This window comes from Aegilops tauschii, chromosome 7, assembly GCF_002575655.3.
Source record: "Aegilops tauschii subsp. strangulata cultivar AL8/78 chromosome 7, Aet v6.0, whole genome shotgun sequence".
Lineage (NCBI taxonomy): Eukaryota > Viridiplantae > Streptophyta > Magnoliopsida > Poales > Poaceae > Aegilops > Aegilops tauschii.
In genome coordinates, this window is record NC_053041.3 from 456,719,081 (window position 1) to 456,791,169 (window position 72,089).

General features: G+C 48.6%; 1 protein-coding gene across 1 annotated transcript; it reads right to left on the reverse strand.

Moving 5' to 3' along the window:
* Positions 1 to 30,239: 30,239 nt before the first annotated feature.
* Positions 30,240 to 36,240, reverse strand: LOC109731974 (DEAD-box ATP-dependent RNA helicase 52A). The gene is made up of 6 exons (XM_040394071.3): positions 35,573 to 36,240; positions 33,747 to 33,830; positions 33,180 to 33,422; positions 32,525 to 32,692; positions 32,311 to 32,430; positions 30,240 to 31,701 (listed from the first exon to the last, which is right to left on the reverse strand). The coding sequence occupies exons 1-6, from the start codon at positions 36,164 to 36,166 to the stop codon at positions 30,565 to 30,567; spliced, it is 2,346 nt and encodes a 781-aa protein (XP_040250005.2). The 5' UTR covers positions 36,167 to 36,240; the 3' UTR covers positions 30,240 to 30,564.
* Positions 36,241 to 72,089: the final 35,849 nt, after the last annotated feature.

The window sequence follows — 72,089 nt, forward strand, 5'->3', positions numbered from 1 at the left end:
CAAGAGTGACATGTATGAAAAATTATGAACGGTGGCTTTGCCACAAATACGATGTCAACTATATGATCATGCAAAGCAATATGACAATGATGAACGTGTCATGATAAACGGAACGGTGGAAAGTTGCATGGCAATATATCTCGGAATGGCTATAAAAATGCCATAATAGGTAGGTATGGTGGCTGTTTTGAGGAAGATATAAGGAGGTTTATGTGTGACAGAGCGTATCATATCACGGGGTTTGGATGCACCGGCGAAGTTTGCACCAACTCTCAATGTGAGAAAGGGGAATGCACGGTACCGAAGAGGCTAGCAATGATGGAAGGGTAAGAGTGCGTATAATCCATGGACTCAACATTAGTCATAAAGAACTCACATACTTATTGCAAAAATCCACAAGTCATCAAAAACCAAGCACTACGCGCATGCTCCTAGGGGGGTAGATTGGTAGGAAAAGACCATCGCTCGTCCCCGACCGCCACTCATAAGGAAGACAATCAAAGAACACCTCACATTTCAAATTTGTTACATAACGTTTACCATACGTGCATGCTACGGGACTTGCAAACTTCAACACAAGTATTTCTCAATTTCACAACTACTCAACTAGCACAACTTTAATATCACTACCTCCATATCTCAAAACAATCATCAAGCATCAAACTTCTCTTAGTATTCAACACACTCATAAGAAAGTTTTTTTTACTAGTCTTGATTACCTAACATATTAGGATTAATTTCCCAATTTAAGCAAATTACCATGCTGTTTAAGACTCTCAAAATAATATAAGTGAAGCATGAGAGAATAATAGTTTCTATAAAACAAATCCACCACCGTGCTCTAAAAGATATAAGTGAGGCACTAGAGCAAAAATTATATAGCTCAAAAGATATAAGCGAAGCGCATAGAGTATTCTAATAAATTTTGAATCATGTGTGTATCTCTCAAAAGGTGTGTACAGCAAGGATGATTGTGGTAAAATAAAAAGCAAAGACTCAAATCATACAAGACGCTCCAAGCAAAACACATATCATGTGGTGAATAAAAATATAGCTCCAAGTAAAGTTACCGATGGAAGTAGACGAAAGAGGGGATGCCTTTCGGGGCATCCCCAAGCTTTGGGTTTTTGGTGTCCTTAGATTATCTTGGGGTGCCATGGGCATCCCCAAGCTTAGGCTCTTGCTAATCCTTGTTCCATAATCCATCAAATCTTTTACCCAAAACTTGAAAACTTCACAACACAAAACTTAGCAGAAAATCTCGTGAGCTCCGTTAGCGAAAGAAAACAAAACGCCACTTCAAGGTACTGTAATGAACTCATTCTTCATTTATATTGGTGTTAAAACTACTGTATTACAACTTCTCTATGGTTTATAAACTATTTTATTAGCCATAGATTCATCAAAATAAGCAAACAACACACGAAAAACAGAATCTGTCAAAAACAGAACAGTCTGTAGTAATCTGTAACTAACGCAAACTTCTGGAACTCAAAAAATCTACCAAAATAGGAAGACATAGACAATTTGTTTATTGATCAGCAGCAATTGGAATAAATATTTTATCACGTTCTGGTGATTTTTAACAATTGTTTTCGTGAACAGAAAGTTTCTGGAATTTTCAGCAAGATCAAATAACTCTCATCCAAGAAGATCCTATAGGTTTAACTTGGCACAAACACTAATTAAAACATAAAAAAAAGTCTAACCAGAGGCCAGATCAAATATTTATTCCTAAACAGAAGCAAAAATCAAAAAACTAAAAATTAAATTGGGTTGCCTCCCAACAAGCGCTATCGTTTAACGCCCCTAGCTAGGCATAAAAGCAAGGATAGATCTAGGTATTGCCATCTTTGGTAGGAAATTCTTCAATAAGAAACCTACAACCCCTAAGAGTTTCTTTCTTTTTATTAATTATCAAACTTCTAGGCACAAAATCAAGAAAATCATTTGCAACAAACGGTTCCTTAATGATAGCAAAAAGATTGGGATGAACACTTATTGATTTTAGATCCGCAATTTCCTTAGAGGATTCACCCTTATTTTTAGGAACATAAACAAGCTTGGCAATTTTGGTGGGAGGATTTGGAGTGTTTTTAACGAAAGAAAAAGCGATCCCCAAGTTGGTGATAATTCCCTCAAGTTTATCGATTCTAGTAGAATCTTGATCTATTCTTTCATTAACTATAGGTTCTTTTTCCTTAAAACTTTTCAGAACGACTCCCACCTTAGATCCATATTGGGTAATTTGGTTGTGGATATTTTTATACAAATTCTCAATCAACTCTACAGTAGCAACTTTATTTTCAATAATTTCAAGCCTTTGCATCACATGTTCCAAAGTTAACATAGTTCCATTAACCAAAAGAGGTGGTGAGCCAAACAAATCTATCATAGCATTATAAGAATCAAAAGTATGGCTACCCAAGAAATTCCCTCCAGTAATGGTATCAAGAATATATCTGTGCCAAGGAGTAGCGCCTACATAAAAATTGCGGAGAAGAATGGAAGTAGATTGCTTCCTGGTAGATCTATTTTGCGCATTGCAAATTCTATACCAAGCGTCTTTTAGATTTTCTCCCTCCCTTTGCTTAAAATTAAGAACTTCATTCTCGGGAGACAACGGAGATGATAGAGGACTAGCCATAACGATAAGACAAGCAAGAAAGCGATGAACAGAAAAGAGAGGGCGAATAAAACGGCAAGGGTGAAGTGGGGGAGAGGAAAACGAGAGGCAAATGGCAAATAATGTAATGCGGGGGATAAGAGTTTGTGATGGGTACTTGGTATGTTGAGTCTTGCTTAGACTCCCCGGCAACGGCGCCAGAAATCCTTCTTGCTACCTCTTGAGCACTGCGTTGGTTTTCCCTTGAAGAGGAAAGGGTGATGCAGTAAAGTAGCGTAAGTATTTCCCTCAGTTTTCGAGAACCAAGGTATCAATCCAGTAGGAGGCCACGCTCAAGTCCCTCGCACCTACACAAACAAATAAAAACCTCACAACCAACACAATAAAGGGGTTGTCAATCCCTTCACGGTCACTTACGAAAGTGAGATCTGATAGATATGAGAAGATAATATTTTTGGTATTTTTATAATAAAGATGCAAAGTAAAATAAAAGGCAATAAAAATAACTAAGTGGTTGAAGATTAATATGATGGAAAATAGACCTGGGGGCCATAGGTTTCACTAGTGGCTTCTCTCGAGAGCATAAGTATTACGGGGGGTGAACAAATTACCGTTGAGCAATTGATAGAATTGAGCATAGTTATGAGAATATCTAGGTATGATCATGTATATAGGCATCACATCCGTGACAAGTAGACCGACTCCTGCCTACATCTACTACTATTACTCCACACATCGACCGCTATCCAGCATGCATCTAGAGTATTAAGTTCAAAAGAACAGAGTAATGCTTTAAGTAAGATGACATGATGTAGAGGGATAAACTCATGCAATATGAAATAAACCCCATCTTGTTATCCTCGATGGCAACAATACAATACGTGTCTTGCTGCCCCTGCTGTCACTGGGAAAGGACACCGCAAGATTGAACCCAAAGCTAAGCACTTCTCCCATTGCAAGAAAGATCAATCTAGTAGGCCAAACCAAACTGATAATTCAAAGAGACTTGCAAAGATAACAAATCATACATAAAAGAATTCAGAGAAGATTCAAATATTGTTCATAGATAAACTTGATCATAAACCCACAATTCATCGGTCTCAACAAACACACCGCAAAATAAGATTACATCGAATAGATCTCCACAAGAATCGTGGAGAACTTTGTATTGAGATCCAAAGAGAGAGAAGAAGCCATCTAGCTAATAACTATGGACCCGAAGGTCTGAGGTAAACTACTCACACATCATCGAAGAGGCTATGGTGTTGATGTAGAAGCCCTCAGTGATCAATGCCCCCTCCGGCAGGACGCCAGAAAAGGCCCCAAGATGGGATCTCACAGGTACAGAAGGTTGCGGCGGTGGAATTAGGTTTTCGTGGATGCTTCTGTTGGTTTGGGGGTACGTAGGTATATATAGGAGGAAGAAGTACGTCGGTGGAGCAACATGGGCCCCACGAAGGTGGAGGGCGCGCCCAGGGGGGTAGGCACGCCCCTGCCTCGTGCTCTCCTGGTTGATTTCTTGACGTAGACTCCAAGTCCTCTGGATCACGTTTGTTCCGAAAATCACGTTCCCGAAGGTTTCATTCCGTTTGGACTCCGTTTGATATTCTTTTCCTGCGAAACTCTGAAATAGGCAAAAAAACAGCAATTTGGGCTGGGCCTCCGGTTAATAGGTTAGTCCCAAAAATAATATAAAAGTGTATAACAAAGCCCATTAATCATCCAAAACAGAATATAATATAGCATGAAGCAATCAAAAATTATAGATACGTTGGAGACGTATCAATCCTCGGCAGTCACCTTGGCCCAACCAAAGGCCTTAGAATGGGCAAGTTCCGTTCCAACGGCAAGGATTGAGCCAAGCTTGATGATTGGTTCCGATCCCCCGCCCTAGATCAGCTCGAGGAGCTCACTTTTGATGATGGGCATATGCGGTCTCTGCCAACGTCCGCACTCCGCCTCGTGCCCACGCTGCGCGTCGCCAAATTCAGGAACTGCCATTTCCCGCCCCTTAATGACGCGCCCGCTCTTATTCTACCACGACTGAAGCACCTCGAGTTCGTCATTGACTGCCTCTCAAAGGGTGACATGGAGCGCTGGCTCTGTGGCTATACTGCACTCGAGTACCTTCATCTTCAGGCGGTCAATGGGTTGAGTACCTTCCACATCACCTCCATGACTCTCCGGACTATTTATGTGTGTTGCTGGTGCGGCAGGAAGACATCACAAGATGTGTACCACGGTATTGTCATCCAGGACACACCTGCACTTGAGAGATTACTTGTAGTTGATCAAGAAGGTCCAACAAGAATCAATGCCATTTCTGCGCCGAAATTAACAGTGGTGGGCTACTCGTCTGACAAATACTCCGAACTTGTTATTGGATCCACACCCGTTCAGGTACAACAGCCGCCTTCTACCTCTCCTTCTACAAATTAACATTATTTCTAATTTTGAAGATGTTTGTTCGTCTGTCATTCAGAAAATGATTCCGACAAGCTTGACCCTGAAACTGCGCACAGCGAAGGTCTTGGCACTAGAATCTATCGTGCCCGACCTGGAGCAAGTTGTCAGTTTCCTGATATGCTTTCCGTGCCTGGAGAAGCTATATATCAAGGTGATGTCCCTTTCCTGTTAAATGTTAACCATAAGGGAGTTCAATTTGTGACACCTTTTCCAAGTTTACAATGACAATGTACTACGATTTCTGAAGGTTCTTTTGGAGGATTTCAATACATACATGTCCCCCCCATATTGGTTGCTTGATCCATATGGTTACAATCAATAAGCATTTCTCCTTTGGATTCATCTGTACTAGTTTTCTTAGGGAACTTTTCATCCACTCCAACCTTTTGTGAAGAAGACTACATTTTTCTAGAATGTATCAAATGCCCATGTTAATCATGTCAGATCGAAGATGGCATGTTAGTGCATTTTACAAATCCTGCAAACCAAATAGCTAGGCCTGTAGTAATGTTCAAAACTGCATGTAGGCACTAACACATTTTCTTCTTTTGCAGATAAGATTAGGCCCAGTGGTGGATAATGTGATACAATATAACAATCACGTCGAATGCCTAGACCTGCATCTCTCAGAAATTACTTTGAACTCCTACCGAGGGACCTTACCAGAGATTATATTCGCTAGGTTCTTTGTTCTCAGAGCAAGGGTGCTGAAGGAAATGAGGTTTGCCCTACATTTATTTTGCAAAAATGAATGGTTTGTTGATCAGAGTCGGCGCCTGCGGCAGAATGGAGTAGGCTCAAAAATGCTGAATTTCATTTTGGAACTTCAGATGACAGAGTAATCGGAAGTCATCGTGTCAACCCCATACATGACTTCTCAGTGGCTAACCCCATTGCAAAAATTGTGAGGTTTCGAAGCCAGACTTAGAAGCGGTGATATTAGTTTGAACCTCTCTGATATCCATGTTCAGCGGATCAGCGCGAGCGTTTGCAGCTGCTGAGCTGAATTTCATTTCTAATATCAGTTTGAACCTTGTAATCTTCGAATTTGAGCCATATAACTCTGGAATTTGAACCTTGTAACATTTTGAGCTTTTATGGTACAATTGTTGAAATGGCACCGTATGAGACTCGTATATTGCTAGCACTATTTTGACCTTAATATGCAATGGTCTTAGATTTTATTAACCATTCTCGAATCAGTTTACCTTGTCGATCTCATAGCACACGATCTGTATAGCTAACTCGACTGCGATCTTCGACATTATTACACACAGTTGGTTTCTTCCACCATGTGCACTGTAGAGCGCAGAATTAATTATCGCACTCGAGTGTCCATCATCACCCTTCTGTGTAACTTTGACCTCATCACCCAAGGGTAAACTTATGACCGAAGTCATTCCACACACTTCGTTTTTACAAAGCTTTTTGCCAATAAACGCCCACGATTTGTCCCTCTTCTAGCCGACGTGTGGCCCAACTAGCCGGGCGGGAAGCTTGCGCGGTAAACAGCGCGGTAGCGCGGGAACAGGCTCACCGACGATACATTTGGCGCCTCTTCAATCCCACGCGTGCGGTGCGGTGTTGTTAACCATGCACTGGAATCCTCCGCTATGAACGTCGTGACAAGACGTGACGATTACAGGCCGATCGGCCCCCATTTATTATAGCAGCCATTTAACCTACCCTTGTGTCTCTTCAACCTTTCGATCGCGCCCACCATTGCAAGAAGCACACCCACCATGAGAAATTCTTAGAGGGTATCCTGCGCGGCTCCAATGGCGCTCCGAGCGGCTGCCGACGACGAGCAGCATTCACCATGTGTGCCGTGGTGGACACCCACAGAAGGTTCATGGACCTCTCGGTGGTGTACACCAATGACCTGGTCTGGGTGGAGCACTCCATCCACATCGTGGAGTTGTTGCTTGCCGGGGAGAAGTACAAGGTGGTTGGGTTCGACCTCGAGTACACCCGCGCTCGTGCCGGGTCTCGTCCCAAGGTCGCCGTCGCCCAGATGTGCGTGCGCCACCACATCCTTGTCTACCACTACTGCCTGGCCACAAGGCCTTGCGAGCGTTTTGCCAGGTTTGTCAACAGCCCCCACTACATGTTCGCTACGGTGGACATCACGAACGATGTAAAGGCGCTCGAGAATTCGTGCATCGCCTGCCAGAATCTTGTCGACATCCAGGGCCAATACAAGATCTGGGGAAAGCAAGGAGCATGAGAAGGACTCACTGGTTCACCTCGCCGAGGCCATCATCGACCCCTACTACAAAGATATGAAGGATTCGTGCAACAAGGACAAGCGTGCCTGGCACTCGGCCTGGATGGAGAAACTCGACAAAGCTCACGTCGTGTACGTAGCCAAGGAGGCGTACACGAGCTACGACATGTAAAGGCGGATCGTTGACATGAGGAAGTGCCTCCTTCCCCAAAACGGCCAGGGATCCAGCCGGAAGCAGAGCAATGGCAAGCGTCGTCGCAACAATAAGTAGATGATTAGATCCTCGTTTCTCCTACTTTAGTATGCATGTAATTGCTTTCTTTGGTGTGTGGAAATGTTATGTGTGTAGTCACTTGTGTAATTGTATGCTTAATTTGGTTATGCAATGCTGTCTTTTTAAGTATATATGTTGATGCTCTGTAGACAGAGCGTAGATGTTGCGCGGACAAAGAAAATCACATCGCACACGGACTAAACAATGGAACCCGTCGGTGATGTTTCCATCAATCACTCACAATAGTATACCAGCAATCGTTTGCTCACAACACACACGCCTTGTTAGCAATAATCGTCAGTGTTGTTATCGGTCTTCGCACACGTTTCCGATTACAGACCTATTTGCCTCGTATCACACACATCTTGTTCATTTGAACCGTTTCTGTTCTTATGTCTCAACGCAAACAGTTCATCCGAGTGAACTGCATGACGTATATCGCACACACCTTTGATCTGGCTGGCCGTTTCTTTTGTGTTGCCTAATCACAAACAGTTCATCCGAGTGAACCGTATGCTGTACATCGCACACACCTTCATATGTCTGCCCGTTTCTTTTGTTCCTCCTCATCGTAAACGGTTAATTGAGCTGAACCGTATGCCCTGCATCGCACACGCAACTAAAATCTGAACCGTGTTTGATGCATCCTCCATCAAAAACGTTTGCACCTTTTTTGACGGTTTTTTTACACCACCGTTTGCGATTATGGCATCGCACACAGTTTCGTCGAAGGGTCTCTGATCGTAGTGTCGCGTTAGCAGCATCCTGCAGTAGTGTTAGTGTTCCTACTAGGTGTGGTAGCCCCCTCATGAAGAGTCTTTGAAACAGACCTCATGGCTACATCCACCAACCATTATCTCAACGATAATGTCTCTTGTGTTGCCCAGATGCAAACAGGTTATGTAATAAGCAATGTCGATATATTGCATATATTGCAAGTCAAACCATGCGACTGATTTGTTCACGAAGTCTCTACCAACATCTACATTCCAGAAATATGCTCATGGAGTTGGTATGTGACGGCTTCAGAATTTGTAAGAATCAGGGGGAGTACCTTCCTGAATTGTTCCTGTTCAATGCATCATATTATATATACTCTTTTTCTGTGATGCCCGGATAATTAAGCTACAGCAACCCTCTACTAATGATGCCACGTCACCTCGGTTACTGTTGTTAATCTCGCGTTAGTTCAAAACCTATTCGAAATTCAAATACAAAATCAGGCAAACAACAAAAGTTTTCAAACAAGGAAACTAAAATGTTCGGGTCATGCCAAATAATGCATAGGTGATTATGGTGGTGAAACCAAACTTTTATGAAATGCTTAACTGCAATAAAATGATTTAAATAATAGCAAACCTAATTAATTAAATGCCTTTAACCATTAATAAAATATCAAACTAAATTATTTGGGGGCTAGACTTCTTGTGACAGTGGACTAAATTGAAATGCTAAATTAGATGCCAAGTATATATTTTACAAAAACTAAAACAATAGGAAACAAAGATAAAACAGAATAAAAGAAAAAGAAAATACAAAACAGAAAACAAATGAGCTAAAGCAAACCCCCTGCTCTCCCTGGGCCTTGGCCTAGATGGCCAGACGGCCCAGCCAGCCTCGGCCCACTCCCCGCACCCCTGGCCTACAAGGCCTCTCACACCCCACCCGAAACCCTAACCGACACCCCCACTCCTCCCACTCGTTCGCTCTCCCCCTTTCCCCCCGATCCAGTTCTGGATCGGGATGGAGCCCGGCGACGACCGCCCCCGACGCTGCTGGACCGCGCCGTCGCCCAAACCGCTTCCTCGCCGGACTGCCTCCCCATCACGCGTCGTCCCCGTCCTCCTCCTCGACACCCACTGCCCTGTCCCTACGGCCCCGTGGTGAGGCCCCGTCCTCTCCTCCTCCCCCCCCCCCCGCGCGCTCGAACCCCCATGCTGCGCACCGCGCGCCCCTGCCGTGCTGCTCCTACTCCTGCCGTCCGCGCACCCACGTGTGCTCGCTCATGCAAGGCCGTGCCCCAGCCTCCAGCGCTCCGCGTCCCTATCGCACTCACCGCGCGCTCCGCCTGAACCCCCCGCTGCGTGCCTCCTTCCCTACTGCTTACGCTGCCACCGCTGCTTGCTGTTGGTCCGCCGCCGCCGCTGCTAATACGACTGCCGCTCGCGCGCGCCCGGTCACGGTGGCTCCGCCCGACCGCGCCCGCGCCCCGCTGCGCCCACTGAGCCTCCTCTGCTCTGCTCGCCACATCCCCGCATCACTTCGGCCGCGCCTTGCCGTCGGCACCTCTCTTCCGACCGACCGAGCCTGCCTCCGGCCACCGCCAACGACTGCGACCCCGCTCCGGTTCGCCTCGCTAGTGCGCGCCTCGTCGCCGCGTTCGGCCACTGCGCTACAGCGTGCTCTCGCGTGCACGCGCACGGCCCCGCTCGCGCCCGACCACCCCCTTGCTCCGCCCGGCCGTTGCCCGCCGGAGCTTCGTGCCGCTCGCGGCCTCCTCGCCCGGGTCCGCCCCTTCGGGCGCCCACCCCGGCGCCCGTTCGCCCGCTAGTGCCCACACGCCCGATAGGCCCCACTGGGCCGTAGACACGTGGGGCCCAGCCCCAGAACATTTATTAAAAAAAGAATTTGTAAATATAATAATAATAAATTAATTGTGTTTAATTAACCTAATTAACTTAACATAATTAATCTGTTAATTAAACTAATTAACTAGGTTAATTAGTTGTCAGTCAATGACATGTGGGTCCCGTGTCCAGTTTGACCAGTCAAACTATGGACTGGGTTGACCCAGTCCATGACAGGTGGGTCCTGTTTGACCCTGTTGACAAGTCAACAGTTGACTGGTCAAATGCTGGCTGGAGCCCCCTTGACCCACCTGCCAGCCACACATACATTCTGTTGGGTACAACTCTGGGTACCCGTAGCATTTTATTCTTTTATTTTCGAATTAAAATTAAAACCAGAAAAATTAGAAAACAAATTAAAACTTTAAAAATTGATATAAAATAATCCATAAATCGGATGAAAATACTTTGTACATGAAAGTTGCTCAGAACGACGAGACGAATCCGGATACGCAGTCTGTTTGTCAGCCACACGTCCCTAGCATAGCGAACATGAAACTTTCCCCCTCCAGTCCGTCTGTCCGAAAATGCGGAACACCGGGAATACTTTCCCGTATGTTTTCCCCCTTCGCCGGTATCACCTATCCCTGCGTTAGATCACCCCTGGCACCGCGTATTGCCTTGTTATATTTTGTGATGCTTTGTTTGCTCCGTATTTACTGTTTCTTCCCCCCTCTTCTTCTCTGGTAGACCCCGATATCGGCGTTGATGCGTTGAGTACGACTACGTCACCGACGACCCTTCTTCTTGTGCTACAGAGCTTCCAGGCAACCCCCCTTGATCACCATATATCGCCCATTCCTTTTCTCTACTGCTTGCATTAGAGTAGTGTAGCATGTTACTGTTTTTGGTTAATCCTATTCTGCTGCATAGCCTGTCATTGTTGCTACAATTGTTACCCTTACCTGCAATCCTGAATGCTTAGTATAGGATGCTAGTATTCCATCAGTGGCCCTACATTCTTGTCCGTCTGTCATGCTATACTACTGGGCCGTGATCACTCGGGAGGTGATCACGGGTATATACTTATATACATAATATATGATACATGTGGTAAATAAAGTTGGGTCGGTTTGTTGAGTACCTGCGGTTGATTTACAGATTGGGGGCTGAAAGGACATACTTTCTCGACGGCCCTCTGAGTGGATCTTTGTGGCGGAGCGATAAGGTAGGTTGAGACCACCTAGGTGAGAGGTGGGTCTGGCCCTGGTCGGCGTCCGCGGTTACATCGATTAATACGCTTAACGAGATCTTGGTATTTGATCTGAGTCTCACCACTGGTCTATACACACTAACCAACTACGCGGGAACAGTTATGGGCACTCGACGTCGTGGTACCAGCCGAAGCCTTCTTGACGTCAGCGACTGAGCGGCGCGCCCGGATTGGACTGGAACACCTGCTCTTGTATTAGGGAGGCTAGGTCTACTTACCGGCCGCGTATGCAACCTGCAGGTGTGCAATGGGCGATGGGCCCAGACCCCTGCGCGCATAGGATTTAGACCGGCGTGCTAACCTCTCTGTTATGCCTAGGTGGGGTTGCAATGTGTTGATCTTCCGAGGCCGGGCATGACCCAGCAAAGTGTGTCCGGCCAGAGGGATCGAGCGTGTTGGGTAATGTGGTGCACCCCTGCAGGGAAGTTTATCTTTTCAAATAGTCGTGATCCTCGGTAACAGGACGACCCGGAGTTGTACCTTGACCTTATGACAACTAGAACCGGATACTTAATAAAACACACCCTTCCAAGTGCCAGATATAACCCGGTGATCGCTCTCAGACAGGGTGACGAGGGGAGGATCCCCGGGTAGGATTATGCTATGTGATGATACTTGGTGAACTTACCATCTACCCTCTTCTACATGCTGCAAGATGGAGGCTGCCAGAAGCGTAGTCTTCGACAGGACTAGCTATCCCCATCTTATTCTGGCATTCTGCAGTTCAGTCCACCGATATTGCCCCTTTACACAGATACCCATGCATATATAATGTAGATCCTTGCTTGCGAGTACTTTGGATGAGTACTCACGGTTGCTTTTCTCCCTCTCCCCCCTTTCCTTTCTTTCTGGTTGTCGCAACCAGATGCTGGAGCCCAGGAGCCAGACGCCGCCGTTGACGACGATCCCTACTACACCGAGGGTGCCTACAACTACGTGCAGGCCGCAGACGACGACCAGGAGTAGTTTAGGAGGATCCCAGGCAGGAGGCCTGTGCCTCTTTCGATCTGTATCCCAGTTTGTGCTAGACATCTTATGGCAACTTGTTTAACTTATGTCTGTACTCAGATATTGTTGCTTCCGCTGACTCGTCTATGATCGAGCACTTGTATTCGAGCCCTCGAGGCCCCTGGCTTGTATTATGATGCTTGTATGACTTATTTTATTTTTATAGTTGTGTTGTGATATCTTCCCGCGAGTCCATGATCTTGATCGTACACGTTTGCGTGTATGATTAGTGTACGATTGAATCGGGAGCGTCACAAGTTGGTATCAGAGCCGACTGCCTGTAGGAATCCCCCTTCCAAACTCCTTGGCCGAAGTTGAGTCTAGTCATTGAAAAGGTTTTTACTAACATGGCGGTGCGGCATACGGGCCCACGTCACCATTGGGTGGTATTAGGATCTTTTACTCCTCGTCTATACTCTGGGACTCTGATCTCTCTCCTATTCGGGTTAAATGATCTTGCTAACTCTGACTCTAGGTTCTCGTAATTACTTCCTCCCAGAGAGCCCCTCACCCCAGATGATTGCTTGGCTGCACCAGAAGTTTTCGAAGATACTCTCCGATATTCTCTCGAGACCTTGTGTCGTTGCTTTTGCAATTCCCTACCACCGAAATATCCCTATGGATAAATACTTATACCTGTCATTCTTACTTTTATTCCTAGTCGATCTTGTTATTACAAGATACCCCGAGAATACTTTGTGCCTACTGCCTTGCAGTTCTTTGCCACCTGAGTACCCCTATGAATAATGTCTCGCACTTATCGAGTATCCGCTCATCCCCAGTTGATTCAAGTAATTCACAAAAGTCTTAAAAATACCATTCGATCTTCCGAAAATCCTCAGGAGCCTTTTGCTCTTGAAATTCTTGCTTACTTGCATTATGGTTAATCCCATAAGTCTAGTAATCTTATTGACATCCTTTGTCATTATCAGTTTGAGTCCGTTGATTCGATATGTTGCGGTTGCTCGCAATCGTCAACCGAATCATAGAATTCACCCTTCCGGCTCAGACGTCATTTTAAACATGAGCTAGTTATCGACCAATCAAATTGCCGTCGATTGTACCCCTAAGTCTATTCAACTTATCCATTCCTAATCAGACTGTTGGGTTCTGATCCCTTGATTTGGAAATGATAATTCCTTTGCATTTGAGCTTTGAATTAGTCGATTGTTTCTATAACCCGATGCCCTTTCGTTCCTTCTTCCTCTGATAGAGTACCGATACTCGCATCAGGTCCGTTGTAGACCACAAGACCCCTTGTTGGATTATTACTCAACAATGTCCTTCATATTAAATAACCTTGTGAGCCTTTCCATGGGTATATAATGCCTTTGGTAATTTGTATCTTCTACTTTGATAACCATACTCTACTGTCGAGCTTGTATTATTTACTCTGTAGTTTGTGGTATATGTTCCTAAGATGCCCCGATGGGTTGAACCAACGCCTTCCCTAATCTGTTTGAACCCGTAAGATTTCACGGGTCATACTTATCCGGTATTGCACCAGGTAAAAATTTCAACAACTAATGTCATTTTTTAAACACGAGAGGTGAATGGAAGGTTATGCATTGAAGAAGTGGGAGTCGACCTTGAACTTTGTGTTCATGCCCATGGACATGATGTAGATCTTATCGTGGAAGCTTCTCTTAAATTAATTATTCCCTTGGTATAAGTTCATCCTATATTTGGGATTTGGTCTTTTGCAATCATGGTTCTGACCATGATTGTTCTCCTTTGATTCTATTTCTCGGACAAGTTAAAGTACTTGCCTTCTACAGATCAATGCATCTCTGCCACCTCTATTTTGAGCTTTCTTCGAGTACTAGTCCCTGGTATCTCGAGGATATCATTCCATCACACTACATCTTATGAATTTCTGATGAAGTAGTACCTTTCCCTGTCATAGTCACTCCAATGGTTCTGCGTTGTCGTCAACCGAGGACTCCGAGAATTGAATCGAATCTGCACTGCAATTCAGTACTCCTAGTACTTTGTTGTTGAGAAGTTTAATACTCCACCATGTCATTCCTAGCCTGATCGGCTACATCATTATCATGCTAAATTTAACTGTGCTACCTAGTTCTTCCTCACGGAGCACAAAATTCGACGATGAGCTAACCTTACGTCGATCTTTCTCGTCATATCATTTCTCCTTGAACAGCAAACTTGATTTCAAGTTTGTGTCGTATCCATGGTTCCAATAACCTTTTGCTTCATCATTCCTTTGACTTGATGTCATCGCCGACCGATTACATCTTCGTGGAGCCTCTCAACAAAATTTGTCGTGATCATCGTCAACATTTTGACTCCTTCCAAGATATCAATCGAATTCATGATGATAAGTACCATCCTCATCCCTTGGTAGTTTGAGTTTGTCGGCTGTGGGGTTCCGGCAACACCCTTAAGGTTCGAACTCTGGGGTGCGCGCGAAGTTCTTTCCCTCCTACCGATCTACGCCCTAGCTCACTAAGATCTCGCGGACGAACTCGGCGAACTCACAACACAGAAAGACACGAGATTTATACTGGTTTGGGCCACCGTTGTGGTGTAATACCCTACTCCAGTGTGTGGTGGTGGATTGCCTCTAGGGCTGATGATGAACAGTACAAGGGGAAGAACAGCCTCCTGAGGTTGAGGTGTTCTTGTGCTCTAGTTGGCTCTCGATCAGATCAGATCAAGCTGCCTTCTTTGGTGGTGGCTAGCCCTATTTATAGAGGCCCTGGTCCTCTTCCCAAATATTGAGCGGGAAGGGAGCCAACAACGGCGGGCAAATTTGAAGGGGGACAGCTAGTACAAGCTATCCTGACAAAAGTAGTCTTCGTCTGCAAAAGGATCTGGTGGTGACGCCGTCTTGGGCTCCACGATGACCTCCATCTTGCCGTCCTTCCGGTCTTGGTCTCGTTGCACCGATATGGCAACCTTTGCCTGATGCCTCGGTACTCCTCGCCTGCGCTTGCCTCCTTAGCACCAAAGAGGAAACAAGGACGCTGCGCGCGCTGGCGCCCGTCTGGTGCCAGCCTGGTCTCGATCGGCATGGCTCACGTCACTTGAGCCTAGCGAGGTTTGCCCCGCCTTGATGTCTCCGCTCCTCGTGAGCCCGCCTAGAGGGGCCGCTCCTGAGGAGGTCTTGCGTCGTCCGCCTCGCGAGGCTGGGCTCCTCGCGAGGGTCTTGGATGCTTTGTTGACGAAGGTGGGTTGTACGACCTGCTAACTTAGCCACGCCGTGGGCCGTAGGCAGGCAAGTCTGGGGACCCCCGTTCCCAGAACGCCGACAGTAGCCCCCGGGCCCAAGGTGCGCTCGGGCTTGGCTTCACGGCGAAGCAAAGGGTCATGTACGGAGCGCCGCGGGCCCCAAAAGCCTGCGGCCTCGGTTGATGCATGGTGGTTGATTGGACGTGGGCATCTCCGCTTCCCCACGCTGCCTCGGCAACTGCACGACCTGACAAGTCCCTGCGACATGCAAGGAAAACCATCATTACATGCGATCGTGGGAGGCGCCGGTTGGCCTTCTCTCGTTATAAATGGGGAGGGGGACGGACCCCCCGTCGCCCATCTCTTCCTTGCTCGTTTGCTTCTTCCTCCCCGCTCCATTGCTAGCAGCGCCACCTATGGCGCCACGAAGGAAGTTCTCTGCCGCCGAGAAGGGGAAAACCCCTCGCGAAGGACCTGGCTCCCCGGCGCCCAAGCGCGGACGCGGCCGTCCGCGTAAGCACGTCATGACCCCCCCCCCCCCCCCCGCGGCCCGCGGAGGGGGTCGTCTCAGCCATGGCGGTCCGTTTGACGAAGGGAGGCACGCCATGGCGGCGCGGCCTCCCCGTCCGCGCTTCCTTTCGACGGAGGTATCGTCAGAGTTCGTCGTCTGGTCGTAGAACCCGGCCGGCAACTGGCTCCAGCTTCCGCGCTTCTTTGTCGACGAGCTGCCGGCCTCTGGTCCAGGCGGGCTCTGGTTGCAGCCGGATGGCTGTTGCAGCAAGGCCTCCTAGGTCGCGGTCGAGACTTCCGCCGCGGGAAACATAGCCCTGGCCCGCGGCTGGCAGACGTTCGCCCGCGCGCGCGGCTTGGGCAGGCGGTGCACCCTCCATTTCAAGTATGATGGTGGGACGACCCTCTACGTGAGGGTGTTCGGGGAAGATGGTCGCCGCGCCGGGTGCTGCCCCGAGGCGAACGACGGCGAGGAGGTGGTTGGCCTTAGTGACGGCCGCAGCGAGGATGAGGGCGAGCCCGCCCTTGGTGGCGACTGTGTTTCGTCCAGCTACAGAGGCTCTTCCTCTGGCGACAGCTCCAGCAGCGGTGGGTATGACCAGCCGTCGCGCCCGCTTCGAAGGCGGCAGCGGGTCGCCTCGTCGCCGCGCCTCCGTGAAGCGCGAGGAGGGGTCTGGCTAAGCTCGGGGCGCTGCTAGGGCCTACCTCCGTAGATCGCTGCAATGTTGCTTTTGTTTTGCTCTTTTACCTGCATCAAAGATGAAACCAGCATGGGCCCAGAGGGGCGTGTATCGAACTGTGGTTCCTTGGTTATTGCACTATGCGTGTTGTTCATGTGCCGTGTTGTTATTTTGTGCAAAGATAACTTAACCTGATACGTTCAGAACGCCCTCTTCCTTACGAGGTGTTTGTTTCCTCATGTCCATCTTGACCTGTTTGCTCAGGAATTGCAAAAATTCGTTAGAAGGTGCGCTAGGAGATTCGCTGTTCACCCGAGCCTTGACCTGGCGCTTTGTATCGCGGTACCCGAGGGGCACGGACTAGGAGAGATGCGCCAGTTTTGGGCTCGAACGAGGGTGGCTCGCGAGAAGGCAGAGAGGAGAGAAATGCTCGTGAGGGCAACTGCCTAGCCCCCTCGCGAGGTATGCGAGAGAGAACACGAGCGAACCAGAACCGGAAAATGCAGTAAGAGGCGAGGGAATCGAATCAGCAAGGAACACCAAAGGCAAACTTCGATTGAGGAAAAGCGAGCCAACTACGGAAAGTAAATGAAAAGCCGCGTCCGGCACCTAATCTAGTCTTCAAGTCTTCTCACCAGCGCGGAGCTAAGTGCTGCCACTAGGCGTGGGAGGGAGCCCAGGGCCTGAGGCCGGTGCTCCTGAGACTCCGGGGCGTGTACAGCCCCACTCATTATTACGTGAGAGTGTCACGGGCGGCGATTCTTCACACGCACCGGGCCTTCTTCATAGGCTCTGGGCCTTTCTTCTCAGGCTCTGGGCCTTGCTTCATGGATAGAAGTTCCGGAGGTGCTGGATGTTCCAGGCGTTCTGGATGGGCATCCCGTCCTGCGTCTCCAGGCGTGCTGCACCAGGCCTGGAGACATGGACGACCCTGAACGGGCCCTCCCACATGGGCGAAAGCTTGTGCAGCCCTCCCCTGGAGAAGACCTGCCTCAGGACGAGGTCACCCACCTCGAGCGTCCTAGAGCGGATGTTGCGACGGTGGTATCGCCGCAGCGCTTGTTGGTACCTTGCCGCCCTCAATGCAGCTTCGCGATGGTGTTCCTCCCCCAGCACGAGATCCATCCCCCGCGTGGCGTCCTGCTGCGTTTCATCGAACGCTAGGACCCGTGCGGAGCGATGCTTGACCTCGTGAGGAAGGACTGCTTTAGCTCCGTACACGAGAAGAATGGAGTCTCGCCCATTGGCTTGGTGGCGGTGGTGCGGATGGACCACAGCACGGACTGAAGCTCGTCGTGCCAGCCCCTACCGCAGGCCTCTAGCTTCTTCTTGAAGGTCCTGGTCTTGAGGCCCCTCAGGACCTCCGCGTTGGCGCGTTCGGCCTGACCATTGCTCCTGGGGTGCGCCACCGAAGCGTAGCAGATCTGCGTTCCAAGGTTAGCACAGTAGGTTTTGAAGAGGTTACTAGTAAACTGCGAGCCGTTATCTATGATGATGCGGTTGGGGACCCCGAAACGGCTTACGAGGCCCTTGATGAACTTGATAGCAGAGCCGGCCGGGATGGTACGGACGGCTTCCACTTCCGCCCACTTGGTGAACTTGTCGATGGCGACGTAGAGATAGCGGTAGCCCCCTGGCGCCCGGGGGAACGGGCCTAAGATGTCCAACCCCCAGACCGCGAACAGCCACGTGAGCGGGATGGTCTGGAGGCCCTGAGCTGGCTGATGAATCTGCTTGGCGTGGAACTGGCAAGCTTCGCAGGACTTCACCAGCTCGACTGCGTCGTTGAGTGTCATAGGCCAGTAGAATCCACTGCGGAACACCTTGCCGACGAGGGTCCGTGATGACGAGTGGTGCCCGCAGTCCCCACTGTGTATGTCAACCAGCAACTCCCTTCCTTGATCACTGGAGATGCAGCACAGCGTGACATCGTTCGGTTGTTTCCTGTACAACTCACCGTCTTGGATACAGTATGCCGTGGCCTGCCGGGCCACGCGCTCTGCGTCCTCTTCCTTCTCCGGCAGCGTCCCTTGCATCAGGTACTCCTTGAATTCCTTGGTCCAGCATTCCTCCTGGGGCTCGAGCGCCAAGAGCAGGTGAGCTCCTGAGGTCGGGCCACAGGCTGGGGCTCCCGTGGCTGGAGGCTGTGGGAGCTCCTCCCGAGGCTGAGTCATGCTTGAAAGTGGTGGTGTAGCTGATGGTTTGAAGAGCCGTTCCTCAAAGACGCCAGGCTCTTGCGGTTGCCGCTTGGATGTTCTCATAGCGATGTCGTCGGCTTCCTTGTTGGTGCCCCGGGGCATGTGCTGCAGCTCCAGGCCCGAGAACTGCTTCTCCATCTTACGCACCTCCGCGAGGTATTCCTCCATGTGCTCGTCCTTTGGCTCGTATACCTTGTTGGAGAAGTTGACGAGGAGTTGCGAGTCGCCCCTAACGGTAAGGCGCTTCACCCCCAGAGCTGCCGCGGCCTTCAGGCCAGCTATGAGGCCTTCGTATTCTGCAATATTGTTGGAGACCTTCTCGCCGTGCTGAAAGTAGAGTTGCACAGCGTAGTAGAGCTTGTCCTGAGTGGGCGAGATGAGCACTGCTCCAGCCCCCCGCGCCCTGGTGCGCGAAGGCGCTATCGAAGTACATGATCCAGCCGTCTGGTGCCTCGCTTCCTGGTGAGGTGGATCGGTCTTCGCCTTCTTCAAGTGTCGGGGCATCTGTCCATTCTGCCACAAAATCAGCGAGTGCGGCCCCCTTGATGACCCTGGTAGTGCTGAACTCCAACTAGAATGCTTGCAGCTCGATGTTCCACTCAGCGACCCTTCCAGCTGAGTTTGGGCTCCGGAGCACCCTTTCCAATGGGTAGGCCGAGACGACCTTGATGGGGTGGCCCTGGAAGTAGTGCCGCAACTTGCGTGAGGCCACCAAGAGCACGAGCAGGAGCTTCTGAGGCATGGGGTATCGTGCCCTCGCATCTCGCAACACGGTGCTGACGAAGTACACCGGGTGTTCGACGAGCGCTGGCACACTATTGAGGCTCGGGTCTTGCGGAGATTGGGGCATCTCCTGAGGTGGAGGGGCTCCTGAGACCTGACTGTCTTCAGGAGTTTCGGCGACGTTGTCCTACGAGCTTGGTCTTCTGCCGCTGAGGCCTTTGCTGCGCCTTCCTGACCCTGCACCACTTTAGCTCCGTCTTGGCACAGCGTGCCCTTGGTTTGGCGCTCCTCCCGAACCTCCACCAGCACCGCACTGACGGAGTACGGGGTGGCGGCAAGGTAGAGTACTAGGGGCTCGAGAGGTCGTGGTGCCACCATCACCGAAGGGCTGGTAAGGTATTTCTTGAGGTCTTGGAAAGCTCGGTCGGCCTCCGGGATCCACTCGAACGGGCCCTTCTTCTTCATGATCTTGAAGAAGGGTAAGGCGCGCTCTCCCAGCTTGGAGATAAAATGCCCCAACGCGGTCACCCGCCCCGCCAACTTCTGCATCTCTTTGAGGGTCTGTGGTGGGCTCATGTCTTCGACGGCCTTGATCTTCTCCGGGTTCGCCTCGGTCTCTCTGTGGGACACGAGGAATCCCAGCAGCTTGCCGGAGGGGACGCCGAACACACACTTCTCCGGGTTAAGCCTCAAGTTCACCTGGCGCAGGCTTTCGAAGGTCTCCTCCAAGTCTTGAATCAATGTTCTCGCCTCCCGAGACTTTACCACTATGTCATCGACGTAGGCCTCTGTGTTTCTCCCGAGTTGCCGCCCCAGGGCGATGTGCATCAGCCGCTGGAAAGTCGCCCCCGCGTTGCACAGCCCGAAGGGCATGCAGGTGTAGCAGTACACCCCACATGGTGTCAGGAAGGCTGTCTTCTCCACATCTTCCACCGCCATCTTGATCTGATGATACCCTGAAAACGCATCCAGGAAGCACAGCAGGTCGCACTCGGCAGTGGAGTCGACGATCTGGTCGATGCGCGGGAGCGGGAACGGATCTTGGGGGCAGGCTTTGTTAAGGTTGGTGAAGTCGACGCACATCCGTTCCTCCCCGCCTTTCTTTTGCACTACAACGGGGTTCGCCAGCCACTCGGGATATCGGACTTCGCGAATGGCACCCGCCGCCTCCAGCTTGCGGGTCTCCTGGACGATGAAGGCCTGCTTCTCAGTGGACTGCCGTCTCGCTCGCTGCTTCACGGGGCGTATGTTGGGGCATACCCTTAGATGATGCTGAATCACCTCCCTCGGGACCCCTACCAGCTAATTAGGCTCCCACATGAATATCTCCTTGCTTGCGGCAAGAACCTCACCAATGCCTCCTCTTGACCCGGGTCGAGGCCGGCAACTATGGTAAAGGTGGCTCCCGAGGATCCGTCCTTGTTGACCGGCACCTGCTTGGTTTCCGCCTTGTCTTGGGTGAACAGCTGCTTCTTCTTGGTAGGCGCGGCCTCATTGACCTCGGGGGTACCGGCGCCGGCAGGCTGTGCTGCCGCCGCGGTCTTGAAGGCAAGCCTGAGTGCCGTCATGGCCTCCTTAGTGTTCCCCTTGATGGTGAGGACGCCTTTGCTTCCAGGCATCTTCATGAGGTTGTAGGCCGGGTGAGTCGCCGCCATGAACTGAGCGAGAGCTGGGTACACGAGGATGGCGTTGTAGGGGAGACCGATGCGGGCGATGTCAAAGTCAACCAGCTCGGTGCGGTAGTTGTCGCGTGTGCCGAAGGTAACGGGGAGACGGATCTGCCCCAGAGAGTGGGCAGCGCCACCAACCCCTGAGAAGGGCTTGCTGAGACTGAGCCGCTCGAGTGGCACGTGAAGAAGGCTGAAGGCCTCCACGGAGAGCAAGTTGAGGCCTGCACAGCCGTCGATGAGGGTCTTGGTAACAACCACGTTGCAGATGGTGGGCGTGCAGAGCATCGGGAGCATGCCCGAGCTGGCGGTGGAGTCGGGGTGGTCTTCTAAGTCGAAAGTGAGGTCGGCCTCTGGCGCAGCCCAACCCGGCGGAGCCCCCGGGCGCTCGGAGGCGGCCCCAATCTGACGGAGGAACGGTTTGACGTGGTGATCTGAAGGCGGTGCTTGAGAGCAGCCCAGCAGGGCCGCGACCGCGTGGTGCGCCGGCACCGCGTAGCGAGCAGTGAAGAGGTCATGGAGTTCCCCCCAGGACGCCACCGTGGATCCAGGGAGGTTGAGCAGCCAGGCGCGTGGCTCGCCGGCGAGGGCCATGGGGAACCAGTTGGCCATGACCTTGTCGTCGTCCCCGGCCTCAAGGACGGCCTCCTCGTACGCCAGCAGGAATGGCGACGGGTCTGTCGCGCCGTCTTAACGCGGCGGCATCTCCGGCTTGAACTTGGTCGGCCACCGCACCCGCCGCAGGGCGGGGGCCAGGGCTCGGTACCCAGATGCCCCGTCGTCGATGCTGGTCATAGAAGCGGATGGCGGGGTACCTGCCATGGGGGCGAAGTGCGGCGGTGCGGGGCGTAGGCTGGTGGAGAGGGACTACGGCGCACCCCTACCTGGCGCGCCAAATGTCGGATGTGGGGTTCCAGCAAAACCCTTAAGGTTCGAACTCTGGGGTGCGCGCGAAGTTCTTTCCCTCCTACCGATCTACGCCCTAGCTCACTAAGATCTTGCGGACGAACTCAACGAACTCGCAACACAGAAAGACACGAGATTTATACTAGTTCGGGCCACCGTTGTGGTGTAATACCCTACTCCAGTGTGTGGTGGTGGATTGCCTCTTGGGCTGATGATGAACAGTACAAGGGGAAGAACAGCCTCCTGAGGTTGAGGTGTTCGTGTGCTCTGGTTGGCTCTCGATCAGATCAGATCAAGCTGCCTTCTTTGGTGGTGGCTAGCCCTATTTATAGAGGCCCTAGTCCTCTTCCCAAATATCGAGCGGGAAGGGAGCCAACAACGGCGGGTAAATTTGAAGGGGGACAGCTAGTACAAGCTATCCTGACAAAAGTGGTCTTCGCCTGCAAAAGGCTCTGGTGGTGACGCCGTCTTGGGCTCCACGATGACCTCCGTCTTGCCGTCCTTCCGGTCTTGGTCTCGTTGCACCGATATGGCAACCTTTGCCTGATGCCTCGGTACTCCTCGCCTGCGCTTGCCTCCTTAGCACCAAAGAGGAAACAAGGACGTTGCACGCGCTGGCGCCCGTCTGGCGCCCGCCTGGTCTCGATCGTCATGGCTCACGTCACTTGAGCCTTGCGAGGTTTGCCCCGCCTTGATATCTCCGCTCCTCGTGAGCCCGCCTAGAGGGGCCGCTCCTGAGGAGGTCTTGTGTTGTCCGCCTCGCGAGGCTTGGCTCCTCGCGAGGGTCTTGGATGCTTTCTTGACGAAGGTAGGCCGTACGACCCGCTAACTTAGCCACGCCGTGGGCCACAGGCAGGCAAGTTTGGGGACCCCCGTTCCCAGAACGCCGGCAGAGTTACCATCGACAACATCCTTACCTTCCTGTCATCACAAACTTGTTCATGCTATGGATGCAACTTCTCTATCTAGTTTGTATTATGTTCTACCTTGAAGTATTACTGTCTTTTATGTCAAGGATGTTGTGAGGACTGCTCCACCTCTTAATGAATTCTTGGTATTGTGATACTTCTCACCCTCACCATTCTTTCTTGGTCCCTGTGTTGATTCTAACCGGGATACCAACACGTGAACCGTGCCGCTTGGATTCTATACTTCTAGCAACCTTATTGCTTTGAAGTTAATGGTCAACGTTTCATTCTAAGACCATTGGTTATCGAATCACCATTTTAACATTGATCCTGCTACCTAAGCCCATATTTTGGGTGCACCTTTCAACCAGTGATTAATTGTGTATGTTTCCCTCGAGCATACATCATTATATCATTTGATCTGATAAATGTTATCTCCTTGTTCACATAATTGTGGAGATCCATCTTTTGGAAATCTCGATGAATTGTCGCTGAGACCATCAGCCACCTCCTCATCCTCTCCTTGATTTAATGATGAACTCTTGTTTCAGAACTCGCTTCCATAGTTCAATTCCCGAGAATCTTACAATGTCATCTCGACAATTTGTGTTGCACCTTTCTTCTCAGGCATCCCGAGTCTGAGTTATCCTGACACCAATCATATCTGAATCTCGGTCAGATATGATGGTTGGAACATATTTCCAAGAGTTATAACATTGGTATTTATGTGACCCGGTAAGGTGACGTCGTGCCTAGCACACCTGGCCGAAGGCCCTATTGTTATAGATTCCTTTTCAGCAAGGTTATCCATTCTTCCATGAGGAAATTGTAAGACTTATTCTACAAGTTATTCCTGATGGATCCTTTGTGTTTCCAAAGTCTGATCTTCACCTGTTGACCATGTCAATGCTATCTCGAAGCATGTCTATGGTACTCCGATTTTCAACAAGAACATTTGAAACCCAATGCTAAATGTTTCCTGCTCAATTATCCAAACACCGCTGTATGGGTAAGGTCATGAAGTTTCTCTCCCCTTACCTAAAGGGTTTTCTAATTTATACCTTGTCATGAATATCATGCTCTACTTGTCCGTGGGAAAAATATATCCCTGAATTATGTGTTTAAACAAATGTTCCTTTACATTGTTCTGTTTAATCCGATAATTGCATTTTCCTTTCCATTATTTTGTCTAACCTTTCTTGTAATCCGACTTAACTGAGCAGGATAATTCCCTGCTTAGGTAAGCACCTAGTTGTACCACTCTGTCAGTAAGACCCTATTACTAATGTTGATGACATTCCGGTAACCACCGATGGACAAGAACTTTGCCTATTGGTCTGCCTCGTTCAACGAGCAGGAAAATGGTTCTCTTCGTCCCTCGCCCTTGGTATCGAAGTTGTTGCCGACATAATTGACAGTCTCTTCTCTGACGTGCCTTACTATCTTGACCATGCAAGTTGTCAATGCCTTTCTACTTTTAACCCACATGGTGGGCCCATAACCCACAGTTCCACAGGATCGAAACCTGACTCTCCTGTACACCCCCGTCCCCAAAGTCAATACCCATGCTTGGCTTTGTGTGTAATTCATGAGCCACCTTCCTAGAGATGATCTACTCTTGTATCAAACGCATCACTTATTTCCGTTGCCCTGAACCCCTTTCACCTTCTGATTAGACATCAAACGATTGTCTGTCCGCTTGAAACTTCCTATTGTATCTTATTACTTTGCTCTTGTTGTGCTTCATTTGCTCAACTAAAGAGTTACTCATGCGCTCGTTCATGGGATAGCTCCCATATGATTTTCGTTTATAGCATTCTATCGTTGTCCAGTTGCCCCTTACCTATGCGTAATTACGATGGAGTTCACGAAGAAAGGCTGATGACTTCATCATGATGACCTGAAGTAGAGAATTGAAGTCATCAACGAACGGGATTAACTTCTTCGAGAAGAGCAGCCAAGACCAAGAGGATCCATTAGAATTTCGTAACCAGCCTTTCCCCCTTACTCTCCCTCTTAAATCTCGGGACGAGATTTCTTGTAGTGGAGGAGAATTGTGATGCCCGGATAATTAAGCTACAACAACCCTCTACTAATGATGCCACGTCACCTCAGTTACTATTGTTAATCTCGCGTTAGTTCAAAACCGATTCGAAATTCAAACTCAAAATCAGGGAAACAACAAAAGTTTTCAAATAAGGAAACTAAAATGTTCGGGTCATGCCAAATAATGCATAGGTGATTATGGTGGTGAAACCAAACTTTTATGAAATGCTTAACTGCAATAAAATGATTTAAATAATAGCAAACCTAATTAATTAAATGCCTTTACCAATTAATAAAATATCAAACTAAATTATTTGGGGGCTAGACTTCTTGTGACAGTGGACTAAATTGAAATACTAAATTAGATGCCAAGTATATATTTTACAAAAACTAAAACAATAGGAAACAAAGATAAAACAGAATAAAAGAAAAAGAAAATACAAAACAGAAAACAAATGAGCTAAAGCAAACCCCCTGCTCTCCCTGGGCCTTGGCCTAGATGGCCAGACGGCCCAGCCAGCCTCGGCCCACTCCCCGCACCCCTGGCCTACAAGGCCACTCACACCCCACCCGAAACCCTAACTGACACCCCCAGTCCTCCCACTCGTTCACTCTCCCCCTTTCCCCCCGATCCAGTTCTGGATCGGGATCGAGCCCGGCGACGATCGCCCCCGACGCTGCAGGACCGCGTCGTCGCCCGAACCGCTTCCTCGACGGACTGCCTCCCCATCACGCGTCGTCCCCGTCCTCCTCCTCGACACCCACTGCCCTGTCCCTACGGCCCGTGGTGAGGCCCCGTCCTCTCCTCCTTCCTCCCGCGCGCGCTCGAACCCCTGTGCTGCGCATCGCGCGCCCCTACCGTGCTGCTCCTACTCCTGCCGTCTGCGCACCCACGCGCGCTCGCTCGTGCGGGGCCGCGCCCGAGCCTCCAGCGCTCCGCGTTCCTATCGCGCTCACCACGCGCTCCGCCTGACCCCCCCGCCGCGCGCCTCCTTCCCTACTGCTTAAGCTGCCACCGCTGCTTGCTGTTGGTCCACCACCGCCGCTGCTAATACTATTGCCGCTCGCGCGCGCCCGGTCACGGTGGCTCCAGCCGACCGCGCCCGCGCCCCGCTGCGCCCACTGAGCCTCCTGTGCTCCGCTCGCCACACCCCCGCATCGCTTCGGTCGCGCCTTGCCGTTGGCGCCTCTCCTCCGACCGGTCGAGCCTGCCTCCGGCCGCCGCCAACGACTGTGACCCCGCTCCGGTTCGCCTCGCTAGTGCGCGCCTCGTCGCCGCGTTCGGCCACTGCGCTACACGCACGGCCCCGCTCGCGCCCGACCACCCCCTTGCTCTGCCCGGCCGTTGCCCGCTGGAGCTTCCTGCCGCTTGCCGGCCGTTGCCGCTCGTGGCCTCCTCGTCCGGGTCCGCCCCTTCGGGCGCCCACCCCGGCGCCCGTTCGCCCGCTAGTGCCTGCACGCCCGATAGGCCCCACTCGGCCACAGACACGTGGGGCCCAGCCCCAGAACGTTTATTAAAAAAAGAATTTTTAAATATAATAATAAATAAAAATAATAATGATAAATTAATTAATTAATTAGGTTTAATTAACCTAATTAACTTAACATAATTAATCTGTGAATTAAACTAGTTAACTAGGTTAATTAGTTGTCAGTCAATGACATGTGGGTCCCCTGTCCAGTTTGACCAGTCAAACTATTGACTGGGTTGACCCAGTCCATGACAGGTGGGTCCTGTTTGACCCTGTTGACAAGTCAACAGTTGACTCGTCAAATGCTGACTGGACCCCCCTTGACCCCACCTGCCAGCCACACATACATTCTGTTGTGTACAACTCTGGGTACCCGTAGCATTTTATTCTTTTACTTTCAAATTAAAATTAAAACTAGAAAAATTAGAAAATGAATTAAAACTTTAAAAATTGATATAAAATAATCCGTAACTCGGATGAAAATACTTTATACATGAAAGTTGCTCAGAACGACGAGACGAATCCGGATGCGCAGTCCGTTTGTCAGCTACACGTCCCTAGCATAGCGAACATGGAACTTTCCCCCGCCGGTCCGTTTGTCCGAAAATGCGGAACACCGGGAATACTTTTCCGGATGTTTTCCCCCTTCGCCGGTATCACCTATCCCTGCGTTAGATCACCCCTGGCACCGCGTATTTCCTTGTTATACTTTGTGATGCTTTGTTTGCTCCGTATTTACTGTTTCTTCCCCCCTCTTCTTCTCCGGTAGACCCCGAGATCGGCGTTGATGCGTTTGGGTACGACTACGTCACCGACGACCCTTCTTCTTGTGCAATAGAGCTTCCAGGCAAGCCCCCCCCCCTTGATCACCAGATATCGCCCATTCCTTCTCTCTACTGCTTGCATTAGAGTAGTGTAACATGTTACTGTTTTTGGTTAATCCTATTCTGCTGCATAGCCTGTCATTGTTGCTACAATTGATACCCTTACCTGCAATCCTAAATGCTTAGTATAGGATGCTAGTATTCCATCAGTGGCCCTACATTCTTGTCCGTCTGCCATGCTATACTACCGGGCTGTGATCACTCGGGAGGTGATCATGGGTATATACTTATATACATAATATATGATACATGTGGTGACTAAAGTCGGGTCGGCTCGTTGAGTACCCGCGGTTGATTCACGGATTGGGGGCTGAAAGGACATACTTTCCCAATCTTGGTATTTGATCTGAGTCTGGCCACTGGTCTATACGCACAAACCAACTACGCGGGAACAGTTATGGGCACTCAACGTCGTGGTATCAGCCGAAGCCTTCTTGACGTCAGCGACTAGTGGCGCGCGCCGGATTGGACTGGAACGCCTGCTCTTGTATTAGGGAGGCTAGGTCTGCTTACCGGCCGCGTACGCGACGTGCAGGTGTGCAATGGGCGATGGGCCCAGACCCCTGCGTGCATATGATTTACACCGGCATGCTGACCTCTCTGTTGTGCCTAGGTGGGGCTGCGACGTGTTGATCTTCTGAGGCCGGGCATGACCCAGGAAAGTGTGTCCGGCCAGAGGGATCGAGCGTGTTGGGTAATGTGGTGCACCCCTGTAGGGAAGTTTATCTATTAAAATTGCCGTGATCCTCGGTAACAGGATGACCCGGAGTTGTACCTTGACCTTATGACAACTAGAACCGGATACTTAATAAAACACACCCTTCCAAGTGCCAGATATAACCCGGTGATCGCTCTCACACAGGGCGACGAGGGGAGGATCGCCGGGTAGGATTATGCTATGCGATGATACTTGGTGAACTTACCATCTACTCTCTTCTACATGCTGCAAGATGGAGGCTGCCAGAAGCGTAGTCTTCGACATGACTAGCTATCCCCCTCTTATTCTAGCATTTTGTAGTTCAGTCCACCGATATTGCCCCTTTACACAGATACCCATGCATCTGTAGTGTAGATCCTTGCTTGCGAGTACTTTGGATGAGTACTCACGGTTGCTTTTCTCCCTCTTCCCCCCTTTCCTTTCTTTCTGGTTGTCGCAACCAGACGCTGGAGCCCAGGAGCCAGACGCCACCGTTGACGACGACCCCTACTACACCGAGGGTGCCTACTACTACGTGCAGGCTGCAGACGACGACCAGAAGTAGTTTAGGAGGATCCCAGGCAGGAGGTCTGCGCCTCTTTCGATCTGTATCCCAGTTTGTGCTAGCCATCTTATGGCAACTTGTTTAACTTATGTCTGTACTCAGATATTGTTGCTTCCGCTGACTCATCTATGATCGAGCACTTGTATTCGAGCCCTTGAGGCCCCTGGCTTGTATTATGATGCTTGTATGACTTATTTTATTTTTAGAGTTGTGTTGTGATATCTTCCCATGAGTCCCTGATCTTGATCGTACACGTTTGCGTGTATGATTAGTATACGATTGAATCGGGGGCGTCACATTTTCCCTTCATGAGTTTACTTTACAAGTTCTCATAAAGTTTTTAATGATGTAATATCAACACAAGATCATATGCCATACTTTCTGTTTTCCCCATGGGGGTTTTTAGGAAAGTATATGCGGCATATTTATTGTCCTCTAAACTCTATGAGTTTTCTCGTATTGAGTTAAAAGAGACAATAATCATTATATGTTGCATCATTTTCTCCTTATTTTCCCACTGGGTTTGAAGGAGTTTTAGCTACTTCTCATATTCTTATGACAAGCGGTGATTAGAGGGAGTCTCTTCTTGAGATATCCTTGTTTTATGACATCACATTATGCTATCTCTTTGTGAGTTTATGTTTTAGGTTCTCATCAAGTTTTCATGAAGAACTTTTTGGAGAAGAATCTCTTAAGATGATAGCCCTGCCTGGATGATCGTGAGACGATTCTACATGGTCAAGCGTAGATTAGAGGGAGTGTTAAAATTAATTACAAATGTAATTAGGGAGATCAATCAATCAATTTGATTCGAAACAGGAAAAAAAATGTGGTTCAAAATTATACGGTTTTCACTCAAAAAAAATAAAGATGTGGGCACTGGTCTTCTGATAAGACTACGTAACCTTCCTAACTCGGCCCCTCCCCCCACAAAAAAAATAAATCAAGGGCCAAGGGCCTCCCCCATCCGATCCAATCCCATGTTTACACGTTCTTTGTTACATAAAAACTGTAAGTAAGTTTACGTGGATGTAGCCCTGGACTTCTACATCCGCAAATGAAGGTCAGATTGGCTATCGGGAGAAATGCTGGGTCAGACTTAGCACAACTGGAAGTTACCAGAATGGGATCCTGGAGCAGAAACAGATGTGCCAGCTGACAGAAACTGGGTCTGGGTTTGAACTGCGGAACGTTCTCAACAGCAGCGGAACGTTGATGCACAGAAGCAAAAAAAACATTCAGAAATACGACGTCTTGAACAAAGGGACAGAAGCAATGTGAAAAACGATGTGGACCAACTAGACACTACAGCATAACCGCACAACATGCATACAACATGAGAAATGCCAATCAGCCCAACAAAACTCCATTTGCAAAACATATAGCAAGGTCGATCTTAAAAGATAATATAGCCAACAAGTTTTAACGTCTAAGCACCAAGTGGAGTCTCATCATCACCACCACATCCATGTGAAATCCCCATTTTCCCAGCAAAACATTTGCAACCTACCCCAGTGAGGGCACCATAACACAGCCATCGACAAGGCAAAAAGGACGAGCAGGCACCCAGCTCAGATCAGGTGTGCCACGCGCTACTTGGTTCCGTTACATAATTTAGCTAGTAGCAGTAATATATACGGTATGTGCACCACCGAGAAGTGAGGGTGCTACGCGGCTAGTCCCAGCCAGAGGCGCTGATGTTTGACGTGCCCATGGGGTAGGAAGGGTAGTAGCGTGGAGGTGGATCACTTTCCCTAGAGGAGCCCCCGCCACTGGAGTATCTGCCACCACCACCGCCACCAGAGTAGCTCTTTCCACCACCGCCGCTGGAGTAGCTGTCACCGCCACCACCACCGGAGTAGCGGTCACCACCACCACCAGAATAGCGGTCACCACCACCGCCACCAGAGTAGCTCTTCCAACCACCACCGGAGTAGCGATCACCACCACCACCAGAGTAGCGATCACCACCACCACCACCGGAGTAGCGATCACCGCCGCCGCCACCGGAATAGCGGTCACCACCACCACCACCGGAGTAGCGATCACCGCCGCCACCACCGGAATAGCGGTCACCACCACCACCACCGGAGTAGCGATCACCGCCGCCGCCGCCGCTGAAATAGCGGTCACCACCACCACCACCGGAGTAGCGATCACCGCCGCCGCCACTGGAGTAGCGGTCACCACCTCCACCAGCAGAGTAGCTCCTGCCACCGCCACCGGAATAGCGGTCACCACCGCCGCCGCCACCGGAGTAGCGGTCACCACCGCCGCCGCCACCGGAGTAGCGGTCACCAGTGCCGCCGCCGGAGTAGCGGTCACCACCGCCGCCGCCGGAGTAGCGGTCACCGCGGTCGCCACTGCCGCCAGAGTAGCTCCTGCCACCGCCAGCACCGCCAGAGTAGCCAGAATAGTCACCGCCGCCGCGATAATCTCTGCCACCAAAGCTGCTGCCACCATCGCCATTGGACCTTCGGCCTCTTCCGCCGAAGCTTGACCCTCCATAGAATGGCTTCCCTGCGTAGTCCTCTAGCCAGGTAGGAACATTCTGTTTTGCCTCGGTCATCAGTTCCAGTAATCCCTTTGCTATGGGGTGGTTGGATTCAGTGAAGAAGGCTGTGGCACTCCCAGCATTTCCAGCTCTCCCAGTTCTTCCAATCCTGTGGACGTAATCCTCTATGCTCTTGGGAAGATCATAGTTGATGACATGAGCAACATTTGGGACATCCAGGCCTCGCGCGACTACATCAGTGGCGACCATGACCGGGGTCAAGCCAGACTTGAAAGATCTCAGTGCGCTTTCCCTCTCCTTCAGATAACATGCATGTACATATCAGTCCATAGCAAATCATAGATGAAATGTGCAACATATTTACTGGTATAGACTTATCAAGCAACTACTAAGAAAATGCCAGAGAAGTGTCATGTACCAAATAATCCATTTGCATGGTTACAGCAATCTGTGAGCACGTCTTGGTTACATGTGCAACTCTGGCATATAAATAAGGTCTGACAATTTTTCTTTCTTAATATACAATGAAAAGCTTTTGCCTCTTCCGAAAATGAATCACATGTCTTGAGCAACTACATACAGTCATCATTGATACTGTAATGACGAATACATGCCACTTGTTCTATTATTTAGCTAAAAGAAACAAGTGAACACAAGAGGTAGATAAAACTAGCTAAAATATTTAGCAGAGATACTCCAAACAGAGCCATAAGACCAGAGGCCTACATATGCTTAAGCTAGATATATCCTTAATATTCGTTAAATTTGTAATTCATGCAACAATATAGCATGGCAGATATTCTAAACTAGTAAAACATTAGTTATAATGTGTAGCCACTGCAGTTTTATATTGCTGCTAAAGAACAAGTTAGGCAAGGACAGAAGATTTCAGACATATGTATTTACCTCTTGTGTTCTGTCACCATGGATCGCTGTTGCAGGGAAACCTTTGTTGTATAGCCAATACCTCAATGAATCAGCTTCTCGTTTTGTCTCCACAAAAACCAATGTTAGAGGCTGCTGAGGCTATACAAATAAGAAACCTAGCATGAGAACAAGTCTTACAGAATAAATAGGGAGCAAACCGAATTGTTACATCCAAGATGGCAGCAAATTCTACCTTGCCATCAGATGAAGTGAAAGATTGTTTCTGTAAGAGATCTATCAGGTAGGTTCTTTTCTCATCGTGAGTGACAAACTCAACTTGCTGCGTAATTAGGTCAGTACTTGAACCCACTCTCCCAACAGTGATAAATATGTACTTTGACAAAAAGTCTGAAGCCAGTCTCTGGAAAGAAAAGCAAAGTAAATCAAGTTGGATACTAGCCAAATATATCTAAAGCAGACACAATCAAGTGTATATCAGTTCAAATATTTCCAAATGGATAGCATGAAGCTAATAAAAATGCAATCGTCCATTGGAGAGGAATAATAAATCAAAAAACTAAGTGATTCATGGTATAAACCTCATATTTAATATAAGTCAACGAATTAAATGCTATCTACTTCTTCTGTTCCAAATTATAAGATGTTTTGGTAGGCTATCTTGCTACTTTGCTATGTTCTAACATTGAAGGAACTTAGTACTTCCTCCGTCCCATAATATAAGAGCGTTTTTGACACTACACTAGTATAAAAAACGCTCTTATATTATGGGACAGAGGGAGTAGTTAGCATCCTGCTATTGTGGAAAACAGAAACATGAAAACATTCAGTTATTCTACTCTTAATCCTACTTTACATGACATGGTAAATAAATACTAGTATTTCATTACCTGTATTTCTGGTGGGAAGGTTGCACTGAACAGCATAGTTTGTCTCACCGACTTTCGTGGCATACCCATCCCATCAACAATCTTCCTTATCTGAGGCTCAAACCCCATATCCAGCATCCTGTCAGCCTCGTCCATTATCAGGTACTTAATTGCCTCAAGAGAGATCTTTCCTCTTTCAATCATGTCCACAAGGCGCCCGGGTGTAGCAACAAGAATATCTGCGCCTTTCTCTATATCACGTAGCTGCTAAACAAAAAGGCACAGAAACAGATACTATGAGTGATGCTAACATTTTCTAATAAAAAGATGAGCAATGGAAAAAAGACGGATGAGATAAGCATCCATCAATGTAATACTTCATACTCGAGCAACAAATGACCCATATCACCTTTGAGCGCTACATCAAGTATGTCAAAGTAGCGTGGCATATCACTTCTCAATTATCTTTTCTAATCCTACACATTTAAACCAATTTCTGCACACCTGAGCTACTTTAAAGCTAGAGAAGCCATCACAGATGGGAAAAAAAGGCAGTGTGAAAAACAGAAGCATACAATCAACAATCACCTGTTGAACCATTGAAGTTCCTCCATAGGCCACCTTAACTTTGAGTCCAGTTTTGTGAGCGAACTTCTTTGCTTCCTCATTAATCTAAAACAAGATATCATTAGCAAATTAGTCTTACCACATGTAGCAGTAACATAAATGAATCAAGGTCCCATCATCTCAGAAACCCTCACAAAACATAGCAAGTAACGCACAGCATTCAACAGAATAGGAGGGAAATCAAAGTATGAATCAGTATTTCAGAAATATATGACGCAGAACAGTAAAGTGAGTCAGTAAGTAGTAAAACCACAGGTTTTGTTCAGATGATAAGAACATACTTCCACATTTAGTAAATAAAATAAATGCAACCACGTTTAGTAGTTATTTATTGACAGAATTGCAGAATAATATCTCAACTGAAAATCTTTCCAAAACCTAACACGCCCACATAAACAAATAAGAGCTTTGAGATGAGCATCTATGATTAAGAAAGAAATATTGCTTTCTGACCAAAAGAGAAGCTAGTCCATGGAACACAAAGGAAGCTCCAGATATCTGAAACTAATGCATATTTGTTTTCAACGCACACAACTAATCGATACTAGTACTATCACACACAAACTGTGTAGATACATTTTGAATCAAGAATGGGTAACATCACAAAACAGCTGCTAACTAACTTGCATTTATCCTACATCGGCCAAAGAATGTGGATATGCAATTTTGACATCCCACTGAAATAAGAAAACCCACCCTTCCTTGCCAATTCATAACCTTAACTTAAGATATATGTAGCTAACAGATCACAAATAAAGTACATACATATGAGGTAAGCAAGAACTTAATAGTTGTCCAGATGAAGGCAAGCAAAAACATGAAGTTGTATGTAAATCAGATCAACACAAATCCACTCACGGACACAATGAAGAACAATAGAGCGCAATGGCCTGAGATTAATTACCAAACTTTGCCAATTGTGCAAGATGATAATTAATGCAATATAGGAAAATTCAACAGTAACACATATAAGCGAGTGACAGATCCATTTAATTCGGAACCTCCAAAATGCTACTAGAAGAAGTTTGGTCAAAAGAATGTAACTGAGGAGAATCCATTATTTTAGAAGTACAAGCACACTGAGGATACTGAGATTAATGAATGGGCATACAGATTTACTGCATAACACACTAAATGCTACTGATACAATGTTCAAAGAGTAAGTGAATGAATGAACAGAAAGGGGTAAACAGATACAAGGTTCTACCAAACGTCATGATCTTATCAAATCGGCATAATAAAACAGGGCAACAGAAATTAATGAGACAATATGCACTCTAGAGAACAAAGGCAAACAACACACATAATCTATGAGAACTCAAGCGCAACACATCTCATAAAAAAATCTACCAAAACGAGATCAGACATGCAAACGCCCAAGTACGAAGGTGCTTAGACATGCTTCCTGCACTTTGAACGCTCCGTTGCACAGCAAAACACGGACGGGGATGCCGCAGAGACCGCACAATGCGTTCACAGAGAGACATGAACAAGGGGAGCGCACCTGCCACCCTCATATGGGCACGCTCGCACAGGCGAAATCACGAACACAGGCACGCACACGTCGCCTACGCTTACGCAAGCGCGCGCACAGGCAAAGCAGCCAACATCGGCAAGACGGCATCTATGATAATTCTTGCGGGATTTCAGGGGCGCGCGAACGGGAGCAAGCATCTATGAGACGTGGACACGGCGAAACTGGGCATAGCAATGAACAATGCATCTTCAAAAACAGAGCGTCCGCGAGATCGCGCACAAGCATGAGAGAGAGACGGAGAGCCCCATACCTGCGCTGCAAGCTCTCTGGTGGGCGCGAGCACGAGAGCGAGCGGCCTCGCCACGCGGCGGTAGTCGTAGTCGTACGCATCCCTGTCGCCGCGACCGACTTCGCCTCCTTGCCCTCCCTCCGCCGCCGACACCAGCCCGCTGACCACCGGGAGGCAGAACGCGGCCGTCTTCCCGGACCCGGTCTGCGCGCACGCCATGAGGTCCCTCCCGGACAGCACTATCGGGATCGAGTAGCGCTGCACCGGCGTGGGGTTGTCGTAGCCGCACCTCGCCACGTTCCGGAGCACGGCCTCCGCGAGCCCGGCCTGCTCGAACCCGTCCGCCGGCGCGGGCGCGCCGTCGCCGCTCACCTCCACCGGTATGTCGTACTTGTCCAGCCTCCCTGTCCGGCTCGCGCCGTCGACGTCGAGCCCCGCCAGCCCCTCGCCGACCTCGCCCACCGTCGGCGCGGCCGGCTTGGGGGGCCGGGGAGCGGCCCGCTTGGCGTTGGGGGAGCGCCCGGCCGCGCCGGCGTGGCTGGGCCGGCCGGAGCGAGTGACGGTGGTCCACTCCCCGCCGGCCGCGTCGTCGCCCCACTCGTCGGACGACGCCATCCGGAGACCTCTCCTCCCGCCGCTAAACCCTACGGAGAAGGGGAGGGGAGAAGGGCGAAGCGGAGGGATCAACTGGACGATGAAGGCAAAGGGGCCGGGGTGGTGGATTTGTACGCCCCCCCGTCCGTCCCTCCGTCTCTCTGTTGGGTGTGCTGCCGTGGGATGCGGGTGGGGGAGAGCAGTTGGAAAGGTCGCTGCGCTTGGTCCATGGACTGGGTAGAGACATGAACCGTACGATCGCCTCGAGATCCTGGAGGTGTGAGCTGGACCGAGTAGGCTGAACGGCTAGGTGGGTTCGGTGTATGCTGCGCGGGGTGTCTCCAGCCGTCGGATCGGAGGTGGAGGGGTGCGATTGCGGAGCGGTGGCGGCGCTGGGGTTTTTGGTGGACGCGGCGCGGGGGCTTCCCGCGCGGGGCGTGGCGTGGAAGCCACCACGGCTTTTCTGACACCGGCAGAATGAGGGCTATGGCTACACGGAGTTTGTGTACCCTCCAATCAGAGCCCGCTGTTTGGGGTGGACCTACAGAGGGGGTAGACTAACAGGTACGTATAACAAAATAAATATGGTGAGCCTGGGGTTTCGCTCTGCTTTATTAACAGCTGTAGAGAGCCGGTAAATGAGCATCGAGTGATCGACCTTGAGCAGTTGAATTTTCAAAAGAGTAAAATGCACCCGTGGTCATCAAACTTATCGTATACGTTAATTTTGGTCACTGCACTTAAGAATATGGTCAATACGGTCACTATATACGTGCTGAGATGATTATACGGTCACTGTGAAATCGTATAGCTCCGTACTCCATCCATTTGACTGGTCAAACAAGCCACATGGCGTCTCATCACCTTATTTTCTCTCTCAATCTATGCGGGCCCTGCCTGTGAGTGGGTGGAAGTAAGAAGTAGAGGGAAAATAAAAATGCTACTGTAGAGATTCAAACCCCATACCTCACGCTAATGTGCGCGTAGGCTAACCAGCCGCCTCGGTTCTAACCTTGTGTCAAATTAGAGGAGAAATCTGTTTATATCTTTTAGACATTCACGTGACAGCCGTTGGGATATTTCTTTTTTGCATATGTTCATATAAGACCATTCTATTGATTTAGATGATTGTGCATTCTAATTCATAGTATTTTCTTCCATATCAATTTTACCGTACCAAATTGCACCATCGCGAGCGTAATTTGGCTAACGCATGTATTTCCGTTGATATCATTTATAAGCATAATTTGAAGTACTTAACACGTGTATATTATTTTTATGCATTTAAACGTTTATTAATAAAAATTTAGATAGACATATATTAACCATTTTGATAATTACATCGTAATTAGCTGCAAGATGACCGCACGCCAAATCCCTGGTCGTCTCGTGCTAAAAACAGAGCAACGATGTGCGCCAAATCTGCTGGAGCTGCCGCTGCGACCACGTCACTGTCAAGCCGCCGTCCAAGCGTGCATATTGAACAAAAGAAAGTGAAGTGCTAATCCAATCTCGTTTTCTTGTAAGGGAAGTGCTAATGCAATTTTGGCCGTGAAAACTCTAAACCTTCTTCTTAATCAATGAAAGTGGCAAATCTTTTGCCCAGTTTAAAAAAATATATATGTACGAGTACACAGTACTGCCAAAACTGCTTTTTTAATCCTAAAAGGCCCGACCCTGAAGCCGAAACAATTATGATTAAAATCCCAAATGGTTCGCACGTAAAAGGAAAAAAATGCAATGGCTGTCACGTGCCCGGTAGCGATATAAAGGTTTTTTGCTCGAGCTGGATAAGGCGACAGACAGGTGCAGCTGGTTGCCCTTCTCGCGCAACTAGCGCGACGGCTTTGGTTCGACCTCCCACAGGCGCATAATTTTATTTCCCCCTACTCCTTTCTTCCACCCACTGACAGGTAGGGCCCACATAGTCATAGGAAAAAAAGAGACGAGGCCTTGTTTGACCGATCAAATAGATGGAATACAAGGTAGTGACCGTATTGACCGTATTTTTAAGTACGGTGACCAAAATGAGCGTATACGATAAGTTCAATGACCACCGGTGCACTTTACTCTTTTCAAAAAATGCTAGTACTCGAGAACGTAAGTGTGGATGGAAGCTAGCATTTTTCTTCCTTCCGAGAACGTAAGTGTTTATAATGATAATTGAATTTGAGGAAGCTGCCTTGTTCTAAGTTACCTGAAATGTTTGTATATCTCTGTCTCTTTTTTTTCCTTTTGGTACGTTGAGATCCAACAGATCGTAGCTAAATATAATGGCCATGGGAGTGTTCATTCCTAAGTTACCTGAAATGTTTATATATATCTCTGTCATTTTTCTAAGTCTATTGATCAACATCCAACCATCTATCATCACATCTTACTTCGCAAGACAACGGTTCTAGGTCTAGGCATCAGGACGACCGGGCGTTCATCACTGGACACGGCGCGACGGCATGCACGTCTCATGGTGTGCAACTGTACGTGCATGGTCACCTTGGAGCTCTGGACGTTCCTCGCGAGCGTGGATGACGACTCGAGACACACAAACACACGCGCACGCATTGCGGGCTCCGCGCCGGCCGGTAGGCACCGCCGGCGATATTGTCACACTTTCCGCTCACGCGGAGGCGGAGCGCACAGTGGCCCGGCGAGTTGCTTCGTGGAAACAAGCGCCGGGTGCCCTCTTTGCTTGTGGGAAACTACGGGTCGATTGCTCGTGCCCAGAACGGTGCTAGCTCTGGCGACTGCGCCCGTCCGGCGAAGTCCTGCTGGTCTATTGCGGGTAAAACGCGGTCCCGTCCCGCAGACCTACGTGCATGACCCTTGACCTGGGGTGACCGGCATTTTTTACGGAAAAAAAGCGGGATGCACGATCAGAGCTAAAATTGGCATACAGGGAATGGACTGAAGTTAGTGCGATCGTTGTGCTATCTTCGCTTGCAGGATTACCAGCGACGCGTTCCTCACCCACGGCGTCCTGTTAAGAGCATCTCTAACAGCCGCACAACGCGCCGCGCGTTAAAAACTACTTTGTCGCGCGTCTATCGTTTGGTTTGGCGCGGCCGACAGCGCTGGCTCCAACAGCCGCGCGCGACTCATCGGCGCATGCCATATGTTGCTTTTTGAACACAAAATGGATTTCAAGCATCCAAAATCAATGAACATGGCATATAATTTCACACAAACAAGTTGATGAATAAAAGTTCATGTCCACAAGTTCATCCAACCAAGTTCATGACACAAACGAAAGACACATCAAGCCTCGTCCTCGTCTTCGTCCTCATCTTTCGAAGACGATTCTTCCTCCTCCGAAGACGATTCTTCCTCCTCCTCATCATTGTCGCGCACCGTATCACGTGAAGCCGGGCGGTGTTGGCAAGATCTTCAACGGCATCTTCATGGGAAGGTGTGTGAGGCACACCGGAAGACATTCCGCCCATGGCGGCCGGAGGTGCACCCATGCCTCCCATGCCGGCCATGGTGCCGGGGTGTGCTCCAAAGCCACCCATACCTCCCATGGTCTCCATGATAGCTCCAAAGCCACCCATGGCACCCATGCCGTCAATGGTAGGTCCGAAGCCACCCATGGCTCCCATGGCGCCAAGGCCACCGCCACCCATGGCGCCAAGACCACCACCACCCATTGCGCGAATCATGGCTCTTTTTTGGATCAAGACTTCTTCATGGGCAAGATTGACATACTCCTTTTGCGCCTCATTGAGGATAGATGTGTTCAAGAAGAACAAGTGCTTCTCCCAATCCAACAATCTAGTTCACTCCTCATTGCTCACCTTCCTCTCCTCCAAAGCCACTTTCCTCTCCTCGACCGCCACCCTCCTCTCCTCGGCCTCGGCATCTTTGTTCCTTGCCATTTTTCTCATCTCGTTGGCTTCTTTTCTTGCCTTCGCAATAGCTTCCATAGCATTTTTGAGCTCACCATCTCCTTTCCTCTTCTTCTTTTCTTTTGCGTCTTTCTTGCACCCATCCAGTCGTTTTGGCTTCGAGTATGAAACCGAGTTGGGCGTGGGGCTTCTCTTGCCGTCATCACTTGATGCATCCTCCTCCTCATCATCATCCAACTCAATTGTTCGCTTGCGTTTGTTTCTCAAATCCAGATCATCCAAATTATCACGCTTCTTCCATTTCTCATCATCCTTCAACACGTCATAGCAATGAGGCAAGGTAAATGGCCTTCCTTTCTTGATCTTCCCCTTCTTGGTCCTCTTCTCCTCTCCTTTGAACAAGTTTTGTGCAATGTTGTACTACATGAAAACTGTCGGATTTCGGGTTCCGGCAAAACCCTTGAGGTTCGAACACTAGGGTGCGCACGAAGATCTCTCCTCCCCCTAGCACTCTCCCTCACCGCGATCTCAAGGCTCAGCGCGTCGAACTCGCAGAACAAAGGGACACAAGGTTTATACTGGTTCGGGCCACCGATTTGGTGTAATACACTACTCCAGTGTGGTGTGGTAGATTGCCTCTTGGGCTGAGGATGAACAGTTACAAGGGAAGAACAGCCTCCTGAGGAGAGGTGCTCTTGTGCTTGGTGAGTTTGCGTGGATGAGGATGATCTGAATAGCCCGGGATCAGTTGCCTCCTACTGTGGTGGCTAGCCCTATTTATAGAGGCCTGGGTCCTCTTCCCAAATGCTGTCGGGAAGGGATGCCACAATGGCCAAATTTGAAGGGAGACAACTAGTACAAGTTATCCTGACTAAAGGTGGTCTTCGCCTGCCAAAGGCTCTGGTGGTGACGCCGTCCTGGGCTCCACGGTGACCTCCGTCCTGCCGTCCTGCTGGTCTTGGTCTCGTTGCACTGATATGGAAACCTTTGCCTGATGCCTCGGGACTCCTCGCCTGTGCTTGCCTCTTTAGCACCAAAGAGGAAACGAGGACACTGTCGTCATGGCTTGCGTCACAGAAACCTCGTGAGGTGCCCCTTGCCTTGATCTCTTCGCCTCTCGCGAGCCAGCCTGGTGAGGCCGCCCCCGAGGAGGCCTTGCGTCGTCCACCTCGCGAGGCTTGACCGCTCGCGAGGGTCTTGAGTGTTTGCTGATGAAGATGGGCCGTACAGGGCCGCTGGTGGAGCTGCATCATGGGCCACAGGCAGGCAAGTCTGGGGAACCCCCGTTCCTAGGACGCCGACAGTAGCCCCTGGGCCCAAGGCGCGCTCGGACTTGGCTTCGAGGTGAAGCCAAAGGGCAAGTGCGGAGCGCCGCGGGCCCCAACAGCCCGCGGTCTCGGTCGATGCGTGGCGATTGATGGGACGTGGGCGTCTCCTCTTCCCCATGCTGCCTCAGCAACTGCCCGACTTGACGAGTCCCTGCTGCATGCAGAGAAAAATCATCATCACCTGTGATCGTGGGGATCACCGGTTGGCCTTCTCCCGCTATAAATGAGGAGGGGGGCGGAGCCCCCGTCGCTCATCTCTTCCTGCTCCGCTTGCTTCCTCTCCCTTGCTTCATTGCTAGCAGCGACACCCATGGCATCTGTGAAGAGGTTCTCGGCCGCAGAGAAGGGGAAGGCCCGCCGGGAGGGGCCCGGCTCACCGCCACCCAAGAGGGGGCGCGGCCGCCCCCGCAAGCACGCCGTGACCCCTGCCGCGGCCCCTCGCGGTCGCGGCGGCGCCTCTTCGCGTGGTGGGGGTCGCCCAGGTCGTGGTAGCCCTGTCGATGAAGGGAGGCACGCCATGGTCGCGCGGCCTCCCCGGCCGTGCTTCCACTCGGCGGAGGTGCTGCCGGAGTTCGTCGTGTGATCGGAGAACCCGGCCGGCACCTGGCTTCAGCTCCCACGCTTCTTCGCCGGTGAACTGTCGGCTGCGGGTCCAGGTGGTCTCTGGCTGCAGGCTGATGGCTGCTGCAGCAAGGCTTCATGGGTCGCGGTGGAGGTCTCCATCGCGGGCAATGCGGCCTTGGCCCATGGCTGGCAGACGTTTGCCCGCGCGCGTGGCCTGGGCAGGCGGTGCACCTTCCACTTCAAGTACGACGGCAACGTGACCCTCTACGTGAGGGTGTTCGGGGAAGATGGTCGCCGCGTCGGGTGCTGCCCTGAGTACAACGACGGCGGCGAGGTGCTCAGCCTCGGCGACGATCGCGACGGGGGTTGAAGGCGGGCTTGTCCTCGGCGCCGGTCGCGGCTTGTCCAGCTATGGCGACTCTTCTTCCGGTGACAGCTCCAGCAGCGGCGGCTATGACCAGCCACCACGTCACCGTGCCCGCTTCGAGGGCGGCAGCGGGTCATCTCGTCGTCGTGCCCCCGTGAAGCGCGAGGAGGGGTCCGGCTGAAGCCGGGACGACGCCAGGGGACTGCCCTCGCGGACCGCTGCGGGGGCGCGCGCCGCTTTTGTTTTATCCTTTCCTTCCTTCCTGCATTAAAAAAGGAGACGAGTATGGGGCCCTGCGAGGGCGTGCAACGAACCGTGATTTCCAAATTGCTATGTTATGTTTGTCATTCCTGTGTCGTGTTGCGGTACGTGTTTTGTGCAAGCATGTGGAGATAACTTAGCTTGGCGCGACTGAAGTAGTTTCCGCCTCGTGGGGCGCGCATTTCCCAGTATCTGGCGAGACCTCCTTGGCTTGGGAGGCGTTTAGGAACTACAAAAAATCGTTAGGAAACTCTTATTCTTCCGAGCCCTGGTCGCGGGCGTAGCCGACCATGACCCAGCGCCCCGCATCGCGGTACCCGGGGGCACGGATTGAGGGAGGTGCGCCAGCTTGCGAGCTCGAGCGAGGGTGCCTCGTGAAGAACAGGAAAGAACGCTCACGAGCGCGCCTGTCCAGCCCCCTCGCGAGGCATGCGAGGGAGAGTACGGGCCAAAACAAGGAACCAATGGAAGAAACAGAGGGAGAAGGCGATGAAACCAAGCTGGCAAGAAACACCAGAAAGCAAATTTCCATTAAAGAGGGGCAAGCCAACTGCGGAAAGCAAATGAAAAGCCGCGTCCGGCACCTAGTCTAGTCTTCTCACCAGCGCGGAGCTAAGTGCTGCCACTAGGACGTGGGAGGGAGCCCCCGAGGCCCGAGGGCGGCACTCCTGAGACTCTGGGGCGTGTACATCCCACTCATTATTACGTGAGAGTGTCACGAGCGGGGACTTTCACAGGCACTGGGCCTTGCTTCACACGCGCCGGGCCTTGCTTCATGGGTAGAACTTCCGGAGGTGCTAAATGTTCCAGGCGTTCTAGATGGGGGCCCCGTCCTGCGTCTCTAGGCGTATGACACCAGGCCTGGAGACGTGGGCGACCCTAAACGGGCCCTTCCACATGGGCGAGAGCTTATGCAGTCCTTCCCTGGAGAGCACCCGCCTTAGGACGAGGTCGCCTACCTCGAGCGTCCTAGAGCGGACGCTGCGGCAGTGATACCGCCGCAGCGCCTGCTGGTATCTTGCTGCTCGGAGCGTGGCTTCGTGGCGGCGTTCCTCCCCCAGTACGAGGTCCATCCCCCGCATGGCGTCCTGCTGCGTTTCATCAAACGTCGGGACCCGCGCGGAGCGACGCTTGACCTCGTGAGGGAGAATCGCTTCTGCTCCATAGACGAGGAAGGACGGGGTCTCACCTGTTGGCTTGGTGGCGGTGGTGCGGATAGCCCACAGCACAGACTGGGGCTCATTGTGCCAGCCCCTGTTTCAGGCCTCGAGCTTCTTCTTGAAGGTTCTGGTCTTGAGGCCTCTCAGGACCTTCGCGTTGGCCCGTTCGGCTTGACCGTTGCTCCTAGGGTGCGCCACCGAAGCGTAGCAAATCTGTGTTCCAAGGTTAGCACAATATGTCTTGAAGAGATTGCTAGTGAACTGCGAGCCGTTGTCGGTGATGAGGCGATTAGGGACCCCGAACCGGCTCACGAGACCCTTGATGAACTTTACTGCAGATCCGGCCGGGGTGGTGCGGACAGCTTCTACCTCCGCCCATTTGGTGAAGTTGTCGATGGCGACGTAGAGGTAGCGATAGTCCCCAAGCGCTCGAGGGAACGGGCCTAAGATATCCACCCCCCAGACCGCGAATGGCCACGAGAGCGGGATGGTCTGGAGGCCCTGGGCTGGCTGATGGATCTGCTTGGCGTGGAATTGGCAGGCCTCGCAGGACTTCACCAGCTCAGTCGCGTCGTTAAGCGCCGTAGGCCAGTAGAACCCACTGCAGAACGCCTTACCGACGAGGGTTCGTGACAACGAGTGGTGCCCGCAGTCTCCGCCGTGTATGTCAGCTAGCAACTCGTTCCCCTGTTCCCTGGAGATACAACGCAAGGAAACGTCGTTCGGCCGCTTCCTGTATAACTCACCGTCCTAGATGCAATACGCCATGGCCTGTCAGGCCACGCGCTCCGCGCCCTCCTCTTTCTCCGGCAGCGTCCCTAGCGTCAGGTATTCCTTGAACTCCTTGGTCCAGCACCCCTCCTGAGGCTCGAGCGCCAGGAGTAGGCACACTCCCGAGGTCGGGCCGCATGCCGGGGCTCTCAAGGCAGGTGGTTGAGGGAGCTCCTCCCGAGGTGGCGCTGGCCTCGAAAGCGAAGGTGCTGCCGATGGCTTGAAGAGCCGCTCCTCAAAGACGCCAGGCTCTTGGGGTTGTCGCTTGGATGCTCTTTTGGCGATGTCGCCGGCCTCCTTGTTGGTGCCGCGGGGCACGTGCTGCAATTCTAGCCCTAGGAACCGCTTTTCCATTCTGCGTACCTCTGCGAGGTATGCCTCCATGTGCTCGTCCCTCGGCTCGTATACCTTGTTGGAGAAGTGGACGAGAAGCTGTGAGTCGCCCCTGATGGTGAGGCGCTTCACCCCCAGGGCCACCGCAGCTCTGAGGTTGGCTAAGAGGCCTTCGTACTCTGCAATGTTGTTGGAGACCTTTTCGCCCTGCTGGAAGCAGTGCTGCACGGCGTAGTAGAGCTTGTCCTGAGTGGGCGAGATGAGCACTGCTCCAGCCCCCGCGCCCTGGCGTGCAAACGCGCCATCAAAATACATAACCCAGCCATCTGGCGCTTCACTTCCCGGCGAGAGGGATCGATCCTTGCCAGCTTCAAGCCCCGGGGCGTCCATCCATTCTGCCACGAAGTCGGCGAGCGCGGCTCCCTTGATGACCCTCGTTGTGCTGAACTCCAGCTGGAATGCCTGCAGCTCGATGTTCCATTCGGCTACTCTTCCGGCAGTGTTGCGGCTCCTGAGTACCCTCTCCAACGGGTAGGCCGAGACGACCTTAATTGGGTGACCTTGGAAGTAGTGTCGCAGTTTTCATGAGGCCACCAAGAGCGCGAGCAAGAGCTTCTGAGGCATGGGGTACCGTGCCCTTGCATCCCGCAGTACCGTGCTGACAAAATGCACTGGGTGCTCCACGAGGGTGGGCGCCCCTACGGGGCCTGCGTCTGTTGGGGGTTGAGGCGCCTCTTGAGGTGATGGGACCCCCAGAGCCTGGTCGCTCATCGGGGTCTCTGCAGGCCCAAGGACGCCGTCTTGTTGGGCCTGGTCATTTGTTGGCGTCGCTGCAGCCTTTGCGGCGCCCTCCCGGTCTTGTATCGCCCCGGCTAGGAGCGCGGCATGGCGCGACGCATCCTTGGTCTGGCGTTCTTCCCGAACCGCCATTAGAGCTGCGCTGGCGGAGTAGGGAGTGGCGGCAAGATAAAGCACCATGGGCTCGAGAGGGCGGGGCGCCACCATCACCGAAGGGCTGGTCAGGTATCTCTTGAGGTCTCGAAACGCTTGGTCAGCCTCCGGGGTCCACTTGAACGGGCCCTTCTTCTTCATCAGCTTGAAGAATGGTAGGGCGCGCTCCCCCAGCTTGGAGATGAAGCGCCCCAGTGAGGTCACGCAGCCGACAAGCTTCTGCATCTCCTTGAGAGTTTGTGGTGGGCTCATGTCTTCTATCGCCTTGATCTTCTCCGGGTTAGCCTCGATCCCCCCGTGGGACACGAAGAAGCCCAAGAGCTTGCCGGAGGGGACACCAAACATACATTTCTCGGGGTTGAGCCGCAAGTCCAGCTGGGGCAGGCTTGCGAAGGTCTCCTCCAGGTCTTGAATCAAAGTCCTCGCCTCCCGAGACTTTACCACAATGTCGTCGACATAGGCTTCTGCATTCCTCCCGAGCTGCTGACCCAGGGGGATATGCATCAGTCGTTGGAAGGTTGCGCCTGCATTGTGCAGCCCGAACGGCATGCAAGTGTAGCAGTACACCCCACATGGGGTCAGGAAGGCCGTCTTCTCCACATCCTCTACTGCCATTTTGATCTGGTGATAGCCTGAAAACGCATCCAGGAAGCATACTAGGTCGCACTCGGCGGTGGAGTCAACGATCTGGTCGATGCGCGAAAGTGGGAATGGGTCTTGGGGGCAGGCCTTGTTGAGGTTGGTGAAGTCGACGCACATGCGTTCTTTCCCGCCTTTCTTTGGTACAACGACATGGTTCGCCAGCCACTTTGGGTACCGAACCTCGCGGATGACACCCACTGCCTCCAGCTTGCGGGTTTCCTGGACGATGAAGGACTGCTTTTCCGCGGACTGTCGCCGCGTCTTCTGCTTCACAGGGTGCACATTGGGGCACACCCTCAAGTGATGCTCGATCACCCCTCTTGGGACCCCTACCAGCTGTTTGGGTTCCCAGGCGAATATTTCTTTGTTTGTGTGCAAGAACCTTACCAATGCCTCCTCTTGATCCGGGTCGAGGTTGGCGCCTATGGTGAAGGTGGCTCCTGAGGACCCGTCTTCCTCGACTAGTACCTGCTTGGTTTCGGCCCGATCTTGAGTGAACAACTGCTTCTTCTTTGCTGGTGTGGCCTCCTTAACCCCAGGGGTGGCCTCGGTGGCCGGTCGCGCTGCTGCGGCGGTTTTGAGGGCAGACTTGAGCATCGTCAGAGCCTCCTTGGTGTCTCCAACTACGGTGAGGACGTCCTTGCTCCCGGGCATCTTCATGAGGTTGTAGGCTGGATGGGTTGCCGCCATAAACTGAGCCAAAGCCGGGTATCCGAGGATGGCGTTGTACGGGAGGCCAATGCGGGCGATGTCGAAGTCGATCAGCTCGGTGCGGTAGTTGTCGCGAGTGCTGAAGGTCACAGGAAGGCAGATCTGCCGCCGACCCCGGAGAAAGGCTTGCTGGGGCGGAGCCGCGCGAGCGGTACGTGAAGGAGGCTAAAAGCTTCCACAGAGAGCACGTTGAGGCCGCGCCGCCGTCGATGAGGGTCTTGGTGACAGCTACGCTGCAGATGGTGGGCGTGCAAAACATTGGGAGCATGCCAGAGCTGACGGTGGTGACAGGGTGATCTCCCAAGTCGAAGGTCAGGTTGGCCTTGGGCGCCGCCCAACCCGGGGGAGCTCCCTGCCGCACGAAAGCGGCGCCAATCTGGGGAAAGAACGACTTGGTGTGTGATGACCCACAAGTATAGGGGATCTACCATAGTCCTTTCGATAAGTAAGAGTGTCGAACCCAATGAGGAGCAGAAGGAAATGATAAGCGGTTTTCAGTAAGGTATTCTCTCCAAGCACTGAAATTATCGGTAACAGATAGTTTTGTGATAAGGTAATTTGTAACGAGTAACAAGTAATGAAAGTAAATAAGGTGCAGCAAGATGGCCCAATCCTTTTTGTAGCAAAGGACAAGCCTGGACAAACTCTTATATAGAGAAAAGCGCTCCCGAGGAAACATGGGAATTATCGTCAAGCTAGTTTTCATCACGCTCATATGATTCACGTTCGTTACTTTGATAATTTGGTATGTGGGTGGACCGGTGCTTGGGTACTGCCCTTTATTGGACAAGTATCCCACTTGTGATTAACCCCTATTGCAAGCATCCGCAACTACAAAAGAATTATTAAGGTAAACCTAACCATAGCATGAAACATATGGATCCAAATCAGCCCCTTACGAAGCAACTCATAAACTAGGTTTAAGCTTCTGTCACTCTAGCAACCCATCATCTACTTATTACTTCCCAATGCCTTCCTCTAGGCCCAAACAATGGTGAAGTGTCATGTAGTCGACATTCACATAACACCACTAGAGGAAAGACAACATACATCTCATCAAAATATCGAACGAATACCAAATTCACATGACTACTTATAGCAAGACTTCTCCCATGTCCTCAGGAACAAACGTAACTACTCACAAATCATATTCATGTTCATAATCAAAGGGGTATTAATATGCATAAAGGATCTGAACATATGATCTTCCACCAAATAAACCAACTAGCATCAACTACAAGGAGTAATCAACACTACTAGCAACCCACAGGTACCAATATGAGGCTTTGGGACAAAGATTGGATACAAGAGATGAACTAGGGTTTTAGAGGAGATGGTGCTGGTGAAGATGTTGATGGAGATTGACCCCCTCCCAATGAGAGGATCGTTGGTGATGACGATGGCGATGATTTCCCCCTCCCGGAGGGAAGTTTCCCCGGCAGAATAGCTCTGCCGGAGCCCTAGATTGGTTCCGCCAAGGTTCCGCCTCGTGGCGGTGCAGTTTCTTCCCGAAAGCTTGCTTCTGATTTTTTCCAGGGTAAAAGACTTCATATAGCAGAAGATGGGCACCGAAGGCCTGCCAGGGGGCCCACGAGGCAGGGGGCGCGCCCCCACCCTCATGGATGGTGGGTGGCCCCCCTCTGGTACTTTCTTCGCTCAGTATTTTTTATTAATTCCAAAAATAACTTCCGTGGAGTTTCAGGACTTTTGGAGCTGTGCAGAAGAGGTCTATAATATTTGCTCCTTTTCCAGCCCAGAATTCCAGCTGCCATCATTCTCCCTCTTCATGTAAACCTTGTAAAATAAGAGAGAATAGGCATAAGTATTGTGACATAATGTGTAATAACAGGCCATAATGCAATAAATATCAATATAAAAGCATGATGCAAAATGGACGTATCAACTCCCCCAAGCTTAGACCTCGCTTGTCCTCAAGCGGAAGCCGATATCGAAAAATATGTCCACATGTTTAGAGATAGAGGTGTCGATAAAATAAAATACGGACATGAGGGCATCATGATCATTCTTATAATAGCAACATATATGGATATTGTCATATGGTTTCTTATGCTTAAGTAATAATCTATTCACAATGGCAAGTATGAATCAGAAACTTCATTGAGAACTAACAAACTATGATCTTAGTTACTGAAGCAATTGCAATTTATCATAACATCGGAAAGAGTCAATATAAGAGCTTTGCAGCAAGTCCACATACTCAACTATCATTTAGTCTTTCACAATTGCTAACACTCACGCAATATTTATGGGTATGGAGTTTCAATCGGACACAGAGAAAGATAGGGGCTTATAGTGTTGCCTCCCAACCTTTTACCTCAAGGGTAATGTCAACAATAATAGTTCATGCTAACTTACATCCAATTGGATATATATATCAGGATCTTTCCAACACAAGGTGCTTGCCAAAGGATAAAATGTAAAAAGGAAAGGTGAAGATCACCATGACTCTTGTATAAGGTATAAGACAAGAATAAAAGATAGGCCCTTCGCAGAGGAAAGCAGAGGTTCTCATGTGCTTTTATGGTTGGATGCACGAAATCTTAATGCAAATGAACGTCACTTTATATTGCCACTTGTGATATGGACCTTTATTATGCAGTCCTTCGCTTTTATTGCTTCCATATCACAAGATCGCATAAAGTTTATTTTCTCCACACTAATAAATCGTACATATTTAGAGAGCAATTTTTATTGCATGCAACATGACAACTTACTTGAAGGATCTTACTCAATCCATAGGTAGATATGGTGGACACTCATGGCAAAACTGGTTTTAAGGGTATTCAGAAGCACAAGTAGTATCTCTACTTGGTGCAAAGAATTTGGCTAGCATGAGAGGGAAAGGCAAGCTCAACATGTTGGATGATCCATGACAATATACTTTATTTCGGATATAGGAAAACATAACCCATTACGTTGTCTTCCTTGTCCAACGTCAACTCTTTAGCATGTCATATTTTAATGAATGCTCACAATCATAAAATATGTCCAAGATAGTATATTTATATGTGAAAACCTCTCTTTCTTTATTAGTTCCTATTAATTGCAACAATGACCAAAACTATGTTTGTCAAGTCTCAACAACTTTTATTTATCATACTCTTTATATGTGAAGTCATTACTCTCCATAAGATCAATATGATCTCTTTATTTCTTTTTATTCTTTCTCTTTCTTTTTATTCCCTCACGATCATAGCAAGATAATCAAGCCCTTGACTCAACACTAATCTTTATTATATATAGCTCACGGACTCAATTACATAGAAGGATCATAAAGCAAAACTCAAAACTAGATCATACTAAAACTTTATTCTACTAGATCAAGATATTACCAAAAGGATCGAACTAAGAAATACGGTAAAGATAGGAGTGTGATGGTGATACGATACCGGGGCACCTCCCCCAAGCTTGGCGGTTGCCAAGGGGAGTGCCCATACCCATGTATTTATTGCTCTTTCTTCGGGGGTGGTGATGTGATATTCTTGGCGATGATGCCCCTCAGGATACGATTCTCTTCCTCGAGCTTATTGACTTGTTGCTTGAGGTCAATTATTTCCTCACGGAGCTTACCCGTGACGGTTAAATCTCCTTTCACCCATGGATGTTGCATAGCTGCGGGAGAACAAGTAACACTCTTTTTCATATTTTCATAAGAGAGAAATTTAATATTGGAAGGGATGACCGAGGTTGGAATGGCTGAGCTCTGTAGTTCCCCCATTGTGAATCCAGCTCGGAAACGGGAAGTAACTTCTTGATCCTCCTCCATGGCATCTATCCTTTTCAAGTCGGCCTCCATCTCCTCCTCCGTTGATGGCCCAAAGTGGTCAGCATCACTGTTTGTTCTTGGTCCCGGTGTCGGATTAGACACCCGGCTCTCCCCGACCGACTCTTGAGAAGACATCTTGCTCTAATCTGCGGCAAAAACAGCTCAAATAAAAACAAAGGATATTTGCGTGCTACGGTGGTCAAAACCTTCGGGAGATTATATAATGAATTTTTACTGACCAGAAGAAGTATCGTGCAAGAAAACGGAGTCCGGAGAGCACACGAGGTGCCCACGAGGCAGGGGGCATGCGCAGGGGGGTAGGGCGCGCCCTTCACCCTCGTGGAAGCCTCGTGTCCTTCCCGGACTACTTCTTATTTTCCTATTTTCTTAAATGTTCCAAAACGGAGAAAAATTACCATTAGAACTGTTTTGGAGTCGGTTTACTTACCGTACCACATACCTATTCATTTTCGGAGTCTGAAACATTCTGGAAGGTGTCCCTTATGTATTCCTCCAGGGTTACGGTTTCATAACATTAGTTTCAACATTTATAGGATTACCTGAGATAAAATGTTTGAGTCTTTGACCGTTCACCACCTTCGGATTTGTGCCTTCGAAGTTGTTGATTTTTATGGCACCGGAACGATAGACCTCCTCGATAACGTAAGGACCTTCCCATTTAGAGAGAAGTTTTCCTGCAAAAAATCTTAAACGAGAGTTGAATAGCAACACATAATCACCTACATTAAACTCACGCTTTTGTATCCTTTTGTCATGCCATCTTTTAACTTTTTCTTTAAACAGTTTGGCATTCTCATAGGCCTGGGTTCTCCATTCATCAAGTGAGCTAATGTCAAATAACCTCTTCTCACCGGCAAGTTTGAAATCATAATTGAGCTCTTTAATGGCCCAATATGCCTTATGTTCTAGTTCGAGAGGTAAGTGACATGCTTTTCCATAAACCATTTTATACGGAGACATACCCATAGGATTTTTATATGCAATTCTATAGGCCCATAATGCATCATCAAGTTTCTTGGACAAATTCTTTCTAGATCTATTAACAGTCTTTTGCAAAATTAATTTGAGCTCTCTATTACTCAATTCTACTTGACCACTAGACCGTGGGTGATAAGGGGATGCAATTGTATGATTAACATCATACTTAGCAAGCATTTTAAAAAGCACCATGAATAAAATGTGAACCACCATCAGTCATTAAATATCTAGGGACTCCAAACCTCGGAAAAATAACTTCTTTAAGCATTTTAATAGAGGTGTTATGATCAGCACTACTAGTTGGAATAGCTTCTACCCACTTAGTAACGTAATCAACAACAACAAAAATATGTGTATACCCATTAGAGGAAGGAAACGGTCCCATGTAATCAAAGCCCCAAACATCAAATGGTTCAATAACGAGTGAATAATTCATAGGCATTTCTTGACGTCTGCTAATATTACCAATTCTTTGACATTCATCACAAGATAAGACAAACTTATGGGCATCTTTGAAGAGAGTAGGCCAATAAAAACCGGATTGCAATACCTTACGTGCAGTTCTATCTCCAGCGTGGTGTCCTCCATAAGCCTCGGAGTGACACTTGCGTAGGATCTGTTCTTGTTCATGCTCAGGTATACAATGTCTAATAACACCATCTACTCCTTCTTTATAAAGGTGTGGGTCATCCCAGAAGTAATGTCTTAAATCATAGAAAAAACTTTTTCTTTTGCTAGTATGTGAAACTAGGTGGTATAAATTTAGCAACAATGTAATTAGCATAATCAGCATACCATGGAGCAGTACGAGAAGCATTTATGACAGCCAATTGTTCATCAGGAAAGCTATCATCAATAGGTAGTGGGTCATCAAGAACATTCTCTAACCTAGACAAGTTGTCTGCAACGGGGTTCTCAGCTCCCTTTCTATCAATAATATGCAAATCAAATTCTTGCAGCAAGAGAACCCATCTAATAAGTCCAGGTTTAGCATCTTTCTTTTCCATAAGATATTTAATAGCAGCATGATCAGTGTGAACAGTTACTTTAGAGTCTACAATATAAGGTCTGAACTTATCACAAGCAAATACAACTGCTAAAAATTCTTTTTAAGTAGTAGCATAATTTCTCTAGGCATTGTCTAGAGTTTTACTAGCATATTGTATAACATTTAATTTCTTGTCAACTCTTTGTCCTAGAACAGCACCTACAGCATAATCACTAGCATCACACATGATTTCAAAGGGTAAATTCCAATCAGGTGGCTGAACAATAGGTGCAGAAATCAATGCTTTCTTAAGTATTTCAAATGCTTCTACACAATCATCATCAAAGACAAAAGGAATATCTTTTTGTAAGAGATTAGTCAGAGGCCTGGAGATTTTGGAGAAGTCCTTAATGAATCTCCTATAAAAACTGGCATGACCAAGGAAACTTCTTATACCTTTAATGTCCTTGGGACACAACATCTTTTCAATAGCATCAACTTTAGCTTTATCAACTTCAATACCTCTTTCAGAAATTTTATGCCCCAAGACAATACCTTCATTAACCATAAAGTGACACTTTTCCCAATTCAAGACAAGATTAGTTTCTTCGCATCTCTGCAAAACTCGATCAAGGTTGCTCAAGCAATCATCAAAAGAAGTTCCATGTACGGAGAAATCATCCATGAAAACCTCAACAATCTTTTCACAAAAATCAGAGAATATAGCCATCATGCATCTTCGAAAGGTAGCAAGTGCGTTACATAAACCAAAAGGCATACATCTTTAAGCAAAGGTACCGAAAGGGCAAGTAAAAGTGGTCTTTTCTTGATCCTCTTTTGACACAGGTATTTGAGAGAAACCAGAATAACCATCTAGAAAGCAAAAATGTGTATGTTTGGATAATCTTTCTAGCATTTGATCAATAAAAGGTAAAGGGTAATGATCCTTTTTAGTAGCTTTATTTAATTTGCGGAAATCAATTACCATTCTATAACCTGTAATAATTTTTTGTGGGATCAATTCATCTTTATCATTAGGAACAACAGTAATACCTCCCTTCTTTGGGACACAATGGACATGACTTACCCACTAACTATCAGCAACGAGATAAATTATACCTGCCTCCAGAAGCTTCAATATTTCTTTCCTTGCCACTTCTTTCATCTTAGGATTTAACCGTCGTTGGTGATCAACAACTGGTTTAACGTCTTTTTCCAATTTTATTTTGTGTTGGCATAGAGTGGGACTAATGCCCTTAAGATCATCAAGAGTATATCCAATAGCAACACGGTGCTTCTTCAGAGTTTTCAATAATTTCTTTTCTTCATGCTCTGAAAGGTTATCACTAATAATAACAGGATATATCTTCTTCTCATCAAAGATAAGCATATTTAAGAGTATCAGGTAATGGTTTAAGCTCAAACACGGGATCACCCTTGGGTGGAGGAGGATCCCCTAGGATTTCAACAGGCAACTTGTGTTTCAAAATAGGTCCCTGTTTAAAGAATACTTCATCTGTTTCCCTTCTTTCATTCATAAACATATCATTTTCATGGTCTAGCAAATATTGTTCTAAAGGGTCATTAGGAGGCACGACAATAGAAGCAAGACCAATAATTTCATCTTTACTAGGCAATTCCTCGTCACGGGGTTGTCTACGAAATTTAGCAAAGTTAAACTCATGAGACATATCCCCCAAACCAATAGTAACAACATCCTTTTTGCAATCTATCTTAGCATTAACAGTATTCAAGAAGGGTCTACCAAATATGATGGGACAAAAACTATCTTGTGGGGAACCAAGAAAAAGAAAATCAGCAGGATATTTAACTTTCCCACACAAGACTTCAACATCTCTAACAATCCCAACTGGTGAAATAGTGTCTCTATTGGCAAGCTTAATTGTAACATCAATTTCTTCTATCTCAGCAGGTACAATATCATGCATAATTTCTTTGTATAAGGAATGAGGTATTGCACTTGCACTAGCACCCATATCACATAAGCCATGATAGCAATGATCTCCTATTTTAACAGAGATAACAGGCATGCCTACAACAGGTCTATGTTTATTTTTAGTATCAGGTCTAGCAATTCTAGCAGCTTCATTGCAGAAGTAAATAACATGCCCATCAATATTATCAACCAAGAGATCTTTAACCATAGCAACACTAGGTTCAACTTTAATTTTCTCAGGGGGTTTGGGTGTCTTAATGTTACTTTTGTTGACCACAGTTGAAGCTTTAGCATGATCCTTTATTCTAACAGGGAAAGGTGGTTTCTCAATATAAGCAGTAGGAACGATAGGATCATTATAAGTGATAGTCTTTTCTTCAACTTTAATAGGTGCAACTACTTTTACTTCAGTGGGAGGATTATATTTAAACCACTTCTCCTTTGGGAGATCAACATGAGTAGCAAAGGATTCATAGAAAGAAGCTACTATCTCAGAGTCAAGTCCATATTTAGTGCTAAATTCATGGAAAACATCGGTATCCATAAAAGATTTAACACAATCAAACTTAGGTATTATACCTGACTCCTTACCTTCGTTGAGATCCCAATCTTCAGAGTTACGTTTAATTCTTTCCAATAAATCCCATTTGAATTCAATAGTCTTCATCATAAAAGAGCGAGTACAAGAAGTATCGAGCATGGATCGATTATTGAGAGAAAAGCCGAGCATAAATTTTTTGAATAATCATTTCTATTGAGAGCTCATGATTGGGGCATGAATATAACATTGACTTAAGCCTCCCCCAATCTTGAGCGATGCTTTCTCCTTCGCGAGGCCAAAAATATATATATATATATATATATATATATATATAATTACCATCATGATGAACAAGATGCATAGGATAAAACTTCTGATGAAATTCCAATTTCAATCGGTTGTAGTTCCATGATCGCATATCATCACATAGCCTAAACCATGTCAATGCCTCTCCCTTCAAATATAAAGGGAAGACCTTCTTCTTGATAACATCCTCGGGCATACCTGCAAGCTTAAATAATCCACAAACTTCATCCACATAGATTAGGTGCAAATCGGGATGTAATGTTCCATCTCCTGTAAAAGGATTAGCTAGCAGTTTCCCTATCATACCCGAAGGAATTTCAAAGTAAACATTTTCAGTAGGTTCAGTAGGTTGAGGAGCAACTCTTTGCTCTACTGGTCGGGGTGAACATACCCCGAACAAGCCCATCAGAGGATTACTTTCCATAGTAACAAGTGACAGTAAATTTCAGCACACTATATAAATTTTTCCTTACCAAATTCCACCTACCAAAGGCGCTTAACTCCCCGGCAATGGCGCCAGAAAAGAGTCTTGATGACCCACAAGTATAGGGGATCTATCGTAGTCCTTTCAATAAGTAATAGTGTCGAACCCAACGAGGAGCAGAAGGAAATGATAAGCGGTTTTCAGTAAGGTATTCTCTGCAAGCACTGAAATTATTGGTAACAGATAATTTTGTGATAAGGTAATTTGTAACGAGTAACAAGTAATGAAAGTAAATAAGGTGTAGCAAGATGGCCCAATCCTTTTTGTAGCAAAGGACAAGCCTGGACAAACTCTTATATAGAGAAAAGTGCTCCCGAGGATACATGGGAATTATCATCAAGCTAGTTTTCATCACGCTCATATGATTCGCGTTCGTTACTTTGATAATTTGGTATGTGGGTGGACCGGTGCTTGGGTACTGCCCTTTCTTGGACAAGTATCCCACTTATGATTAACCCCTATTGCAAGCATCCGCAACTACAAAAGAAGTATTAAGGTAAACCTAACCATAGCATGAAACATATGGATCCAAATCAGCCCCTTATGAAGCAACTCATAAACTAGGGTTTAAGCTTCTGTCACTCTAGCAACCCATCATCTACTTATTACTTCCCAATGCCTTCCTCTAGGCCCAAACATTGGTGAAGTGTCATGTAGTCGACGTTCACATAACACCACTAGAGGAAAGACAACATATATCTCATCAAAATATCAAACGAATACCAAATTCACATGACTACTTATAGCAAGACTTCTCCCATGTCCTCAGGAACAAACGTAACTACTCACAAATCATATTCATGTTCATAATCAGAGGGGTATTAATATGCATAAAGGATCTGAACATATGATCTTCCACCAAATAAACCAACTAGCATCAACTACATGGAGTAATCAACACTACTAGCAACCCACAGGTACCAATTTGAGGCTTTGGGACAAAGATTGGATACAAGAGATGAACTAGGGTTTTAGAGGAGATGGTGCTGGTGAAGATGTTGATGGAGATTGACCCCCCTCCCCCAATGAGAGGATCGTTGGTGATGACGATGGCGATGATTTCCCCCTCCCGGAGGGAAGTTTCCCCGGCAGAACAGCTCTGTCGGAGCCCTAGATTGGTTCCGCCAAGGTTCCGCCTCGTGGCGGCGCAGTTTCTTCCCGAAAGCTTGCTTCTGATTTTTTTTCCAGGGTAAAAGACTTCATATAGTAGAAGATGGGCACCGGAGGCCTGCCAGGGGGCCCACGAGGCAGGGGGGCGCGCCCCCCACCCTCGTGGATGGTGGGTGGCCCCCCTCTGGTACTTTCTTCGCTCAGTATTTTTTATTAATTCCAAAAATAACTTCCGTGGAGTTTTAGGACTTTTGGAGCTGTGCAGAATAGGTCTGTAATATTTGCTCCTTTTCCAGCCCAGAATTCCAGCTGTCGGCATTCTCCCTCTTCATGTAAACCTTGTAAAATAAGAGAGAATAGGCATAAGTATTGTGTCATAACGTGTAATAACAACCCATAGTGTAATAAATATCGATATAAAAGCATGATGCAAAATGGACGTATTAGTGTGACGGTCCGAGGGCGGCACTTGCGAGCCGCCGAGGAGGGCCGCGACGGCGAGGGGTGCCGGTGCTGCGAAGTGCGTAGCGAAGAGGCCGCACAGCTCCTCCCAAGATGCCACCGTGGATTCTGGGAGGTTGAGCGGCCAGGCGCGCGGTGCACAAGTGAGGGCCATGGGAAGCCAGTTGGCCATGACCCTGTCGTCACCCTCAGCCTCCTGGACGGCCTCTTCAATGCCAGCAGGAAGGCCGACGGGTCCGCCGCGCCGTCGTAACGCGGTGGCATCTCCGGCTTAAACTTGGGCGGCCACCGCACCAGCCGCAACGCGGGGGCAAAGGCTCTGAGCCCCCTGGCCCCGCCATGGACATCTGCCATCCCAGCCGGGAGAGCGACGCCGGCCATGGGGGCGAGACGTGGCAGTGGCAGAGCATGGATCGACGGAGGGAGAGCTTCAGCGCACCCCTACCTGGCGCGCCAAATGTCGGATTTTGGGTTCCGGCAAAACCCTTGAGTTTCGAACACTGGGGTGCGCACGAAGATCTCTCCTCCCCCTAGCACTCTCCCTCACCGCGATCTCAAGGCTCAGCGGGTCGAACTCGCAGAACAAAGGGACACAAGGTTTATACTGGTTCGGGCCACCGATGTGGTGTAATACCCTACTCCAGTGTGGTGTGGTGGATTGCCTCTTGGGCTGAGGATGATTAGTTACAAGGGAAGAACAACCTCCTGAGGAGAGGTGCTCTTGTGCTTGGTGATTTTGCATGGATGAGGATGATCTGAATAGCCCAGGATCAGTTGCCTCCTACTGTGGTGGCTAGCCCTATTTATAGAGGCTCGGGTCCTCTTCCCAAATGCTGGCGGGAAGGGATGCTACAACGGCCAAATTTGAAAGGAGACAACTAGTACAAGTTGAAGGAAATATGCCCTAGAGGCAATAATAAAGTATTATATATTTCCTTATATCATGATAAATGTTTATTATTCATGCTAGAATTGTATTAACCGGAAACATAATACATGTGTGAATACATAGACAAACAGAGTGTCACTAGTATGCCTCTACTTGACTAGCTCGTTAATCAAAGATGGTTATGTTTCCTAGCCATAGACATGAGTTGTCATTTGATTAACGAGATCACCTCATTAGGAGAATGACGTGATTGACTTGACCCATTCCGTTAGCTTAGCACCCGATCGTTTAGTATGTTGCTATTGCTTTCTTCATGACTTATACATGTTCCTATGACTATGAGATTATGCAACTCCCGTTTACCGGAGGAACACTTTGTGTGCTACCAAGCGTCACAACGTAAATGGGTGATTATAAAGGTGCTCTACAGGTGTCTCCAAAGGTACTTGTTGGGTTGGCGTATTTCGAGATTAGGATTTGTCACTCCGATTGTCGGAGAGGTATCTCTGGGGCCCACTCGGTAATGCACATCACTATAAGCCTTGCAAGCATTGTGACTAATGAGTTAGTTGCGGGATGATGTATTACGGAACGAGTAAAGAGACTTGCCGGTAACGAGATTGAACTAGGTATCGAGATACCGACGATCGAATCTCGGGCAAGTAACATACCGATGACAAAGGGAACAACGTATGTTGTTATGCGGTTTGACCGATAAAGATCTTCGTAGAATATGTGGGAGCCAATATGAGCATCCAGGTTCCGCTATTGGTTATTGACCGGAGAGGTGTCTCGGTCATGTCTACATAGTTCTCGAACCCGTAGGGTCCGCACGCTTAACGTTACGATGACAGTTTTATTATGAGTTTATGTATGTTGATGTACCGAAGGAGTTCGGAGTCCCGGATGAGATCGGGGACATGACGAGAGTCTCGAAATGGCCGAGACGTAAAGATCGATATATTGGACGACTATATTTGGACTTCGGAAAGGTTCCGAGTGATTCGGGTATTTTTCGGAGTACCAGAGAGTTACGTGAATTCGTATTGGGCCTTAATGAGCCATACGGGAAAGGAGAGAAAGGCCCCAAAGGGTGGCCGCACCCCTCCCCATGGGCTAGTCCGAATTGGACTAGGGAGGGGGGCGCCCCCTTCCTTCTTTCTCCTTCCCCCTTCCCTTCTCCTACTCCCACAAGGAAAGGAGGAGTCCTACTCCCGGTGGGAGTAGGACTCCCCCCTTGGGCGCGCCACCTCCCCTTGGCCGGCCCTCTCCCCCTTGCTCCTTTATATACGGGGGCAGGGGGGCACCTCTACACACAATTGATATACGATATTTTAGCCGTGTGCGGTGCCCCCCTCCACCATATTACACCTCGATAATATCGTTGCGGAGCTTAGGCGAAGCCCTGCGTCGGTAGAACATCATCATCGTCACCACGCTGTCGTGCTGACGAAACTCTCCCTCAACACTCGGCTGGATCGGAGTTCGAGGGACGTCATCGAGCTGAACGTGTGCTGAACTCGCAGGTGCCGTGCGTTCGGTACTTGATCGGTCAGATCGTGAAGACGTACGACTACATCAACCGCGTTGTGATAACGCTTCCGCTTTCGGTCTACGAGGGTACGTGGACAACACTCTCCCCTCTCGTTGCAATGCATCACCATGATCTTGCGTGTGCATAGAATTTTTTTGAAATTACTACGTTCCCCAATAGTGGCATCCGAGCCTGGTTTTATGCGTTGATGCTATGCACGAGTAGAACACAAGTGAGTTGTGGGCGATATATGTCATACTGCCTACCAGCATGTCATACTTTGGTTCGGCGGTATTGTGAGATGAAGCGGCCCGGACCGACATTACACGTACGCTTACGCGAGACTGGTTTCACCGTTGCGAGCACTCATTGCTTAAAGGTGACTGGCGGGTGTCTGTCTCTCTCACTTTAGTTGAACCGAGTGTGGCTACGCCCGGTCCTTGCGAAGGTTAAAACAACACCAACTTGACAAACTATCGTTGTGGTTTTGATGCGTAGGTAAGAACGGTTCTTGCTAAGCCCGTAGCAGCCACGTAAAACTTGCAACAACAAAGTAGAGGACGTCTAACTTGTTTTTGCAGGGCATGTTGTGATGTGATATGGTCAAGACATGATGCTATATTTTATTGTATGAGATGATCATGTTTTGTAACCGAGTTATCGGCAACTGGCAGGAGCCATATGGTTGTCGCTTTATTGTATGCAATGCAATCGCCATGTAATTGTTTTACTTTATCACTAAGCGGTAGCGATAGTCGTAAAAGCAATAAGTTGGCGAGACGACAACAATACTACGATGGAGATCAAGGTGTCGTGCCGGTGACGATGGTGATCATGACGGTGCTTCGGAGATGGAGATCACGAGCACGGTGCTTCGGAGATGGAGATCACAAGCACAAGATGATGATGGCCATATCATATCACTTATATTGATTGCATGTGATGTTAATCTTTTATGCATCTTATCTTGCTTTGATTGACGGTAGCATTATAAGATGATCTCTCACTAAAATTTCAAGATAAAAGTGTTCTCCCTGAGTATGCACCGTTGCAAAAGTTCTTCGTGTTGAGACACCACGTGATGATCGGGTGTGATAGTCTCTACGTTCAATACAACGGGTGCAAAACAGTTGCACACGCGGAATACTCAGGTTAAACTTGACGAGCCTAGCATATGCAGATATGGCCTCGGAACACGGAGACCGAAAGGTCGAGCGTGAATCATATAGTAGATATGATCAACATAGTGATGTTCACCATTGAAACTACTCCATCTCACGTGATGAGTGGACATGGTTTAGTTGATATGGATCACGTGATCACTTAGAGGATTAGAGGGATGTCTATCTAAGTGGGAGTTCTTAAGTAATATGATTAATTGAACTTAAATTTATCATGAACTTAGTCCTGATAGTATTTTTGCAAATTATGTTGTAGATCAATAGCTCACGTTGTTGCTTCCCTGTGTTTATTTTTGATATGTTCCTAGAGAAAAATTATGTTGAAAGATGTTAGTAGCAAAGATGCGGATTGGATCCGTGATCTGAGGATTATCCTCATTGCTGCACAGAAAAATTATGTCCTTGATGCACCACTAGGTGACAGACCTATTGCAGGAGCAGATGCAGACGTTATGAACGTTTGGCTAGCTCAATATGATGACTACTTGATAGTTTAGTACACCATGCTTAACGGCTTAGAATCGGGACTTCAAAGACGTTTTGAACGTCATGGACCATATGAGATGTTCCAGGAGTTGAAGTTAATATTTCAAGCAAATACCCGAGTTGAGAGATATGAAGTCTCCAACAAGTTCTATAGCTAAAAGATGGAGGAGAATAGCTCAAGCAGTGAGCATGTGCTCAGATTGTCTGGGTACTACAATCGCTTGAATCAAGTGGGAGTTAATCTTCCAGATAAAATAGTGATTGACAGAATTCTCTAGTCACCATCACCAAGTTAGTAGAACTTCGTGATGAACTATAGTATGCAAGGGATGACGAAAGTAATTCCCGAGCTCTTCGTGATGCTGAAATCGACGAAGGTAGAAATCAAGAAAAACATCAAGTGTTGATGGTTGACGAGACCACTAGTTTCAAGAAAAGGGCAAAGGGAAGAAGGGGAAACTTCAAGAAGAACGGCAAGCAAGTTGCTGCTCAAGTGAAGAAGCCTAAGTCTGGTCCTAAGCCTGAGACTAAGTGCTTCTACTGCAAAGGGACTGGTCACTGGAAGCGGAACTACCCCAACTATTTGGTGGATAAGAAGGATGGCAAAGTGAACAAAGGTATATTGGATATACATGTTATTGATGTGTACTTTACTAGTGTTTATAGCAACCCCTCGGTATTTGATACTGGTTCAGTTGCTAAAGTAGTAACTCGAAACAGGAGTTGCAGAATAAACAGAGACTAGTAAAAGGCGAGGTGACGATGTGTGTTGGAAGTAGTTCCAAGATTGATATGATCATCATCACACACTCCCTATACTTTCGGGATTAGTGTTGAAACTAAATAAGTGTGATTTGGTGTTTGCGTAGAGCATGAATATGATTTGATCATGTTTGTTGCAGTACGGTTATTCATTTAAATTAGAGAATAATTGTTGTTCTGTTTACATGAATAAAACCTTCTATGGTCATACACCCAATAAATGGTTCGTTGGATCTCGATCGTAGTGATACACACATTCATAATATTGAAGCCAAAAAGATGCAAAGTTAATAATGATAGTGCAACTTATTTGTGGCACTGCCGTTTAGGTCATATTGGTGTAAAGCGCATGAAGAAACTCCATACTGATGGGATTTTGGAATCACTTGATTATGTATCACTTGATGCTTGCGAACCATGCCTCATGGGCAAGATGACTAAAACGCCATTCTCCGGAACTATGGAGAGAGCAACAGATTTGTTGGAAATCATACATACAGATGTATGTAGTCCGATGAAAATTGAGGCTCGTAGCAGGTATCATTATTTTCTGACCTTCACAGATGATTTGAGCAGATATGGGTATATCTACTTAATGAAACAAAAGTCTGAAACATTTGAAAAGTTCATATAATTTCAGAGTGAAGTGGAAAATCATCGTAACAAGAAAATAAAGTTTCTACGATCTGATCGTGGAGAAGAGTATTTGAGTTACGAGTTTGGCCTTCAGTTAAAACAATGTGAAATAGTTTCACTACTCACGCCACCTGGAACACCACAGTGTAATGGTGTGTCCGAACATCATAACCGTACTTTATTAGATATGGTGCGATATATGATGTCTCTTACCGATCTACCACTATCGTTTTGGGGTTATGCATTAGAGACAGCTACATTCACGTTAAATAGGCTACCATCTAAATCCGTTGAGACGACATCTTATGAACTGTGGTTTCGCAAGAAACCAAAGTTGTCGTTTCTTAAAGTTTGGGATTGAGATGCTTATGTGAAAAAGTTTCATCCTGATAAGCTCAAACCCAAATCGGAGAAATGTGTCTTCATAGGATACCCAAAGGAGAAAGTTGGGTAAACCTTCTATCACAGATCCGAAGGCAAGACATTCGTTGCTAAGTATGGATCCTTTCTAGAGAAGGAGTTTCTCTCGAAAGAAGTGAGTGGGAGGAAAGTAGAACTTGATGAGGTAACTGTACCTGCTCCCTTATTGGAAAGTAGATCATCACAGAAATCAGTTTCTGCGACACCTACACCAATTAGTGAGGAAGTTAATGATAATGATCATGAAACTTCAGATCAAGTTATTACTGAACCTTGTAGGTCAACTAGATCAAGATCCACACCAGAGTGGTACGGTAATCCTGTTTTGGAGGTTATGTTACTAGACCATGACGAACCTACGAACTATGAAGAAGCGATGGTGGGCCCAGATTCCGCAAAATGGCTTGAAGCCATGAAATCCGAGATGGGATCCATGTATGAGAACAAAGTATGGACTTTGGTTGACTTGCCCGATGGTCGGCAAGCCATTGAAAACAAATGGATCTTCAAGAGGAAGACAGACAGTGATAGTAGTGTTACTGTCTACAAAGCTAGAATTGTCGCAAAAAGGTTTTCGACAAGTTCAAGGTGTTGACTACGATGAGAGTTTCTCACTCGTATCTATGCTTAAATCTGTCTGAATCATGTTAGCAATTGCCGCATTTTATGAAATATGGCAAATGGATAAACAAAACTGCATTCCTTAATGGATTTATTAAAGAAGAGTTGTATATGATGCAACCAGGAGGTTTTGTCAATCCTAAAAGTGCTAACAAAATATGCAAGCTCCAGCGATCCATCTATGGACTAGTGCAAGCATCTCGGAGTTGGAATATACGCTTTGATAAGTTGATCAAAGGATATAGTTTTATACAGACTTGCGGTGAAGCCTGTATTTACAAGAAAGTGAGTGGGAGCACTACATCATTTCTGATAAGTATATGTGTATGACATATTGTTGATCGGAAATAATGTAGAATTATTCTGCAAAGCATAAAGGAGTGTTTGAAAGGAGTTTTTCAAAGAAAGACCTCGGTGAAGCTGCTTACATATTGAGCATCAAAATCTATAGAGATAGATCAAGACGCTTGATAAGTTTTTTTCAATGAGTACATACCTTAACAAGATTTTGAAGTAGTTCAAAATAGAACAGTCAAAGAAAGAGTTCTTGCCTGTGTTACAAGGTGTGAAATTGAGTAAGACTCAAAGCCCTACCACGGTAGAAGTTAGAAAGAGAATGAAAGTCATTCCCTATGCCTTGGCCATAGGTTCTATAAAATATGCCATGCCGTGCAGCAGATCTATTGTATACCCTACACTGATTTTGGCAAAGGGAGTACAATAGTGATCTAGGAGTAGATCACTGGACAGCGGTCAAAATTATCCTTAGTGGAATAAGGATATGTTTCTCGATTATGGAAGTGACAAAAGGCTTTAGAGTATCTCCGTGCAGAGCATTGTAGACATAGAAATTTGCAAAATACTTACGGATCTGAATGTGACAGACCCGTTGACTAAAATTATCTCACAATCAAAACATGATCACACCTTAGTACTTTTTGGGTGTTAATCACATAGCGATGTGAACTAGATTATTGACTCTAGTAAACCCTTTGGGTGTTGGTCACATGACAATGTGAACTATGGGTGTTAATCACATGATGATGTGAATTATTGATGTTAAATCACATGGCGATGTGAACTAGATTATTGACTCTAGTGCAAGTGGGAGACTGAAGGAAATATGCCCTAGAGGCAATAATAAAGTATTATATATTTCCTTATATCATGATAAATGTTTATTATTCTTGCTAGAATTGTATTAACCGGAAACATAATACATGTGTGAATACATAGACAAACAGAGTGTCACTAGTATGCCTCTACTTGACTAGCTCGTTAATCAAAGATGGTTATGTTTCCTAGCCATAGACATGAGTTGTCATTTGATTAACGAGATCACCTCATTAGGAGAATGACGTGATTGACTTGACCCATTCCGTTAGCTTAGCACCCGATCGTTTAGTATGTTGCTATTGCTTTCTTCATGACTTATACATGTTCCTATGACTATGAGATTATGCAACTCCCGTTTACCGGAGGAACACTTTGTGTGCTACCAAGCATCACAACGTAAATGGGTGATTATAAAGGTGCTCTACAGGTGTCTCCAAAGGTACTTGTTGGGTTGGCGTATTTCGAGATTAGGATTGTCACTCCGATTATCGGAGAGGTATCTCTGGGGCCCACTCGGTAATGCACATCACTATAAGCCTTGCAAGCATTGTGACTAATGAGTTAGTTGCGGGATGATGTATTACGGAACGAGTAAAGAGACTTGCCGGTAACGAGATTGAACTAGGTATCGAGATACCGACGATCGAATCTCGGGCAAGTAACATACCGATGACAAAGGGAACAACGTATGTTGTTATGCGGCTTGACCGATAAAGATCTTCGTAGAATATGTGGGAGCCAATATGAGCATCCAGGTTCCGCTATTGGTTATTGACCGGAGAGGTGTCTCGGTCATGTCTACATAGTTCTCGAACCCGTAGGGTCCGCACGCTTAACGTTACGATGACAGTTTTATTATGAGTTTATGTATGTTGATGTACCGAAGGATTTCGGAGTCCCGGATGGGATCGGGGACATGACGAGGAGTCTCGAAATGGCCGAGACGTAAAGATCGATATATTGGACGACTATATTCGGACTTCGGAAAGGTTCCGAGTGATTCAGGTATTTTTCGGAGTACCGGAGAGTTACGGGAATTCGTATTGGGCCTTAATGGGCCATACGGGAAAGGAGAGAAAGGCCCCAAAGGGTGGCCGCACCCCTCCCCATGGGCTAGTCCGAATTGGACTAGGGAGGGGGGGCGCCCCCTTCCTTCTTTCTCCTTCCCCCTTCCCTTCTCCTACTCCCACAAGGAAAGGAGGAGTCCTACTCCCGGTGGGAGTAGGACTCCCCACTTGGGCGCGCCACCTCCCCTTGGCCGGCCCTCTCCCCCTTGCTCCTTTATATACGGGGGCAGGGGGGCACCTCTACACACAATTGATATACGATATTTTAGCCGTGTGCGGTGCCCCCCTCCACCATATTACACCTCGATAATATCGTCGCGGAGCTTAGGCGAAGCCCTGCGTCGGTAGAACATCATCATCGTCACCACGCTGTCGTGCTGACGAAACTCTTCCTCAACACTCGGCTGGATCGGAGTTCGAGGGACGTCATCGAGCTGAACGTGTGCTGAACTCGCAGGTGCCGTGCGTTCGGTACTTGATCGGTCGGATCGTGAAGACGTACGACTACATCAACCGCGTTGTGATAACGCTTCCGCTTTCGGTCTACGAGGGTACGTGGACAACACTCTCCCCTCTCGTTGCTATGCATCACCATGATCTTGCGTGTGCGTAGGAATTTTTTTGAAATTACTACGTTCCCCAACACAAGTTATCCTGACTAAAGGTGGTCTTCGCCTGCCAAAGGCTCTGGTGGTGACGCCGTCTTGGGTTCCACGGTGACCTCCGTCCTGCCGTCCTGCTGGTCTTGGTCTCGTTGCACTGATATGGAAACCTTTGCCTGATGCCTCGGGACTCCTCGCCTGCGCTTGCCTCTTTAGCACCAAAGAGGAAACGAGGACACTGTGCCCTGGCGCCCGCCTGGCCCCGGTCGTCATGGCTTGCGTCACAAAAACCTCGCAAGGTGCCCCTTGCCTTGATCTCTCCGCCCCTCGCGAGCCAGCCTGGTCAGGCCGCCCCCGAGGAGGCCTTGCGTCGTCCGCCTCGCGAGGGTCTTGAGTGTTTGCTGATGAAGATGGGCCGTACAGGGCCGCTGGTGGAGCCGCGTCGTGGGCCACAGGCAGGCAAGTCTGGGGACCCCCGTTCCCAGGACGCCGACAAAAACAAAACAAGTTAGCACTTCAAACACCAACAACAAGTATGATGAACATGGATGAAATGCCACTTACTCTATCGTCCTCATTAGTCCCACTTGGGTTCAACTTGTCAACCACCTTTTGTGCGGCCGCCCACTTTTGAAAATCCTTGTTGATTGTCGACCACCGGGACCGAAGAGATCGGTCGGAGCGGTCAATTCCACTCACGTTGCGAACATCAAAGTGTTCCTTCATCCGGTTCCAATAAGCATCTCCACTTTGATCACCTCCAACGGATGGATCCCTCGACACTTGCAACCAAGTATTGCATAGTAAGATGTCTCCGGCGTTGGTTTAATTGCCCGCTTTTCCTTTCGGCGCGTCGACAATGCCCTCAGCATCCTCGTCCACCTCGAACTCATGGTCATCAAAGTGCATGTCATTGGTTTGAGACCAATGCAAATTGTTGGAGCCAACACCCATAGTTGACATGTATGCATCATCGCTGAGACTACAAAATATATAGAACAATGCAAATAAGCTATCTATTTGTATGCATTCAAAAAATAACAAGAAAAAAAAGTTGGGAAAATTTTCTACCTTTGGGGCATATCGTCGAACACATTGTGCGCGTCGGCCGCCGGCTCAACGAGTGAGCTCGCCGGTGCTTCGGTAGCCGCCGCGCCCGTCACATGCCTTGCAAGCTTCTTCCTCGACGCCTTCGAGGTGCTGGAGCCGTCCGCCGCCTTGTTCTTCTTCGCGGATGTCTTGCCCTTCTTCGGCCGCGCCGCATTTGGGAGCTTCGAGGTGCCACCCGCCGCCGAGGTCATCCGCGGCGGCATGAAGAGGTTGCACGCGAGGCTGATGCTCGAAGGAGCTCCGACGGAGGCGAGGCCAACGCTCCCCGCGCTAGGGTTTGCGACGGCGGCGGCGGCGGTGGAGGGGTCGCGGCTGTAGGATGGGGTGAGGGGGGTGCCGGCGCGTGCGTCGAGCGGGTCCAGTTCGCCGGCGCCGGCGCGTGCGGGGCGAAGGTGGCGCGGAGGAGAGAGTGCGGCGCGAGCGCTCTTGTGTTCCGCGCGCGGAAGTGGGCGCCCCAAATACATAGCGCGCGTTGGCGATTCGGACCGCGCGCCCAACTCCATATGCCGCGCGCGCGGTTATTGCGCCCGCTGGAGCCACTCTACCGATTGCGCACGCGCTAAAATGGCCAAATTTACGGCGCGGCGCTTGTTTAGCGCGGCTGTTGGAGATGCTCTAAGGTGTGCCTACTACTTGCTACTCCCCTCTGTCGATGAGATCTGACATCCACACCGATCACATTTGGAGCTCCAAGGCACCATTAAGGTCAAGATTTTGGTCGGTTTCTTTTCCGAGAAGGCAAACCTGCACCAGAAAACCATCGCCTCCCACTACTTCGAGGACGCGTGACACCAGGTGTGATGTACTGTCCCACACCCGGTCGATGACCCAAGGCGTCCAGAAGGAGGTTGGCCCCTGCCTTCGAGGCCCAGCAAGAGTAAGGAAGAAAGGAGACGGCAAGGGAGTCAGCTATATGAGAAGCGGCGTCGACAAAAGAGGGTGTCAAAAATTAGATCAGAAGTACATTCTCTATTTTTCCTTTTAGTGACTGGGAAGTGTAACCGAAGCGCCGTCATGGAAAATAAAATTTTGACGGTACCACTTTTACGTCAGGCAAGATCGTATTTTAGGTGACAAACCAAATAATGTTACAGATGACCGTTTTCGGTGATGGACCGGAATGTCACCTATGATTGCCCAATATGTCGCGTAAGATCATTTTGGTGACGATAATCCGTCACCGGTGGTCGGTCCGGGGGGTTGACCGGTCAAAGATTCAGACGGGTGGGGCCAACAGTTGATGACGTGGCTTCTTCCATGTGGGTCCGCCGTGGGTTTTATCACCGACGGCCCCGTCAGTAATAACTGGGCGTCATTTTTGACCAGTCAAAGTTGCTGACATATGGGCCCAGAAGATGCTGGCATGGTTGTTTGCATGTGGGTATCAGACAATGCTGACGTGGCTGCTTACATGGGGGTCCGGACGGCGCTTTCGTGGCCGCTCTCAGGACCCCGACTCCAAGTCACATCGATCTAGCCGGTAACACCTCATATCACTTTGCGGCCTCACGCACAGTATTCCCACGGGTGTCGCCTTACCATGGCCCGGGACCGTTTGCGTCTTTTGGCTCACGTATATGATAGTGTCGCTAGCATCCATATGACAAGGAACCCAGGCCGACATGACTAGTCGTGAACCCAAAGTGGCACTAACTTACGGGGACAGGCATACATGAATCAACATCGAGCATGTCGGTCAGCAGCGTGCGAATCCGGGCTGTAGCACTGGGCTAACAGGACTCCGGTGAACCGGGCTATAGCAGGCTAGGCAGGACTCTGGATGTCACCGCGTGACATTTCCCCGAAGGGACAGACACAGGAACGAAGTGAATCACATGCCGACCAGTCAAGTGTTCCGGAGCAGTAGTGCTGGGCTAGCAGGACTCCGGTGAACCGGGCTGTAGCGGACTACTATGGCTCATGGAAGCACAAGGCTACATTTCCCCATAAGAGAGGCTACCAAGGGTAAACAACTAGGGTGTCGGATCCCACACATACCAAGCATTTCAATCATACACACAATATGCTCGATATGTGTAAATACAACATGGCATCACAACATAACTCTACGACTCAAGTATTTATTCAATAGGCTCCGAGGAGCGAGATATTACAAACATGGGTCTCATGACCCAACATTCAGAGCATACAAGTCAAAGCACATGCGGAAGCTTAACATGTCTGAGTACAGACATGTACAAATGAAAAAGGCTGAGAAGCCTGACTATCTACCAGATCCTGCTGAGGGCACAAGATCGTAGCTGAGGTATCAAGCTAAACGTCGAAGTCCACACGGAACTACTAGCGAGACTGACGTCTCTCTGCAAAACATAAAATAGGCAAACGTGAGTACAAATGTACCCAGCAAGACTTACATCAGAACTAGCTACATATGCATCAGTATCATCAAAGGGGGTGGTGGAGTTTAACTGCAGCAAGCCAGCTTTGACTCAGTGGCTATCCTAAACTAAGATTGCAAGTAACTCTTTTGAGGTGGCGCACACGAGTCCACATATTCACCATATCAATACACCACTATGGATCCGCTCCCGTCTCCCTACGAGAACGCCATCCATAGCACTCACGCTTATCTTGCGCATTTTAGAGTATCCACTTTCACTTGTCTATGAACTGTACAGGCAACCCAGAAGTCCTTTACTGCGGACACGACTATTCGAATAGATCATTTATAACCCTGCAGGGGTGTACTTCATCACACATGCTCTCGCCACTTACCACCATGTACACGTCGTGTATCTCGGCAACCTTCAAGTGGAAGCCTAGCGAGGGAGTCGGCCACGACCTGACTAACCACACAAGTCTCTAGTTCAGGTTTATCGGCTATTCGGGTTCCATCCACGAGGAGATCCGGCCGGGGTTTCGCTCACAGCCCCAAACGATGTGTGCAGGGTTCCCAAGACACCAAACGGGCGCTCGGTACACCGGGCCACGGTGTATCTACCGCATCTTAGCCCACCCCTAGGGTCAGCGCTACGCACGGCCTCCAACACATATCCTACAAACACCAGAAACTAGTTGCAACTCCTGGACAGAGGGCAAGGGCAGTTAATAAGTCGAGAGGGTCCATCGGTTTCGGGCCCAATGCATGGTAGTAGCTGTTCATGGATCACAAACACAGAACTCAGTTCCTGAGGACGGTTTAAATGAGACAACCCACCATGTACTGCTACATGGCCTCTCACCGCTACCTTTACCAAATCGTGTTCACACACTTAGCTCACACACAGTAGGACATGTTCATCACCATTCCAATTCATCCCCGATGAATCAGACCTGACTCAACTCTAAGCGGTAGCAAGCATGACAACAAGCATGAATGAGTAGGCACATCAGGGCTCAAACAACTCCTACTCATGCTAGTGGGTTTCATCTATTTACTGTGGCAATGACAGGTCATGCAGAGGAAAGGGGTTCAACTACCGCAACATGTAACAGTTGAATCGTTGTTGTCCTAATGCAGTAAAAGAGAGCAGGAGCGAGAGAGTGGGATTGTATCGGAATGAACAAGGGGTTTTTGCTTGCCTGGCACTTCTGAAGATAGTATAGTTCTTCATCGGTGTCATCGATCTCATCGTCGAAACCACGTCTATCGAGAGGGGACAAACACCGGCAACAGAGAGGGAACACAATCAATGCAATGCAACAATATGATGCATGATCATGACATGGTAAAATGAGTGTGTTGGGCTAATGCATCTACAATCAGATGGGTTTGAGCTATTTTGAACCAAAGATTCAAAGTTCAAACTCACTTGTGATCTTAAATAGTGCTTTATCATGTTTTGCACTAAACAGCAAGTTAACTTGTTTAAACATGCATGAAACCAGTACAGATGGATAGATTGGATTTTTCTGATCATTTTCATATATAACACTTTGCATTTGGAGTTACAGATTAATTTCTTTGATTTTTAGAAGTTACCACTATTTTCTGG

Excerpts from the sequence above, each read along its gene's own strand:
- LOC109731974 (XM_040394071.3), bottom strand. The coding sequence starts at position 36,166 with ATGGCGTCGTCCGACGAGTGGGGCGACGACGCGGCCGGCGGGGAGTGG. Across the intron at positions 33,831-35,572 it reads CCAGAGAGCTTGCAGCGCAG|ATTAATGAGGAAGCAAAGAA; the intron begins GTATGGGGCTCT and ends ATCTTGTTTTAG. Across the intron at positions 33,423-33,746 it reads GAACTTCAATGGTTCAACAG|CTACGTGATATAGAGAAAGG; the intron begins GTGATTGTTGAT and ends TTTGTTTAGCAG.